The sequence below is a fragment of the Gopherus flavomarginatus genome, unplaced genomic scaffold (assembly GCF_025201925.1).
Source record: "Gopherus flavomarginatus isolate rGopFla2 unplaced genomic scaffold, rGopFla2.mat.asm mat_scaffold_34_arrow_ctg1, whole genome shotgun sequence".
Taxonomy (NCBI): Eukaryota; Metazoa; Chordata; order Testudines; family Testudinidae; genus Gopherus; species Gopherus flavomarginatus.
Window position 1 is genome coordinate 2,467,952 of NW_026115061.1, and position 70,754 is coordinate 2,538,705.

The 70,754-nt window shown below is 51.2% G+C and overlaps 1 protein-coding gene and 2 non-coding genes across 3 annotated transcripts; 2 read left to right on the top strand and 1 right to left on the bottom strand.

Annotated features, from left to right (window-relative positions):
* Window positions 1-7,188: 7,188 nt before the first annotated feature.
* Window positions 7,189-7,270, top strand: TRNAS-ACU (transfer RNA serine (anticodon ACU)). The gene has a single exon. It is a non-coding gene; the product is annotated as a tRNA-Ser (tRNA).
* Window positions 7,271-31,743: 24,473 nt separating this feature from the next.
* On the top strand, window positions 31,744-31,816 carry TRNAG-CCC (transfer RNA glycine (anticodon CCC)). Its single transcript has one exon. It is a non-coding gene; the product is annotated as a tRNA-Gly (tRNA).
* A 2,570-nt stretch (window positions 31,817-34,386) lies between these two features.
* On the bottom strand, window positions 34,387-39,088 carry LOC127042224 (zinc finger protein 707-like). The gene is made up of 3 exons (XM_050935842.1): window positions 39,041-39,088; window positions 37,137-37,219; window positions 34,387-34,862 (listed from the first exon to the last, which is right to left on the bottom strand). The coding sequence occupies exons 1-3, from the start codon at window positions 39,072-39,074 to the stop codon at window positions 34,695-34,697; spliced, it is 285 nt and encodes a 94-aa protein (XP_050791799.1). The 5' UTR covers window positions 39,075-39,088; the 3' UTR covers window positions 34,387-34,694.
* Window positions 39,089-70,754: the final 31,666 nt, after the last annotated feature.

A 70,754-nucleotide genomic window follows, 5' to 3' on the forward strand; every position in this document is an offset into this window, starting at 1 on the left:
CAAACCTCTATGGACCCATGGAGGAGCATTGGGGCAGGGGAGAGCAGTGAGCACCTTTGCACTGCCACACGGTGCCCTTTGACTCCTGGAGCCCTGGGCGGCTATCGGGGGGCACCACCCCTAAGGCCGGCCAGGCTCCCCAGAACGAGCAGCAGAAAACACAGAGACTGGCCACACACTGAGCAGTGGTAGCCTGGGCGGCTCGTAATGGAGGCTCAGGGGGGAGGGGTGTCATAACATTTTTTCCCAGATTTGGACCTTAGCGTCCAAAATATGGGTGTTAGCATGAAAACCTCCAAGCTTAGTTACCAGCTTGGACCTGGTAAAGCTGCCACCAGCCAGGGATTTATACAGTGCCTGGCTCGCTGTGGTCTCCCCAAAACCTTCCCCGGGGGACCCCCAGACTCAGATGCCTTGAGTCTCACAACAAAGGGGAATAAACCATTTCCCTTCCCCCTCCTCCCCCCCAGGTGTTCCCTCCCTGGGTTCCTGGAGAGATATACAGAAGCAAGCTCCGTGAATCTAAACAGAGGGACTCCCCCCTCCCTGTTTCCAGTCCTGGAAATAGAAGTACCAAGATAGCTAATCTCTCTTCCCCCTTACCCAGAGGGTATGCAAAGTCAGGCTAGTAAATCTAACACAATGAGATTTTCCCCCTGACTTCTTCCTCCCACCAATTCCCTGATGAGCTGCAGACTCAATTCCCTGGAGTCCCCACTAAAGAAAAAATCCAACAGGTCTTAAAAAGAAAGCTTTATATGAAAAGAAAGAAAAAGACATAAAAATGGCCTCTCTGTATTAAGGTGACAAATACAGGGTTATTTGCTTAAAAGAAAAAAATGAATAAACAGCCTTATCCAAAAAGAATACAATTTAAACATTCCAGCAACTACACACATGTAAATACAAAAAAAACCAATATAAACTTATTGTCTTATTATCTTTGTACTTACAACTTGGAAACAGAAGATTAGAAAGGCAGGAGATAGAAAAATCACTCTCATAGCCGAGACGCCACAGACACAAGACAAAGAACAAAGAACTCACACACAAACTTCCCTCCACCCAGATTTGAAAAAGTCTTGTTTCCTGATTGGTCCTCTGGTCAGGTGTTTTAGGTTACTGGTGTTACCCCTTTATAGGTAAAAGAACATTAACCCTTAGCTATCTGTTTATGACAAGGGGGCTCAGCCTCCTCAAACCTTGCACTGCCAAGGGGACAGTGGGGCCCATGATCAGGAGCCCTGGCCAAGTTAGGTCCCCCTGGAAAAGTCTCCCCTATGTCAGCCCCAGGGCTGGAGGAGCTCCCACACCCTGCTACAGCCCGGGGGCTGCAGCAGGGGCACAGAGCTTCTCTGGTCTCAGGGCCACAGCGGGGCAGGGGTAAAGGAGTGATAGGGTGGGGCTGGTGGGGGAAGGAGTGGAACAGAAGTGACAGTGGATGGGGCCATGGGGGGAAGGAGGTAGAGCCACAGACAGAAGGTAGGGGCATGGTTCTGGTGCTGGGGCCCCAACACTTGTTCTCCCTTTCCCGGGGGTTTGGCATCACTAGCCCCGGCTTAGCGAGTAGGGTTCAGTGGTCCCCAGAATGTGGGGTGCGACTCCTAGGGGGACACAGAGGAACATTCATGGGGGCACCTCAGGACCTGAGCCAGCCCACATAGAGGGCAGGGAGGGAGCACCACTCTGCCACAGCTCTTCCCCAACCCCACCCTCAGCCTGAGACTCTGGCTCCCAGCCCGGCGTCGACCCCTTTACCCCTGTCCGCACCCCTCACCCCAGCAAGCAACAGCCCCACTCCTCCCAGCCCCGGTTCTTGACCGTGGCTTCCGAGGGGCCACAGCCATGGCTAAGAGGGCACAATGTGAAATGTTTGGGGACCACTGGTTTAGGGTGACATCCTCAATCACTTCTCTGCACACAAAGAGGAGCACTTCATCTCACCATCAGATAAGATGCTTCAATCTGACTAAGTCGTTGCTGCTATTAACAATTTCAAAATAAAAAAATACAAATCAAATAGAGTATTTCAGCTAATCCATTATGTCATTTTGGGGAAGCTTCATATCATGCTGCTAGCTTCAGAGTAGGTGTGTCTATGCAAATGGTCTCCTGAATCTTTCCCCAGCCCTCACTAGGTAAGAGGGGATCTCATTCAGACCCTGCTTGCTTAGATTTAGAAACTCAGTGCTGATAAAGGAGAATTGACTTGTCTTAGGTCACACAGCTCAGTCAGAGGCAGTGGTTAAGGTGATGGACTGCTAATTAGCCCTGCATTTTCAAATCAAATTCTCATCAGAGGCTTTAGTCTTCACCCTCCTTGATAGACAACCATCTCCCCCTCAGATGACTCCAGATCAAACAATGTGACAGTAATTATTCAGCAAGTATTGAGGAGAACTGTAATGTTAGAGGGACTCATCAACTGCTCAGAGACAATTTGGCAGAAAGCAGCAAAATTAATCAAAGCTAGAACTGGTTCTGACTCATACTTGATCTAAGGAGAGAACAACAAGGACCTGAGTCTCCTCCCTGTCAATATCCCACAGCGCAGCCAATCAGGGTGAGACGAAGACAGGAGGCTGAGGGTTCTCACCAGAGAGCCCAAAGGATGGCCCAGGTCACCGGTGGGGATCACTGCCCGAGCACTATTTCAGTCCCACATTTTTGGGTGGACCTTCCATAGTGGGAGCTGCAGAGGACTTCCCTGCAACACACACACAGACACCTCCGTCCTGTTGTTGGGAAGGGAACAGGAGAAAGGACAAAAGAAGCAAGAGAAGAAGAGGAGGGAGGGATGGAGGAAGAGGTGAAACAAAAAGGACAAACCCTAATGTCCCCAGCGATTCTAAGGGACAAAATCCCAGGTGCGCAATAAAATTCTGCCTCCTTAAGCTCGTGTTTTCCATGCCTAGAATTCACTTGTCACCAGATAGATCAGACTGAACAGGTTTCAAACCTCCAGGAGGCTCTTACCTTCTAAACAGGGACGGCTGTTTTCTAGTAAAATCACTACAAGGGAAGGAGGAAACTCGAAAGAGGTTCCTCCTGGCGCTCACGTCCATGACCCCAAATAATCTCTCAGTCCTCAAAGAGAGACCTGGAGAAGGAAACGTGCTGAAGCAAAGCCACAGAGGTCTCTGAGGTTTCCCTGGCCCCTCGCCCCTGTCCTGCCTGGCTGATGTCAGCATCTCTCTGTGAGGTCACCACCTCCCCACCACCTTTGACCAATAGTCTGAGGTCCTGCAAAAGGCCTTTGTGATGTCACTGCCACACCCCTCCCTTGCTGGGCTAATGTCCTGCCCCTGGCCAGGCACTTTGGAGGTTTGAGCTACTCCCTGTGGATCACCCCACTCAAGGAGCGTTCGTTCTAGGCAGCAAGCCGGCTAGACAGGAAAACATCAGACGCTGCTCCCAGTGCTACACTCAGTTTTTCAGAAATTAGTCGACTTCATGGTCAGAAGACACCATTAGAGCATCTAACCTGCATATCACAGGCCTCCTGTATGACATAACAGCTACTTTGGGGGCAAACACATTCCAGAAAGGCATCTAGTCTTCATTAAATGACATCAGGAGATGGTGAATCCACCACTTTCCTTGGTAGCTTGCTCCTGTGGTGAATCATCCTCGCTGTTGACTATTGTGCCTCAGTTGTAATATGAATTTGTCTCTTTTCACTTTCCAGCCATTGGGTCTTGTTATGCCTTTCTCTGCTCCATTCAAGAGCCCGTAAATACCCAATCTTTTCTCTCCATTAAGGCCCTTCAACATTTCAATGAAATCACCTTTCAATCTTCTTTTGATAAGCTAAACAGGTTGAGCTCTTTCAATAGCTCACTGGAAGGCATTTTTCTCCAGCCCTCAGAACATTTGGTGGCTCTTTGCTGCCCTAGCTCCAATTTCACAACATCTTTTTCAAATGAGGATACCAGAACTGGAGGCAGTATAAAGGTTGTATAAAGGTAAAATTAAATAGGTTGCAGAGGAGTTTTTTTTAATTTCGGCTTTTGTTGCTAAAAATTTTGTCTCTCTGCGGTGAGAAAAAACACTCCCCGAATGCCAAAATTTGAGCCATGAAAAGCGGCAGTGTGAACAGCGCATCATAGGTGGAGCTGTGCTCCCGGTGACAAAGCTCCTGCCCCTCATTGGAGGTAGTTTGGCTTTGTTGCCGGGGAAGCTCTCTCTCAGCGATAAGGACGGCCACACAGCGCACCTTACAATGGCATGGTTAGAGTGGCACAGCTGCACCGTGGTAAGGTGCGCGGTGTAGACACAGCCTCAGAGCTGGGGAAAGCCGACAGGCACTGAGGAGCACAGGGTTCAGACAGAGACATCCGTTAGGAGAGGAACTATTCACAGGGATTCTCTATAGCCTAGTAAGGTGGAGAGGATGGAAGATGATAATGTACAGGTAGGTTCTGATGAGAAACAGTGAAATGAAAGAGTCTCCCTCAATTACATCATGTAATAGCAGACAGCTAAAATGGGACACATTTTAGAAGTGCTTAAATACAAACGCTAAACGTCTAAGTACTAAGACTGGTGAATTTGAGTGCCTGGTATTGAGTGACGATATTGATAGAATAGGCATCACAGAAACCCTTGCACCCCCTCCTGCACCCACATGGGGAGACTGACCTGTGTGCATGGAGCAGCTGGCATTGCTGCCCCCCACTCCTCCCTGGAACGCTGCTCATCTGGGCACCCCTAGGGGCTGTGGGATGTGGGGGCAAGAAGTGAGATCATCCGAGCTCCCTGCATCCAGGTCACTTTCCTCAGCCGGGCTGCATAGCGGGAGGGCAGAGAGCAGCAGCTTCTGATGCTCCCCTCACAGCACAGCCCAAGTGGGAAAAGTGACCAGGACGCATGGAGCACATAGGGTTGCTCCTTACTCCCCTCAAACCTCTATGGACCCATGGAGGAGCATTGGGGCAGGGGAGAGCAGTGAGCACCTTTGCACTGCCACACGGTGCCCTTTGACCCCTGGAGCCCTGGGCGGCTATCGGGGGGCACCACCCCTAAGGCCGGCCAGGCTCCCCAGAACGAGCAGCAGAAAACACAGAGACTGGCCACACACTGAGCAGTGGTAGCCTGGGCGGCTTCGTAATGGAGGCTCAGGGGGGAGGGGTGTCATAACATTTTTTCCCAGATTTGGACCTTAGCGTCCAAAATATGGGTGTTAGCATGAAAACCTCCAAGCTTAGTTACCAGCTTGGACCTGGTAAAGCTGCCACCAGCCAGGGATTTATACAGTGCCTGGCTCGCTGTGGTCTCCCCAAAACCTTCCCCGGGGGACCCCCAGACTCAGATGCCTTGAGTCTCACAACAAAGGGGAATAAACCATTTCCCTTCCCCCTCCTCCCCCCAGGTGTTCCCTCCCTGGGTTCCTGGAGAGATATACAGAAGCAAGCTCCGTGAATCTAAACAGAGGGACTCCCCCCTCCCTGTTTCCAGTCCTGGAAATAGAAGTACCAAGATAGCTAATCTCTCTTCCCCCTTACCCAGAGGGTATGCAAAGTCAGGCTAGTAAATCTAACACAATGAGATTTTCCCCCTGACTTCTTCCTCCCACCAATTCCCTGGTGAGCTGCAGACTCAATTCCCTGGAGTCCCCACTAAAGAAAAATCCAACAGGTCTTAAAAAGAAAGCTTTATATAAAAAGAAAGAAAAGGACATAAAAATGGTCTCTCTGTATTAAGGTGACAAATACAGGGTTATTTGCTTAAAAGAAAAAAATGAATAAACAGCCTTATCCAAAAAGAATACAATTTAAACATTCCAGCAACTACACACATGTAAATACAAAAAAAAACCAATATAAACTTATTGTCTTATTATCTTTGTACTTACAACTTGGAAACAGAAGATTAGAAAGGCAGGAGATAGAAAAATCACTCTCATAGCCGAGACGCCACAGACACAAGACAAAGAACAAAGAACTCACACACAAACTTCCCTCCACCCAGATTTGAAAAAGTCTTGTTTCCTGATTGGTCCTCTGGTCAGGTGTTTTAGGTTACTGGTGTTACCCCTTTATAGGTAAAAGAACATTAACCCTTAGCTATCTGTTTATGACAAGGGGGCTCAGCCTCCTCAAACCTTGCACTGCCAAGGGGACAGTGGGGCCCATGATCAGGAGCCCTGGCCAAGTTAGGTCCCCCTGGAAAAGTCCTCCCCTATGTCAGCCCCAGGGCTGGAGGAGCTCCCACTACCCTGCTACAGCCCGGGGCTGCAGCAGGGGCACAGAGCTTCTCTGGTCTCAGGGCCACAGCGGGGCAGGGGTAAAGGAGTGATAGGGTGGGGCTGGTGGGGGAAGGAGTGGAACAGAAGTGACAGTGGATGGGGCCATGGGGGGAAGGAGGTAGAGCCACAGACAGAAGGTAGGGGCATGGTTCTGGTGCTGGGGCCCCCACACTTGTTTCTCCCTTTCCCGGGGGTTTGGCATCACTAGCCCCGGCTTAGCGAGTAGGGTTCAGTGGTCCCCAGAATGTGGGGTGCGACTCCTAGGGGGACACAGAGGAACATTCATGGGGGCACCTCAGGACCTGAGCCAGCCCACATAGAGGGCAGGGAGGGAGCACCACTCTGCCACAGCTCTTCCCCAACCCCACCCTCAGCCTGAGACTCTGGCTCCCAGCCCGGCGTCGACCCCTTTACCCCTGTCCGCACCCCTCACCCCAGCAAGCAACAGCCCCACTCCTCCCAGCCCCGGTTCTTGACCGTGGCTTCCGAGGGGCCACAGCCATGGCTAAGAGGGCACAATGTGAAATGTTTGGGGACCACTGGTTTAGGGTGACATCCTCAATCACTTCTCTGCAGTTCAATAAAAGCTATTCCTCACTCACCTACCCCTCCATCAGGACGGACTACGTATGTTCTGCTGCCCTTCACTGATACAGGAAGGAGAATAACATTTCATTCCACTCAATCCTAAAGTGATTTGTAACCCAAGACCATCCCAAACTGGTCATTTTGGGGAAGTGGCCCCATCATGCTGCATAGCTAGGCAGAGTAGGTGTGTCTATGCAAACATGGTCTGTTCCTGAAGTCTTTCCCCAGCTCCTGACTAGGTGAGAGAGGGGAGCTCATTCAGACCCTGCTTTCGCTTAGTATTTAAAAACTCCTTAGTGTCCCTATCTCTGCCGGCCTTAGATTTCTCCTCCTGTCCATTTTTTGACAACTCAGATGAGGTGACCGAGTGGTTAAGGTGATGGACTACTACCCCATTATGCTCTGCCTGCATGGGTTCAAATCCCATTCTCATCAGAGGCACTTAGTCTTCACCCTCCTTTATAGACAACCATCTCCCCCTTTGGTACAATAACAGATCAAACTATGTTGCTTGTGTTACCCAAAATTGGGTCAGTTAGTAAGCTTAGAGAGGACTAATAATGCCCCTCCCCCCCAGAGTTTGGCAGAAAGCAGCACATTTATTAGCTTGATAGCTAAGCTCAAAAGAAGGGATGGGGGAGGGTGTCACACTCATACTCACGCTCCCAGGACAGGCCTGGCAGTGGAGATGTCAGGATCCTTTAAGGTAAGTGTCCCACAGCGCAGCGATGGACGGTGCGATGAAGATCAGTCTCCCTGAGGTGCAATAGAATGTAACACAGCGAACCACTGGCCAGATGGGCCGGGTGAAGGGCATTCACTGGAGGTACAAAGGAGAGTGGGAAAGCCACTTCACAGGCATTCAAAGCGAGAAAAGACACAAGCTGGGGGAGTTTAACAGACCTTTTGAGCATACAGGTTATACAGAGCATACAGATCACTGCTGCTTCTACAACATGATAAGTTCTCAAGCAGCATGTTTCTTACTTTGCCCATCTGTCAATTTTGATGATTATTGATGGAAATATTTTGCCATTGGGTTGTGTATTTACACAGAAATTGACATTTACCAACAAATACACAATTCTTCCAAGCCTGCCTAGTCTGCAGTTGATGGGTTTAGAGGGACACATTCACTCTTCCAGGTCCCCATTCCAGGCCTGTGCTCTCCAGGTTGTCAACTTCCCGCACTGCTGGGATCCTTCCCTCATCTCCCCACAAAACACTGCCCCACTCCCACTTCTGTGGTCCCCTCCCTACACTGTCTAACTCCACTGCTGGCAGGATCCCTTCCTGTTCCTTTCATTTCCTGCCTCCACTCTGGGCAAAAGCTCTGCACTCTTCCCACACCAGAAGTTGAACCCAGACCACCTGGGTGAAAACCAGGAATTCTGACCACTAGCCCATATGGGACTATTGTTGCATCTGACGAAGTGGGTATTCACCCACGACAGCTCATGCTCCAATACGTCTGTTAGTCTAGAAGGTGCCACCGGATTCTTGGCTGCTATTATTACTACAACTCAGGCCTTGGCTACACTGGAGAGTTACAGTGCAGGTGGTGGCTTTACAGCGCTGTAACTTACTCCCCGTCCACACTGGCAAGGCACATACAGCGCTGTATCTCCCTGGCTACAGTGCTGCATGTGCTCCACCTCGACGAGAGGAATAAAGAGAACAGAGCTGGTGATGCAGTGCTGGGGTGCCAGTGTTAACAGTGATTAATCTTACTACGCTGTCACTGACTTCCGGAACCTTCCCATAATGCTTTTAAGTAGAGATAACGCTCTTTGTTTTGGTGTGATGCCTCTGTTTGTTTTGTTGTGAGCTCAAGGCTCCTGGAGCTGCTTATCTAAAAACCAAACACAGTTACTGTTTGCAGTGAATGAGCAGAGGCAGGGGGATCCCTTTGGAACACCCACAGCTGGTGTTTGCTTGAGGAGAGAAGCAGCCGGGTGGGCACGGGGGGGGGGTCTGTTTTGGATCAGCGGCTTATCTGGTCTGTGAGGAAAAGAACAAAGGCGGCTATTTGCATTTAGTGAATGAGAGAGGGGTGGGGGAGGAGGCTTGAACTTGCCAGGCAGGGAGCTGACACAGTGTCAGCTCCAAAAATCCACTCGCTCTGTCTCCCCCACGCTCCGTGTCACACTCCACCCCACCCTCCTCTTTTGAAAAGCACATTGCAGCCACTTGAATGCTGGGATGGCTGCCCATAATGCACCACTCCCAACAGCGCTGCAAATGTGGCCATGACAGAGTGCTGGTAGCTGTCAGTGTGTCCACACTGCAGCGCTTTCCCTAAACAGCTGTAGGAAGACAGCTTTAACTCCCAGCGCTGGACAGCTGCAAGTGTAGCCAAACCCTCTCTAAGCCGACCCCTTATGAGAACAGCAGGGACTAGCATGACTAGATGTCCCGATTTTTGGGTCTTTTTCTTATATAGGTGCCTATTAACCCTACCCCCATCCCAATTTTTCACATTTGCTGTCGGATCACCCTAGCAGGGGTTGCACACAGGGCTGCATTAACCTTCAGGTGCTGAGGTTTCCCTCTCTCCATTCCCAGAGCCTGTGATCAGGAAACAGACATCAGGGCTCCCAGGTGCTGCACAGACCATGACTGAGATCAGACCCCATATTATGCAAGGTGCTGTACAAACCCTGGGCAACACTGAGACACCCAGGAGGTTCCCCTCAATTTCCCTGAGCCTCTGCTGCCCAACTTCTTCTGAATCCCTCTGGCTCACCCCCCCCCCACAAAAAAAACCCACCTTTCCAAACAGTCCTTCTTTCCTTGCCCCCTGATTCTGGTTTCACACCCTGGGACCATCTCCTCTCTTTGTCTCTCCCCCTCCAGGTGAAGCAGAGATGGAGGCAACTTCAGCCACTGGAGTCAGCCTCAGCGAGCACTGCAGCCGGCCCCGGGGGAGGGGGGGTGTTTGAAGACACAGGAAGGGAGCAGGGGGTGCTGGGAAGAAGGCGGCAGGAGAACAAAGCTCAGAGACCCAACATGGGGAAATTCCAGGGGGCGGGGCTCTGGCTGAGCTTGGGGGCAGGGCAGCTCCTCGGGGCGGGGCTCCAGCACAGCCCGGGGGCGGGGCAGCTCCTGGGGGCGGGGCTCTGGCACAGCCCATGGGCAGGGCAGCTCCTGGGGGCGGGGCTCTGGCACATTGTGACGCGGAGCCCGGGCTGAACAGCTGCTTCCTGGTTCTCCACGTGCTGCCAGCAGCGCTGGAGCTGCCCCAGCCGCAGCGGAGCCGCTGTTCTCACCTGCAGCCAGAATCTGCCCCCGGCCCCGCTGGGATCCAGGTGGGGACAGAGACTGGGGCCCGGGGCTTCCCCTTGGTGTGGCTGGCGGGGGCGGAAGGGGAGAAGCCGGAGCTGCAGGCGGGGGAAGGGCGGTGGGACATTGTGACCTGGAGCCCCCGGGGAATGAGAGGCGCTGGGGGGCAGGAAAGTGACTCTGCCCCAGGGAGCCTGGGAGAAGCCTTGAAGGCGCCTCGGCCCCAGTGGAGCTGCAGGAGGATCCGCCCGCCCGCCCCGCTGGGATGGGGGGGCCGGGGCCCGGCCGTCGTGTGGGGGGGAGGGGCGGACCCCGGGCCAGGCGTGGGGGGGGCGGTGTATTAAATCCCTCCCCATAGCTATGTGCTACTCCCGGGCACTGCGCATGCCCAGTAACAGCCGCTGAAGCCGCTGCCCTTCCCTCTGCCCGGACCAGCCGTAACGTTCCGCCGGGTGCTGGGGGCGGGGCTGGAGCGGGGCGGGGGAGTAACAGGGAGCGTGGGAGGTGCGGGCGCAGAGCAGGAAATTGATGGGCAGGGGGGGTCAGGCAGCTGGATGCAGGGTTCGTGGGGCGCTAAAGGTCACAATCCGGGCTGGGGAGGAGCAGGAGTTGAGCTCAGGGGGAGGCGCTGGTAGAGCCCCCCCCTTTGGTGTGAGGGTAGAGGTGTCGAGGGGGGAGGAGAAGCCGGAGTTGCAGGGTGGGTAGGTCACTGGGGTGGGGGTGTAGATCTGTCTCTGTGCAGCCAGGACATTCCCGGGGTGGGGGGGGAGGTGAGTTAACTGGATCCTGTCCCTGTTTTTGCCACTTCCTCCCACACACACATTCTCTCAAGATTTCCCATTTTCTCTCTCATTATCACACGTGGCTATAAAATCCAGGGAGATTCTCCTCTCCCCCCCGCCAATGATCAGCTCTCTAATTGCCTCTGATTTTCCCTTTTCTCTCCATACTTCTCAAATGTCAATTTAAAATCTCTCCGATGGGGGGTGGATTTTCCCACCCATTTTATCTGCAGCGATTTGTCCTTGTTTGGGTGGGAAATTGTTGCCCTGGGTCATTCCCCAGAACATGGCTCCCACTGGAGTGGGATGGGATGAGGTTCCCGTTCTCTGCCAGGGCAGGGAAGGGAAGGGAGGAGCACATCCCCCATGGAGACAGCCCAGACCCCATTTCCCAATTCCCCTGCGGCCCCCTTCCATTGTCCAGGGAGCCTTCCAGCTGCCCCCCCCCGCCCTTAAATCAGCTCCTCAAAGGGCTCTGAGCTGCTCACGTGAATGGTTGCCCCGTGGCCGGGGGGGACCATCACAGTGGCAGTCTCAGTCAGCCCCCCCTGTGCAGAACTGCCCTGAGGGCAGAAGGGCGGGAGCCAGGGGGGTCTGTGGTCGAGCTGTGGGCACATGGGTCTGGAGGATTCTCTGGCGGAGTGAGTGTCCTTTGTCCATTGCACAGTCCTACTCAAGATTCACCTTTTCCCTTGTCTCACAGTCCATTCTAAGATCGATTTATCCTCCCCCAATAACATCTCAATGCCTCTGCCTCTCTTCCCTTTCTCCTGTGCTTACTCTCCATGTCTTAAATGTCTCCATCTCTCCATGAGCTGTCAGTTCTGATTTCAGCTGATTTGTCACATTATCTGTCAGGATTGTCAGCTGTGGATGTAGTAAAACTTCCATGGAGTGTCCACTGCTGGGCATTGGATTGTCTGCCAGGAGAGGAAGAGCATTCAGCTCTGGGGAGCAGACATGCACATGCCGGATCGCCACCTTCCCTTGCTTCCCAGGAGTGCCTGCCTGCTCCCAGCTGCCCCAGGCCTATCACCTCCTCAAAGGGTGACTGCCCATGTGGTCCCTGGGGGGTGCCATCACATTATTGGATATCATATAAAATGTCCAAAGTTCCCCTTTTACATTATTTACTAGCAACATCAAATCCCCTCCGATCTTGGTGGTTTTCTCTCATGTTATCAAATGTCGTTTGTGACAGGGTTCTCTCTGCGTGTCTCAAAGATTGATATAAAATACCCCAAACATTTGCCCCACTTCTCTCTAGTTGTTTTATTTCTAATTGAATATGATGGGTTGTTTCCCAATGTGCTAAGATGCAGCCCCCTCTGGGGTGGATCCATGGTGGCCATTATTTGCTAGTAACAGCCCGTGAATCTTTCTTGCCCTCCAGGCCTTCCATTCTCCTGTTAAAGAAGCACTCCCCAGGCTCCCTCTGCCTGTGTGACTGGCCAGCAGGAGGTAGTGTTAAATTTCTAGCCACTTCTCACACTCTGTGAGGTAACACTTGCAGGGGCAGGGAAGGTGTCTGTGTGGGGAGATTGCAGCTGAAGGGGCATTGTGGTAGGGGGAGGCCTCTGGGTGGCTGGGCAGGGGGTACCTTAGTCAGGTTGGTGGGTTGTGGAGGTTTGGGGTTTTCGGGGGTGGTGGTTCTGATGTGCCCATCCCTGAGGCTATGGGTCCTGGAGGTGGGTATCGCTGGGGGCCTGGTGGCTGCAGAACAGTGGGGGTGGGTGTCTTTTGGGGAGGCGGGACAGAGGGTTAGAGGGAGCTTGGTTCTGTGCCAGGGGCTCTGTCTGTGCTTCCCCCGCTGGTTCCTGATTTTGTTGCCATGCCCAGTGCACAGAGCTGGGGGAGGGGATCCCTGGCACTAGGTGACGGCATGCCAGGGAAGCAGAGTGATGGGTCACACTGTAAAGCATCAGGGGGTCACACTGGGCAGAGGAGGTGGTCCCAGGCAAATGTCAGGGTAGATCGTTCTGGAGGGTGGGGAAGTTCCTAGGCAGGCAGTGAGGGACTGAGTTCCCAGTGGGGGGGGGGTCCCTTGAGGGGGTCCCTGGCTGCTGGGGGCTCTTGGTGGGGGGAACCCTTTGGGATTCCCAACCTGGCAATCATGGTATGGTGGGGGTTCTCTGACCGGTGGGGCTTTGAGGGGTATCTGGGGTCCCTGGCCAGGGACTCTGGGGGCTGCGTCCCAGGGAATATCTGATGGGATCCTTGCTGGGGGGTGTCTGGGGCCCCTGGCTGGGGGGTCTGGGCTCTGGGTACTAGGGGGTGTCTGGGGGCTGCTGCTAGCCATGATCCTTCTCTCTGGTCAACTTGTACCAGAGTCCTGGCTCCTAGTCACCAGGTCACCAAGTCCATTCCCCAGTCACGTGTCCTGTCACTGTGATAACTTTCTGTCCACTTAGCAAACACCGTTAGTGTGAATTCACAGAATTTACTTTTCTCCTCTTTTGAAAACTGCAGGAACTTTCGGTTCCGTTTGGAAATTTTTTGCCCCCAGTCCTTGTCCTAGATCTGCGGGGGTGAGGGAGGTGGGAAGAGAGTCAGCACTGCCACACGATGGTCTTTTCCACAGCGTTCTGAACTCATTCTTTCTGAAATCCGGTGTCATTGAGACCGTTGTTAATCCAGAGTCACTGTATGGAAAGACAAGGAGTGATTCCAGATGGACAGTGGGTCAAATGAGATCAGCCATTCTCCCTGTGAGGAGGGGCTCCCATTAGCTGCTCTCCCCAGAGAGCTAAAGGAGGGAAGCTGCTCATACACTCCGTCCCTCTCTGCTCAGGATATTGGGGTTCAGCTTCCTGGGTCAGATGCTGCAGCCTCCATTGTGATCTGGGAGACCAGGCTTGGCAGCTGCTGCTCCCCCAGTGGGGCTCTGTGCTGGGAAGTAATCTTAATTAAAGCTTCTTCTCTGCCCAGCCCAGGGGATGACTTTCTGCAGCTGGTCCTAGCCCCCTAGGGCAGTCCTGGGCCCTGTTACTACTAAATTCTGAGCCAGAGTCTCCAGGTAACTGAAAGACCTCAGGGAATGTCCTAGGGTCTGGCAAAAAAGTGACTCTGCACAAACAACACCACCTCATTTCTCCTCCCATTAGCGGTTGCCAGGAGGAAATCCAGCCATGGGAGAGCAAAGCCCCCAGGAATGGGACTGTCCCAGCCAGAGGGGCAGGGAGAGAGGACAGGGGAAGGAGAGACTGAAAGGGGCAGTGGGAGAAATGAATGTGGGGGAGAGATTTCCAGCTCTCTAGTCCACCCAGACACATGTATTGCTGCATCCTGGGACAGAACCACTTTCCAGTGAACAAAACAAGGATCAGACAGAGCAAAAGCCAGTTCCTGACTCCATATTCCCCCTGCTGGGGTGTGGCTGCCGTGGGGTCAGTGTCTGAGGGAATCCCCCACAGTGACTCCTTTGGTTCTGCTCTTTTCTAGCCTTGTGTTCAGAGAAGGGGTGAGGGGAGAGAGAAGGGAGGTTAAAAATGTGTCTGTGGACTTAGCCTGGCAGGAGGGGCCAGGTCTAAATTTTAATAAACGGATTGAGCATTTCCCAGCATGACAGAATCTAGGGTGTCTGTCTGCAGGGAAAGGGCCTGGGGGAATTGTGATGTGAAATTAACTAAAACCGGTTCTGAAACGCCCACAACTGCCCTTCTCCCCCAGACAGGCTGCAGAATATTTAGCTCCAGCTCGTCCCAGCCTGGCGTGGGACAGGGAAGAGAAATGGCTGCAGTGGTGTCAGTCCAGGTAGAGATTATCGGGGGGTTGCTGGTGGGTTCCTGCTGGAGGAAAGGGAGAGCAAATACACCAGAGGTGGGAAGGTTTGCAGAGTCTGGTTCGGAGGTTGGAGCGGGGCAGGAAATTCACAGCGTGGGGAAAGGAGGAGGCCAGGGTGTGGCAGACCTGCTGGGAGTTATTTACTAAGTGGCCTAGATTCTAGGAACAGACCCAGGAGGTTTGGAGGTGGAAATGCCCTAATTTGTGAAGAGAGAAAATAACCCACCTACATGGAGCTAGTCAAACTGACCAGACTCCTAGTGCTGGAGCCTGACCTCATTAACCATCAGCTGCTGTGAGATATAAAGGGGACACCCATGAGTCAGGCTTATTGGAGCTGCCTATTCCTTCATATCCCACTCCTCACAATGAGGAGGGTGTTGGGCATCCCACCAGCGAGCTCTCCCTGGACCCTGCTAGGGGCTCCATCTCCTTTATCAGTCAGTGGCTAGTAGGGGGGTGATGGATATGCTGGGAGAGATAAGGGGCTCTCTCTTCATCCCCTCACCCTGGCATTTGCTGGATACTCTGAGCCAGGTCGAGGTGGGACTTTCCTGACTATGATCCACCCAGAGCTTCCATTTGATTCACTCTTCTCTGCCACAAATAGTGGGGCAGCAAGTCCTTAGTGTTGGACTCTTACTCTTTCAGGGGCTGGTGACCTTCAAGGAGATGGCTATGTATTTCACCAGGGAAGAGTGGGCTCTGCTGGACCCCACTCAGAGAGCCCTCTACTGGGATGTCATGCAGGAGAACTATGAGACTGTGACCTCGCTGGGTAAGGGTTCCTGTCCCTTCTGTTCTTGGAAGGGGAAATGAAGAGTGAAGGTTCACGCCACCCCCACAATGCCATCTGTACCCTGTCCTGTTTCAGCATCACCCCAATAGGCCAGTGACACACATAATACCAGAGACCCTCCTCTGCTGCAGAACACTTTGGGAACAGAGCACAGGAGCCGTATTGCACAGTGTCAAATATCTCCTGTTTGCTCAAGTGAAACTGGGGGTTAGGTCTGGCATAACTGTCCCATACCCATAATCATTTTTGTTGCCCTTTTCTGAACCTTTTCCAATTCCAATATTTCTATTTTTGAGATGGGGTGACATGTGCATGCAGTATTCAAGATGTGGGTGTATCATGGATTTATTTGCTGTTTTTAAAAATATGATCTATGAGATATTCTGTCATATCTTTCACTTTCTTAATTATTTCCTACATTGTTCACTTTTTTTCACTGCTGCTGCACATTGAGTGGATGTTTTCAGAGAACTATCCACAGTGACTCCAAGATCACTCTCTTGAGTGGAAACAAGTAATTTAGACCCCATCATTTTGTACGTATAGTTGGGATTGTGTTTTCCAAGGGGCTGCACTATGTGCTATCCTCTCATCTAGTACTGCTAAGATCCTGGATTCAGTAATATCCCTGCCCTTCCTGTTCCCTGTCTCCACCGAACCCCGCCAGCCCATGCTTCCTGTTCCCAGCTTCCCCAGGATTCTCGCACTGTCTCTGAACCTCTCTGTCAGCAAGAAGCAGTGCCAGGGACACTTGCCCTCTGTCTGGAGTCTTTGACTTCTGGGACATGGATTTACTTTCTCTGTGTTGTAAGAGGCTCTGTCATAATGAGTGTCTGTGATGTTACCCAGAGTACAATCTGGACTGTTAAATAGCTGTACCTCAGTCTTCCAGCATGGGGTGCCTCTTCCACTGTTTTCCCGCGAGAACAGCCCCTCTTGGCCAATTAACACACAGTCTCCAGCATGTAACTCACTCCCAGCTACACAGTATTGAGTGCTGCTAGACAGCCACTCATGAATTACACCTCATGAGAAAACCAGCAAATTCTCAAGTGCCCAACTTTCCCCTAGAAATGTGCATCTTGCACTGTCGAGCACGCTACTGAACGACCCAAGCTCATATGAAGTCTGTCATTTCATCAGCGGAAAATGACATGCACCAGCTTGTTATCCCAAACAGAGTTTCCAACACACTTCAATCCACACATACTGGTTAGATGAACAATAAACCAAGCTTGTTAACTACCAAAAACTAAAACTAGGCCCAGTCCATGAAAGGGGCACTCCAAGGAGAGACTGTACAAAGGCTGGAACATGAAACACCTTTGTAAACCTGAGACAGCTGCCTTGGGGACAATGACAGGGAGAATCCCTCAAAGTGACTCCTTTGTTTCTGCTCTTCTCTGGCCTCCGATTGTTCCTTCCAACGTGGAGTACTTTGCACTTGTCTCTACTGAATTTGATCCTATTTACTTCAGATCATTTCTCCCGTTTGTCCAGATCATTTTGAATTTTAATCCAATCCTCCAAAGCACTTACAGCCCCTCCCAGCTTGGTGTTGTCCGCAAACTTGATACGTGTAAGAGAGAGACTGTTACTGGGAGGGTTTCCCCATGTGTCAGAGGGTTACACCCTGGTGGGAGGGGGCTAGGCCTGTACTGGAATAAGGTCACTCTGTGCTTCACAGTGTGCTAGAACCTAGAATGTGCATTAGCAGGGGAAAAGCTGGGGGGAATCGGTTTGTGGAATGGACAAAAGCCTAGTCTGAATTCTCACACCTTGCCCTTTTCACCCCGGCAGGCCAGAGAATAACATCCATGTTTCGCTGCAGATCATCTCGTCCTCCCAGGGGCAAGGAAATGGCTGCAATGGAGCTGGCTCAGGTAAGAGATTATCAGGGTGGCGGGCTCTGCTTGGAGGTTGAGGAGCAGTAAATGCATAAGAGGGTGGGAATTGCTAGAAGTGGTGGGAAGCAGGAAATATCTCGGGTGGAGAAAGGGAGGGGACAGCATGTGACAAACCTGCTGAGACTTGTGTAGTGTAGGGCGTGATGGGTTGTCACCCCCAGGAGGCAGTTTGTGGAGCTTCTGGGAACTGCTGTGTCCTCTAACCCTCACGCTGGGCTGGCCCTTCTCACACTGCTTTGCTGGAGATTTCGCCAGCCTCTCCAGGGCCTGTTATCACCCAACACAACAGCAGGTGGCGCCATGCAGCCAACTAAGCTACCTGAGTGCGTTACCTAAGCCACTCAAGGACAGATAGAAGACAAGAGCCAATTTCCCACTCCCCAACCTTGCACACTTGCTGTAGTATAAATCCAGAATGATACCATCTTATAGTGCACAGGGATCTCTATAATACAATCTCATTAATGTAGTTCCCCTTCCCCTCGATATGGGACAGATGTGCACAACAAGCTGAGATTTTCCCCAGACACTTCACTCAAAATACGCTGGTTAAGATAAAGCATCAAACAAGTTTATTAACTGCAGAAAGATAGATTAAGTAATTATAAGTGATAACAAACAGATCAAAGCAGATTATTTAGCAAATAACCAAAACTCAGACTAAGCCTAACATACGAGATGGATAGAATTTGAATTAGCAATTTCTCACCCTGACTGATGGTACAAGCAGTCCCCCAAGTTTCCATACACAAGCTAGAAATCTCTTGATCCTGGGAGCAGCACTTCCCCCACATCCGTTTTTGTTTCTCAGGTGTTTCCAGAAGTTCTCTTGTGTGGAGAATGAGGCTAAGAGATGATGTCACACCCCACCTTATGTAGCTTTTCTATATGGTGGGAACCTTTTGTTCCAAACTCAGTTCCTAGTCCAGTTTGTAGAAAAATACAGGTACTAAAATGGAGTTTAGTGTCATGTGGTCTGGTCACAGGCCCTGCTGAGTCATAGTAGCCATGACTGATAGGCTGGCTGAAACATTCACAGGAAGGCTAAGCTCTTCCACAGTCCATTGTCTTTGTTGAGCCATCAGCACTGTCTGGCTTCTTCACTGTTGTACCTGAAAGGCTCATTGTGGGTGTTACCCAGAGTAAGCACATTTGAAATACAGATACAGAGTCAATATCCATAACTTCAGATACGAACATGATATGTGCACACAAATAGGATAATCATATTCAGCAAATCAGAACTTTTCCAGTGACACAACACATGATGCATCTTCTACAAAATAGATCATAATTATGTCCTAATCATATTATAATCATACCACTATGATGAATATGGGGGTGTAGTGTCAGATAGGTCCTAATTTCAAGGCACAGGAGTTGGGAATGGAACTTCCCCTCTTTGTGGAACAGGAAATAACCCTCCAGCCAGGGCTGGGACAACTTCCCAGACTCTCAGCGATGGAGCCTGAATCTACTGACATTTCATTAATTACCACCAACCCCAATCTTTGTGGCAACTGTAAACTTTATCAGTGATGATTTTGTACTCTCTTCTAAGTCATGGATAAGAATGTTAAATAGCACAGGGCCAAGAACCAATCCCTGCAGGAACCTGCTAGAAAGAAATCCACTCGCTCATGGTTCCCCATTTACTATCAGAGTTTTTAATCTATTTAATGTATGCCGTGTTTATTTTGTATCATTCTAGTTTTTTTAGTAAAAATATTGTGCTAATCAAGTCATGTCCCTTACGGAAGTTTAGGTATATTACATCAATACTATTAGCTGCAACCAAACTTTTGATCTCATCCAGTAAGGATATCCCGTTAGTTTGATAGGCTCTATTTTCTCTAAACCTTTGTAAATGGGCACTACAATTCTGACCTTCTAACTTCTATTCTTTATGATTGACTTCCCCTTTCTTCCATATATTTTATTTGGAGAGTGCTTGGATTCCTACCAGGGAGCCACTATCAGGGTCCAGAGACAGCCCCATCTCCTATATTAAGCTCCTGCTAGTAGCTATGTGATAAATGTGAAGACCCTGCTTCTGTCTGTCAGATGGGAGACACAAAGGTTCTCTCTTTCTACCCTCTGATGCCTCCTGGCTGCTGTAAGCAAGGTGGGGTGGGACTCTGTTAACATGTGCCTCCCAGAGCTTCCATTTCCCTGGTGCTGCTGTTCCGTGAATAGTGGGGTTGTGAGTGGGTCAGCAGGTACTGAGTATTGGACTCCTGCTCTTTCAGGGGCCGGTGACCTTCGAGGAGGTGTCTGTGTATTTCTCCAGGGAAGAGGGGACTCTGCTGGACCCCACTCAGAGAGCCCTCTACAGAGATGTCATGCAGGGGAACTATGAGACAATAGTCTTGCTGGGTAAGGATTCCTGTCCCTTCTGTTCTTGGAAGGGGAAATGAAGAGTGAAGGTTCATGCCACCCCCACAATGCCATCTGTACCCTGTCCTGTTTCAGCATCACCCCAATAGGCCAGTAACATACATACTACCAGAGACCCTCCTCTGCTGCAGAACACTTTGGGAACAGAGCACAGGAGCAGCATCACACAATGTCAAATATCTCCTCTTTACTCAAGTAAAACTGGGGTTAGGTCCAGCATAATGAACAGAAGCTTCCTACCCCCAGCCTTCTCTCAAACCCTGAGCCTTCTCTACCCAAACCAGAATGTGCTTGGGGTGTAACAAGCAGGCGGCTGGAGTCAGAGCTGCCAGTCCAGGGTTCCTTATCATACAGACACTCAGTGCGTCCTTGAACGCTGGCTGGGAGTATCCAGACAGGGGAGCTCCAGCAGCAGAACACTGAATCTCACCCAGGATTACAGATGACACAACTCCTCGCTGATCTGGATTGCACCCCAGCATGTGAAAATGGCCTAGGTTGGTAGTGACATTTCTTGAGACATGGAGAGTCTTGCTCCCATATCACCAGGTGTAATAAAAATAACAGGAAAGGCCAAATATGGAAAACTGATTCTTCAGCTTGCTTTTGACCTGCATCATATTTTGCAGTATATTCCAAATAAGGAAATTAACGTGCAACGTATGTGTCATTGTTTGTGGTTTTAAGCTGTAAAAGGCTTGTGTGATTTTTAGCTCAGGAACAGTATTCCAATAGCTGTCGCCCCCTGCGTGCTTGTAACCAAGAAAAGAGCCTCAGGCTGAGCTGATTCAAATATTAATCCTGTGGTCGTTTTCCACAACAGCCTCAATAGGTCCCTGTGATGGAATGTAAGGCTACATCTAGACTACCCACCGTATCGGCGGGTTAAAATCGATTGCTCGGGGATCGATATATGGCGTCTCATCTAGACGCTATATATCGATCCCCGAGCGTGCTTATATCGATTCCGGAACAACACCAACCCCAACGGAGTTGCTGATTTGACAGAGGGAGCCGCGGACATCGATCCCGCGCGGTGAGGATGGGTGAGTAATCCGATCTTAGATATTCGACTTCAGTTACGTTATTCACGTAGCTGAATTTGTGTATCTAAGATCGATTTCCCCCTGTAGTGTAGACCAGCCCTTAATGTCTTCACACCTTCCCCCTGCAGGAGAATGGCTGTTTGACCAGCTGTTTGCCTTGCTGTCTCTGAGGAACTGGTCTGTGGGTGTTCCCCAGAACTGTAACTTTTTCAGTAATATCATACTGTAAAATCTCACAATTTTACATACAGTGTTACTACACATTTTAACAGGAGGATAATATTCAGTAGGTTATGTGTTTTCTAATGATACCTCACAAGCCATACTGGGTACAAAATTGATCATAATTTTCTAGAAGAGTGAACACAGGGCTACAGATTGACACAGTGTCTGTGTGTGTGTTTCCAGCAGATATGTGGGTATTTCAATCCCTCATAAGCACAATGTTTGGCATCTTCAAGGACCTGGGGAACTGGTCCTGGGAATTCACTAGTTTAGCAAGTGTGAGACTGCATGAAATTGTGAGACACTTTGGTATTAATAATAAAATAATATAATCTGATAAAATTGCAATGAATCATGCTAGGTATGCCATGTAAAGTGTCAGTGAAAATGTTATGATTTTCCAAGTATGATAATTTTGTTTCTATGTTTCTATCACCTTTGTATTGTGAGTTACAGATATGTAAGGTATATCTGTATTTCCAGACTTGTGCAGTTTTTCTGGGTGACACCCCCAGACATATTGGCATCAACATTGCCTAGCATGTTTGATGGCCCATTGAGGGTCATCAGCTGTACAATGAACCTATGGACCAAGGGGATACACCTATTGAGTCAGCAAGACATGCCGGGGTTTGCCTGTGTAATGAAACCTCCAAAGCTTTTCCATGCCATGTGCTGTGAAGCTTGTGTTTGGGACACAGGAAGTACAAGCCACATGGCAAAAGGAATATAAAGCGCAGCTGCATCATCTCCATCTTGTCTTCAATCCCCCTTCCTACCTCTGGAGCAACTTCTCTACAAACTGAACCCTGGAACAAAGGACTGAATGACCCATCCAAGCTGTGGATGCGTTCCAGACAGACTTTCAAGCCAGCAACTCACCAATACTGCTAAGAACCTGATATATCCATTTTGGAATGTATCTGACTGCTTTTCCATTTAAATTCTTTCTGTCTTTCTTTCTTTTAAACCTTTAGTTTAGATGCTAAAGAATTGTCTGGAAGGATGGAATTTAACTTCATTCTTTCATTTGTTCTTTCTTCTAAACATTTAGTTTAATTGCTAAAGGATTGGCTGGCAGCATGGTATTTTGGATGAGATCCAAACCTGGGTAATGTGGCTAACCTTCTACCCACCCACTTCCTGGATCCAATTAGGATCACTCTCCTGCTGCCCTCTGGCCATGCTGTATCACAGTGAGCAGAGTTTTTAAATAACCTCTCACTGTACGGGACCTAGTTGCTGATTAGGAGTCAGAGAACTGTCATGCAATAAAGGGGGCCGTGTGATTTCTTTTTTCAGAGTCTCGTTAACCAGTGTGTGGGATCAGAAGCACAGTTTGTGACTGGTCAGTGAGTTTAACTTCAGTGTTAACCACCAGTATGGGGAGCATCTGCTCTCCCTTTTTCAGCCTGCTCTGACCTTGGCATTTTCAGTGAGGACTGCCCCAGGCACACTAGGTCACACTAAGCACTGAAGATAAATTAACAGAATGTTTTTGATGATCAAGTTGTATGAAATCAACTGAACTCCTTTGTTTTCTTTCATCTGAGCGGAGTTTCTGGTTTTCCAACGTGATATGATCTCCCAGGAGGAACAAGGGGAAGAGCCATGGGTCCCAGAGCTCCAGGGTTCAGAGGAAAGAGAGATCCTGAGATCTTCCCGCACAGATGAGGAAACATTAAACCAACTCAGAATCTGTAAGTGCCTGAAGGAAACATCTAGGATGCCCTACAAAGCTCTTGGGAAGTCTCTCAGTTCATTATTGTCCATAGCAGGGGTCGCATCCGCAGGGTAAATATAGCTCAAGGCTTCCTATAGATGCTAGCAGACACCGGACAGTAGCTTTCTCCCTTCCCCCTGTGAAGTTGGATGGGATGTGAAGGCTGAATTGATCCCCTCCTCTCTCCTGTTGGGGGGAGCTGAGTTCCTGATTTTTATTTGTCCTCTCTCCAGCACTTGTTTAGGTTTCCCCTTCCATCCCTTTCCCTTTCCATCCCTGTTTGAGGTTTCTGTCTCTATCACAGCAGGTGATGCAATGACGTGTGAGGTTCAGCACAGACCAGAAAAAGAGCAGGGAAACCAGCCAGGGGAGAAAATGGATAAATTTATTTCCTGTCAGGGAACTCAGAAGGGCCTTAAGGAAACCAGAATACAGCAGGAAATCTGCAGGGAAAAGCAAAAAAAATACATGTGCTGAGTGTGGGAAAAACTTCACTTACAGATCAGGCCTTTCTCAACATCAGAGAATCCACACAGGGGAGAGGCCCTGTGAATGCAATGAGTGTGGGAAAACTTTCAGTCGCAGCTCGTACCTTATTGGGCATCAGAGAATTCACACAGGGAAGACATCCTATCGTAGATTATAAGGGTTGGAAAGGACCTCAAGAGATCATCTAGTCCAACCCCCTGCTCAAAGCAGGACCAATTCCCAAATGGTTCCCTCAAGGATTGAACTTACAACCCTGGGTTTAGTAGGCCAATGCTCAAACCACTGAGCTATCCTCTCCCTCCTGAATGCAGTGAGTGCAGAAAAACTTTCAGTCGCAGCTCACACCTTATTCGGCATCAGAGAATCCACACACAGGAGGGGTCCTATGAATGCAGTGAGTGCGGGAAAACCTTCAATAGCAGCTCTCACCTTATTCAGCATCAGAGAATCCACATGAGCAAGAAGCCCCGCGAATGCCGTCAGCAGGCCTGCACAACTCGTAAAGTGGTGATGTAGAGAAATCTCTGTATTAACTATCTCTATAAATCTTTATAACGTTGCATTGTGTTATTTTGTATTAAGTATCTTTATCTTTATGACATTGCATCCGGCATGATGTTATTTTGTAATTCATATGACTTGGCATTGTGCCTCTCTATTTTCATACAACTTTGTATTAGATCCCTATATAGAGAATTGGTAGAAAACTTTGTATCAAATGTTATAGCCCCTAAGGATAGTATAGTTAAAGTAAAAGAAAACATGTGCCTTTTTGCTAGAAGTAGTATAAGATCTTCCCCCGCACTCTGTAATCAATTGCTCTATTGACTGAATGAGGTGTGAATGAGTGAGGCTTGGAAGACACCCACCTCCAGACAGCTACAACAGTTGAAGAGGGAATGGGAGCCAGAGCAAAGGACAATACAACTTGTCAAGTGGGCCCAATAAAGAAGAGCAGACATATTGATGGCCTCAGGGATTAGAAGCAAGCACCTTCTTTAGAAAACACCCTCTTTGAGCAGCATTGGGACAACACCCAGAGAAAAGCAGCACAAAGACCAACGGACGCAGACCCAGATTTTGAAATAGCCGCGGGAACCCTGGGGAAGCGGCGGGGCTCCAGTGGCTATTTAAAGGGCCGGGGAGGTAGAAGCAATGGAAGTCCTGGACTTTTTAAATAGCCCCCAGAGCCCCGCAGCCATACCCCAGGGCTCCAGCAGCAGGGCTCTAGTGGCAATTTAAAGGGCCTGGGCTTCCAGCCCCTGCTGGGAGCCCCAGGCCTTTTAAATTGCCCCCTGGGGAAACTGGGCCACCCTGGTACAGCGCACTGGCTTTTACTGGTACTGGGGCTTGGGTGCAGGGTCCTCTTAGGAGCGAGGCCGATTCAAGGGAATTGGTTAAATTGGCCTAAAGCCGGCCCTGGTGGCTGGGATTTAAAGAGCTCTGAGCTCCCCGCCCGCCTGCCCAGAGCCCTATAAATCCTGGCCGCGGCTGAGATTTAAAGAGCTCTGGGCTCCCTGCGGCTGCCGGCAGCTCAGAACCTTTTGAATCCCGGCCACGGCTGAACTTTAAAGGGGTTTGGATTCCCCGCGGCTACGGGCAGCCCAGAGCCCTTTGATTCCCGGCTGTGGGACGCACAGTGAGACTTCACGGGCCGCACGTTGCCCGTGGGCCGTATGTTGTGCAGGCCTGGCATGGAGGGGCAAAATAGGTAAGAAATTTCCGTGGCCTGTCACTAGCAAATAGTAGCCACCATGGATCCTGCCAGAGGTGGCTACATCTTAGCACTGTGGGAAGCAACCCTTCTCAGAGACCATTTGTCTTGTGGTTTGGGATACTTCTCAAGACATGCTGCACTCAGAGTGACCCCCTCATCCTGTGCCAGCTGGAGAAAAGAAAAGGGGCCAGCCAACTCTCCCACTACCAGCTGCGAACCGCTGATCCCCAAACAGGGGGAGGCCTCTGGCTTTGATGTGTATTAAATATCAGGCTGGTCTCTTTCTTTGGCAAATATCTAGCAAAGCTAAAAGAGGGAACAAATGATCCTCAAAGGAGAGGGGAAACACAATCACTGGGAAATTTAATCCCCTGCAACATCCAGAATGGAGAGCGACTCAGGGCAACAGGTTCCCCCGAAGGAAAAAGTTTTTGGGATTTAGAAACATAAGGAACAGCACAAAACTTGAGAGGATTGTTAATTGACATTTGATAATGACACAGAGGGAAAACCTGAGCTTTCAGATCAGTGTTCAGAAATGAAAGACAAAGGGTGGAAATCAGAGATTTTGGATCCATTTTGCAAATTATAGAGAGGAAAGTGGAAAATCAGAGGGATTTTATATCAGTTGTTGATAGGAGGTAAAATCTGAGTGTTTCACATGAATACTTGATAAATGAATAAAGAGGAAATGGGCAACATTTGCAAACATTTTGTGTTCAATAATCTGAGAAAAGGTGTAAATCTGAGATTTTCTTATTATTTTATAATTAGAGACAGGAAAATCTCAGGGCATATTCAATTAGAAATAGACAACTAGAGAGAAGTGGGGCAAATGTTTAGGTTATTTTATTTGAATCTTTGAGATTTGCAAAGAAATTGTGTCACAAACTGCATATTTGATAACATGAGAGGAAAACACCAAGATCTGAGGGGAGAGAGTCACTTTCCTGTCAGGGCCCAGTGCTCCCTCCCCCTCCCCCACCGGGGTCTCTCACTCACTGGGGGCTCCAGGCGGGGCTGGTGCGGTCAGAGCCTGGGGCTGCCTAGGGGGCAGGTCCCAGCTGGAGAAAGCCCCCCCCCTCGGCCAGGATAGGAATGTGCTACTGGTAGCAGCCTGGGGCTGGACCCACTCTATGGGGGACACTTGCTCTCCCCTCCCCTTCCTGGCCCTTCCCACGCCCTGTTGCCAGCAGAGAGTGGCCCCCCCAGCCCAGCCCAGAGGTGTCCCTGTCTCAGGCCCCCCCCAGCCTCTGCCCAGTTCAGAAATCACTCGGGGGAACCATTTCCCACCTACACAAGGACAAATCACTGCAGGTGAAAATGGGGGGAAACACTCCAAAACTGAGATCTGAACTGGCCATTGGCAAAGGAGAGAGAAAATGGGGCACAATGGGAGGAGGGGAACAGGGAACTTCTCAGGGGTTTGAGGGAAGGGGGTGTCAGCCTGGATGTTGCTTGTTGCTCTCTAGGGAGAAAGGGGGCAGGACAGGAGAGGAGGGGGGTCTCCACGAAGGGGGCAGTGGTAATTCCGAGGGGATCTCAGCCCTCCCTTTTTCTCCCCGCTCCTCAGGGGTCACCTGCTCTTCTCCCCTCGCCGCCCGGCCATGTCCCGGCTGCACAGACATTTTCCATCCATCTCTTTCCCAAGTCTCCCCCCTCCGCAGCCCCCGCCCGACCCCTGCAGGGGCTGCTAGGTGTAATGCATGTTCAGTAGGGATTTCTCCCCTACTAATGCTGGGGTGTCCTTCTCCTATAGGTTAGTCTGCTAATGATCTCATCTTGGTGCCATGTGTGTCAGTTCATTGCCATGGCACTCGTGTGCTTAGACATCTGAGGATGCTCTATAGAAAAGCTCCTTGAGTGAGGTGATCCACAGGGAGTAGCTCAAAGCTCCAAAGTGCCTGGCCAGGGGCAGGACATTGGCACAGCAAGGGCGGGGTGTGGCAGTGACATCACAAAGGCCTTTTGCAGGACCTCACACTATTGGTCAAAGACTATTGGTGAGCAGGTGGTGACCTCACAGAGAGATCCTGACATCAGTCAGGGGCCAGGGGCTAGGGAAACCTCAGAGACCCCTGTGGCTTTGCTTCAGCAAGTCTCCTTCTCCAGGTCTCTGTCTGAGGACTGAGAGAGTATTCGGGTTCACGGACGTGAGCGCCAGGAGAAACCTCTTTCCAGTTTTCTCCTTCCCTTGTAGTGATTTTACTAGAAAACAGCCGTCCCTGTTTAGAAGGTAAGAGCCTCCTGGAGGTGTGAAACCTGTTCAGTCTGATCCATCTGGTGAGAGTTGAATTCTAGGCATGGAAAACATGAGCTTAAGGAGGCAGAATTTTATTCCGCACCTGGGATTTTGTCCCTTAGAATCATGGGGACATTAGGGTTTGTCCTTTGTGTTTCACCTTTTCCTCCATCCACCTGTCCCTCCCTCCTTTCTCTTCATCTCTTCTTTTGTCCTTTCTCCTGTTCCCCTCCCAACACCAGGACGAGTGTGTGCGTGTGTGTTGCGGGGGAGTGCTCTGCAGCTCTCACTGTGGGAGTTCCACCCAAAAATGTGAGGCTGAAATAGTGCTCAGGCAGTCAGGGCTGGATTAACCTTTTGTTGGCCCTGGCACCAAACATATTTGTGGGCCCCAGTATAGTCACTGTGAGCTCCGAGTGTGGGCCTGGTGGGGCAGTGCCATTGGTGCCTTCGTATACCCGGTACTGAACCTCAGAGACATTTTTCATTTTGATCACACACCTCTCCATGACTATATGCATTGCCATACACAGCTCCCTCAGCCCGCGGGTTTTCTTATTGAGCTGTACACCCATGTGGGTTTACCAGTGTCCACTGTGAGCAGAACTTTCATAGTGACCAAGGAAACTCCCCACAGATTTATCTCTTTCCTCATTCAGACCTTCTCTAGCCATGTCTCCAGTACCCGCCCCATGTCACCAGTCACTGCATGTGGTCCTAGTCTCAGCTCAAAGTCCTAAAGCCAGCAGACACCTGATCAGTTCTGACAGATCCCTCCCTCAGCCCCCATCCTGCCATGTGAGCAAGCCACCTGCAAACACCATTTCCCCAAAGTGAGGACTTAGCCCTTGGGAATCTGAAGACACCAGCGTCTCTCCCTCTGCTCCCATCTACGTGCTAGTCTGCTACCTGGTCACCACCACCTCTCCCCATACTTGTTTCCTTTCTACTTTGGACATGCTCCCAACCAGCTGGAAGCTCCCTCTGCAAGCCTGACCTGCTCCCGCCTTCCCTACTCCCCCGACATTCCTTTCCTACTGGTGACCTCTGTTCCTTGAGGTTAACTCCAGTGTCTTTAGGTGCTCTAGCTTAATGGCCCCAGGAGTCATAGAGCCACTTGTAGTTTCTCTAGCTACAGCCATGGGGCAACTGCCAGAGGCCAGCCTTAGACAGCTGCAGCTACTAGCCGCAGGAGCGGAGGCAATGCCAAGGCTGAGCATGCTTGAACCTTGCAAGGGCAGCACTAGGGACTCCAAATCCTCAGCACTGGCCCTAGGCAGCTGCAGACTCTGGAGTTAGGCACTTTCCTCCTCTAGGTTCCTGCATGGTTACAGAACTGCAGTAAAGTGGAACAATTATCAGCTTCTGTGATTGGAAGATGTCTGGATCCATCTAATAAGACCGTCCTACATAAATGAGGAAAGTTGAGGTGCCTTTATTATTCTTTTGTTCCATTCTTTGTTTCTATGGGGAATTTGCCAGTGCAATATCACTGTCTTCCTTTTAAACAAACAAAACTAAAAAAAAAAGTGTAATGGCTGTTGAAAATAGCAATTCCAGCCCTCGTTAGCACTGTGAAGACCCCAACGCTTGTTGCTCAATTTTCTCCTACTTTTTCTACAGTAAATGACAGTGGATCAGCATATTTGATTTGGGAGAAATGAAGTAAGAGCTGCCCAAATTGAGCTTGAGCACTCCTGATTTTGAGGTGTTCAGATCTGGAAGGCAGGGGCTAGATTCCCTTTATGAATATTAGATACATCTGGAAAGGAAAAGTCAATTTCTATTTTCATGGCTCAGAAGTGGAAATCCTCCTGTCCTGTATCTGAAGCTGTCCAGGTCCAGTAGAGCCTCGCCTTCCTTACTTACCATTTTACCTTCTGGTGGGATCCACATACCTCCCTTTGCCAGGTTCAGATAGAGAGGGGCCCTGTCCAGTTAGTCCACCCAGGCGAGGTCACACCAGCATCCCTAAGCCTGTCTGGGGAAGTCTTCTGAGGGTGCTACCTGGGCCAAAGCCTTCTACTCCTTGGTCACACCTCTTCCCTATTCACAGGTGGCACCCCCTTCTAGCAGCCAGCCCCCCAGCCACAGCAAGCTGCAGCGCATGGAGTCTCACAGCTTCCCCCCTCCCTTTCCTGTTGATAGCAGCCAAGGGAATGCTGGGAAATGTTCCTTCTCTGCTCCAAGGCAGGGAGCTGGTCAAGGAACTACAGCTCCCAGGGCTCTATGGGGTCTCAGCTCCCCTACTGAATCCAAGCTGCTCTGAGGCTCCCTTTCTGCAGAGGGGAGGAAGTTACTGTTACAGGTCCCTTCAGAGCTTGGGCCTAGCACTATGGCACCATGTCAAATCCAGTACTGCTCCCAACTCTATCCAGCTCTGCTGCTGGCAGGATCCCTTCCCATTCTTTTCGTTTCCTCTCTCCCCTCCAAGGAGAAGCTCTGCATTGTTCCTGTGTGGGGAACTGAACCCAGCCTGTCTGGGTGAAAGCCAAGAATCCTAACCACTAGATCACATGGGACTTCCATAACACGTTTACATGTTCATATTCAATAACACAATTAAACGTAGCCATTCAAAGTAGCCATTTAAAATAAGCCATTCAAAAAACTTCAAAAACAGACTTCAAAGAGAAATTGCAGAGTTACAACCGATCTGCAAACTTAACACCATTAATTTGAGCTTGAAGAGGGACTGGGGGTGACTGGCTCACTACAAAAGCAATTTTCCCTCTCTTGGTATTGACACCTCCCTGTCAATTACTTGGAGAGAGCCACATCCACCCTGACTGAATTAGCCTTCAACACTGGTTCTCCCCTTGTATGGTAACTCCCTTTACATCATGTTCCAATATATATTTATGCCTCTATCTGCAATTTTCACTCCATGCATCTGAAGAAGAGGGATTTTTACCCACAAATGCTTGTGTCCAAATAAATCTGTTAGTTCTTAAGGTGTCACCGGACTCCTCGTTGTTTTTGTGAAATAAAAGCAAAATGCACTCTAAGCTGATCTTAACCCTTTCAATGCCCTTACAAACTTAGATGCTTCTCACCACAGGCCGGCTGGTGGCTTTTCAGCCAGGCTCTCCCCTTTCGTCAGCGCTTCAGTTGCTTGGTGTGGGGGTGTCTGTAGATGTAGGTGGACGAGAGAGACAAAGCATGGCAAATGTCTCTGCTTTTATCATGTCCTTTCTTCCCTCTTGGCTTTGCTCCCCCTTCAGAGTCAGGTGAGCATCACTGCGTCTCTCCAAGCAAGTCTGAGCAATTCCCCTGGGGTGTCCTCTTGCAGGTAAGTGATTGCACTGTAGCTCCCTTGCTGAACAATGGCTGTTGATGGGTTGTTTGACACCCTGTCCGGGTGTTGGTTACTTTCCTTGCTGTTGTCACTGGGGAGCTAATATTTGGCTGACTCCCCCACCTTACAGCATAGTGATAACCACACTGCACAATTCTCATAACTTCATATGCATGAATGGTAAACATCTATGGCTAGAGAAATGACTTTCAGCAGATCATATCCTTTCCCCTGATACCTTACAAGGCATGCTCTGTATATAAGATCACGATTATATGAAAATGAGGAATATGGGGGTTACAGCACACTCCCCCAAAGGTACAGAATGTCACACTGAGATTCTATTTTCATTTGTTATGTAACAGCATTAAAGAGATCCAGTGACTGACCAATGGCATTTTCAAGTGCTAAAATGGCAAGCGCTGTTGGTCTCTCATTGGCCATCAGCGACTGAAGATACGGTTTAATGAGCCAGAGCTTCAAGGGGAGGGTGGCTCTGTCCACTGCCTTCCGTTGCGCTGCTGGGCACCAAGTCCCTGGCGGTCAATATGTGAAGCTGGGAGAAGAGAGTGGGGTGGCAAGCGGTGGTAGAACTTTTGCCACCAGGGTCTAGCTGTCTAACTTCCTCTTCGTACTGCTGGGCCCCCGTTGCCTTCAGGTAACACAGGAACTAAGGCAGGAATAGGGTGAGGAAGCAAGTAAAGCCGAGCAAGGAAGGCAAAAGTTAATCTTATCTTCATGGGCAGCTCGCAATGACGTCCTTTTTCTGTGCCACAGCTGACAACAACATCCCAGACAGAAAAGTTACAGGCCAAAAAGAAACCTAGCAGCTGCTGAAACAGTTCAGTTGGGAGCGTGCTAGACTAACAGGCTCTTCTATCCTCCTTTATGCACGGGCGGGATGTTTTCTGAGAGTGCAGCAGTTCCTTTAACTGCCACGAGTCCCTCATTTCAGGCTATGCAGAAGGAAAAGACAGCATGGGCTTCTGCACCGAGTTGGCCCACCTGACCTTTCATTCTTCTCTTGCTCTTTGTCAGCAAGGAGAAGAAAAAGAAGCTCTCCCTCAAGCTGGAGTCACACGGGCGAGGTAAGGACGACTTCCTGAGTGCTGGCTCCAGTCCTCTGCCCTGCCAGCTGACCTATCGAGGGGCTACCACCACATTCTCTAGATTTGTCCATCGGTCTGTGCCAGAGTGAGCAACAACCCAGTAGGTGGAGTTTCTGTAGTGTAGTGGTTATCACATTTGCCTCCCCCGCAAAAGGTCCCTGGTTCAAAACCAGGCAGAAACATGCTGGCTTCCTTTTCCCAGATCCCCTTGTTATTCAGAAAGGGCACTCCTCCTATTGGCCTGTCCCTGGGATAACTCCAACCCCTGCATGACAGAGTGTGCTGACAGCAGTGGAGAAAGCACCTTGGTGTCAGGCTGGAGAACCTAGAGTAGTTAGGCCAGTCACCATTTGGAGGCTTGTGGCTTGGCCACCTCTGCTCTTGGAGGTTGGCCTATAGAGGCTCTCACTTCCTGCTGGGCTCCTTTGCGTGACTGGCCAAAGGAGGAAGTGAGGCAGGAATGGGGCAATAGAGGAAAGTTGAGCTGAGGAAGGCAGGGAAGAAGCTGTGCGGCTAAGTGGGGTTAGTAGAGCACCACCCTTCATTCTGCAAAGCCTGGGGAGGTGTGGTTGGCTGCTGGGAGGTAGAATCCTGTGCCTGCCTCTTGGCTTCCCAGGAGTGGCTACTTGCAGCCCAGGAGAAGAAGGGAGGTTCTGGGTGAAAGGAAAACAAGCAAAGCTGAGTCCAAGTGGAGAATGGCGGCTCCTTTATGGCCAACCTGGGGGCATGACTGATGGTTTTAGAGGTGGAGGCTGGGCTGGCTGTGAGCAACTGGGATCCAGGAAACCCCCACCTGCCCTTCTGAGGGCTGAACCCATGGAGGTGCGGTTGGCTGCTGAGAGACAGACCCCTGTGGCTGCCTGTTGGCATCCCAGTGATGGCTACTTGCAGCCCAGGAGAAGCGGGGTTCTGGGGGGAAGGAAAAGCAGCAATGGTGAGGCTGAGTGGGCTCCTTTCTGGCCGAGAGGGTGGACTGCGGTGAGTCCGGGGGTTGCCTGTAAGCCATAAGTGGACGTAGTGCAGTGAAAACTGCTGCTCCATTCTGGCCGACCTGGGGGCGCCATGGATGACTTGGGAGTGGGGGCAGGGCGCTGGCTGTGAGCAAATGGGATCCAGGAAGCCCCAGCCTGCCCCTCCAGGGGCCGAGTCTTCTTCTCTCCTGCCATGGGGAGCCCGACCTTAAGCCTGCCCAGCATATGCAGCAGCTCGAGCATTAAGCCTTCCTGTGTGCTCCATTACAAGGCTGGTTCATGTACTATTCACAGTGAGGGAGGGGTGGACCCTGTGTAATAAACTCACACTGATCAGGCTTCTGATTAAGGCAAGATGGTATGATCCAGGGGTGCAAGGCTGCAGAGCTGTAGGGGGGGGGCGACATTCTATCATTAGTGTTATGAGTGGCTGCAGAAGCATTCATGTAATTCAGTTGGCTGTGTCCCTACCTACGGATGTCTGTGTAAGTGCAATATCTGCCAGAGATTCACAGCTTGTCTCAGCATCACATGTGTGAGAGGGAGCCCAGGTGGTGGGACAAAGGGCTCAGGGGTCCCACTGTTCAGTTGCATCCCATAGATCCCATCACAGACTTTCAACAACCACAGCGGGTGCTCACTGAGACAGAGAGAGAGATGCCAAAATAGTGGTATCCAGTGCCAGCAGACATCAAACTATCAGAAATTCTGTGAACAGAGAAGACCCTGCTAGTGGAAAATGGCTTGTGAGGTATCATTAGAAAACGCATAACCTAATGAATATTATCCTCCTGTTAAAATGTGTAGTAACACTGTATGTAAAATTGTGAGATTTTACAGTATGATATTACTGAAAAAGTTACAGTTCTGGGGAACACCCACAGACCAGTTCCTCAGAGACAGCAAGGCAAACAGCTGGTCAAACAGCCATTCTCCTGCAGGGGGAAGGTGTGAAGACATTAAGGGCTGGTCTACACTACGGGGGGAAATCGATCTTAGATACGCAAATTCAGCTACGTGAATAACGTAACTGAAGTCGAATATCTAAGATCGGATTACTCACCCATCCTCACCGCGCGGGATCGATGTCCGCGGCTCCCCCTGTCAAATCAGCAACTCCGTTGGGGTTGGTGTTGTTCCGGAATCGATATAAGCGCGCTCGGGGATCGATATATAGCGTCTAGATGAGACGCCATATATCGATCCCCGAGCAATCGATTTTAACCCGCCGATACGGTGGGTAGTCTAGATGTAGCCTTACATTCCATCACAGGGACCTATTGAGGCTGTTGTGGAAAACGACCACAGGATTAATATTTGAATCAGCTCAGCCTGAGGCTCTTTTCTTGGTTACAAGCACGCAGGGGGCGACAGCTATTGGAATACTGTTCCTGAGCTAAAAATCACACAAGCCTTTTACAGCTTAAAACCACAAACAATGACACATACGTTGCACGTTAATTTCCTTATTTGGAATATACTGCAAAATATGATGCAGGTCAAAAGCAAGCTGAAGAATCAGTTTTCCATATTTGGCCTTTCCTGTTATTTTTATTACACCTGGTGATATGGGAGCAAGACTCTCCATGTCTCAAGAAATGTCACTACCAACCTAGGCCATTTTCACATGCTGGGGTGCAATCCAGATCAGCGAGGAGTTGTGTCATCTGTAATCCTGGGTGAGATTCAGTGTTCTGCTGCTGGAGCTCCCCTGTCTGGATACTCCCAGCCAGCGTTCAAGGACGCACTGAGTGTCTGTATGATAAGGAACCCTGGACTGGCAGCTCTGACTCCAGCCGCCTGCTTGTTACACCCCAAGCACATTCTGGTTTGGGTAGAGAAGGCTCAGGGTTTGAGAGAAGGCTGGGGGTAGGAAGCTTCTGTTCATTATGCTGGACCTAACCCCAGTTTTACTTGAGTAAAGAGGAGATATTTGACATTGTGTGATGCTGCTCCTGTGCTCTGTTCCCAAAGTGTTCTGCAGCAGAGGAGGGTCTCTGGTAGTATGTATGTTACTGGCCTATTGGGGTGATGCTGAAACAGGACAGGGTACAGATGGCATTGTGGGGGTGGCATGAACCTTCACTCTTCATTTCCCCTTCCAAGAACAGAAGGGACAGGAATCCTTACCCAGCAAGACCATCGTCTCATAGTTCCCCTGCATGACATCTCTGTAGAGGGCTCTCTGAGTGGGGTCCAGCAGAGTCCCCTCTTCCCTGGAGAAATACACAGACACCTCCTCGAAGGTCACCGGCCCCTGAAAGAGCAGGAGTCTAATACTCAGTACCTGCTGACCCACTCACAACCCCACTATTCACGGAACAGCAGCACCAGGGAAATGGAAGCTCCGGGAGGCACATGTTAACAGAGTCCCACCCCACCTTGCTTACAGCAGCCAGGAGGCATCAGAGGGTAGAAAGAGAGAACCTTTGTGTCTCCCATCTGACAGACAGAAGCAGGGTCTTCACATTTATCACATAGCTACTAGCCAGAGCTTAATATAGGAGATGGGGCTGTCTCTGGACCCTGATAGTGGCTCCCTTTTAGGAATCCAAGCACTCTCCAAATAAAATATATGGAAGAAAGGGGAAGTCAATCATAAAGAATAGAAGTTAGAAGGTCAGAATTGTAGTGCCCATTAACAAAGGTTTAGAGAAAATAGAGCCTATCAAACTAAAGGGATATCCTTATTGGATGAGATCAAAAGTTTGGTTGCAGCTAATAGTATTGATGTAATATACCTAAACTTCCGTAAGGGACATGACTTGATTAGCACAATATTTTTACTAAAAAAAACTAGAATGATACAAAATAAACACGGCATACATTAAATAGATTAAAAACTCTGATAGTAAATGGGGAACCATGAGTGAGTGGATTTCTTTCTAGCAGGTTCCTGCAGGGATTGGTTCTTGGCCCTGTGCTATTTAACATTCTTATCCATGACTTAGAAGAGAGTACAAAATCATCACTGATAAAGTTTACAGTTGCCACAAAGATTGGGGTTGGTGGTAATTAATGAAATGTCAGTAGATTCAGGCTCCATCGCTGAGAGTCTGGGAAGTTGTCCCAGCCCTGGCTGGAGGGTTATTTCCTTTTCCACAAAGAGGGGAAGTTCCATTCCCAACTCCTGTGCCTTGAAATTAGGACCTATCTGACACTACACCCCCATCTTCATCATAGTGGTATGATTATAATATGATTAGGACAGAATTATGATCTATTTTGTAGAAGATGCATCATGTGTTGTGTCACTGGAAAAGTTCTGATTTGCTGAATATGATTATCCTATTTGTGTGCACATATCATGTTCGTATCTGAAGTTATGGATATTGACTCTGTATCTGTATTTCAAATGTGCTTACTCTGGGTAACACCCACAATGAGCCTTTCAGGTACAACAATGAAGAAGCCAGACAGTGCTGATGGCTCAACAAAGACAATGGACTGTGGAAGAGCTTAGCCTTCCTGTGAATGTTTCAGCCAGCCTATGAGTCATGGCTACTATGACTCAGCAGGGCCTGTGACCAGACCACATGACACTAAACTCCATTTTAGTACCTGTATTTTTCTACAAACTGGACTAGGAACTGAGTTTGGAACAAAAGGTTCCCACCATATAGAAAAGCCACATAAGGTGGGGTGTGACATCATCTCTTGGCCTCATTCTCCACACAAGAGAACTTCTGGAAACACCTGAGAAACAAAAACGGATGTGGGGGAAGTGCTGCTCCCAGGATCAAGAGATTTCTAACTTGTGTATGGAAACTTGGGGGACTGTTTGTACCATCAGTCAGGGTGAGAAATTGCTAATTCAAATTGTATCCATCTAGTATGTTAGGCTTAGTCTGAGTTTTGGTTATTTGCTAAATAATCTGCTTTGATCTGTTTGTTATCACTTATAATCACTTAATCTATCTTTCTGCAGTTAATAAACTTGTTTGATGCTTTATCTTAACCAGCGTATTTTGAGTGAAGTGTCTGGGGAAAATCTCAGCTTGTTGTGCACATCTGTCCCATATCGAGGGGAAGGGGAACTACATTAATGAGCTTGTATTATAGAGATCCCTGTGCACTATAAGATGGTATCATTCTGGATTTATACTACAGCAAGTGTGCAAGGTTGGGGAGTGGGAAATTGGCTCTTGTCTTCTATCTGTCCTTGAGTGGCTTAGGTAACGCACTCAGGTAGCTTAGTTGGCTGCATGGCGCCACCTGCTGTTGTGTTGGGTGATAACAGGCCCCGGAGAGGCTGGCGAAATCTCCAGCAAAGCAGTGTGAGAAGGGCCAGCCCAGCGTGAGGGTTAGAGGACACAGCAGTTCCCAGAAGCTCCACAAACTGCCTCCTGGGGGTGACAACCCATCACGCCCTACACTACACAAGTCTCAGCAGGTTTGTCACATGCTGTCCCCTCCCTTTCTCCACCCGAGATATTTCCTGCTTCCCACCACTTCTAGCAATTCCCACCCTCTTATGCATTTACTGCTCCTCAACCTCCAAGCAGAGCCCGCCACCCTGATAATCTCTTACCTGAGCCAGCTCCATTGCAGCCATTTCCTTGCCCCTGGGAGGACGAGATGATCTGCAGCGAAACATGGATGTTATTCTCTGGCCTGCCGGGGTGAAAAGGGCAAGGTGTGAGAATTCAGACTAGGCTTTTGTCCATTCCACAAGCCGATTCCCCCCAGCTTTTCCCCTGCTAATGCACATTCTAGGTTCTAGCACACTGTGAAGCACAGAGTGACCTTATTCCAGTACAGGCCTAGCCCCCTCCCACCAGGGTGTAACCCTCTGACACATGGGGAATCCCTCCCAGTAACAGTCTCTCTCTTACACGTATCAAGTTTGCGGACAACACCAAGCTGGGAGGGGTTGTAAGTGCTTTGGAGGATTGGATTAAAATTCAAAATGATCTGGACAAACGAGAGAAATGATCTGAAGTAAATAGGATCAAATTCAGTAGAGACAAGTGCAAAGTACTCCACGTTGGAAGGAACAATCGGAGGCCAGAGAAGAGCAGAAACAAAGGAGTCACTTTGGGGGATTCTCCCTGTCATTGTCCCCAAGGCAGCTGTCTCAGGTTTACAAAGGTGTTTCATGTTCCAGCCTTTGTACAGTCTCTCCTTGGAGTGCCCCTTTCATGGACTGGGCCTAGTTTTAGTTTTTGGTAGTTAACAAGCTTGGTTTATTGTTCATCTAACCAGTATGTGTGGATTGAAGTGTGTTGGAAACTCTGTTTGGGATAACAAGCTGGTGCATGTCATTTTCCGCTGATGAAATGACAGACTTCATATGAGCTTGGGTCGTTCAGTAGCGTGCTGGACAGTGCAAGATGCACATTTCTGGGGGAAAGTTGGGCACTTGAGAATTTGCTGGTTTTCTCCTGAGGTGTAATTCATGAGTGGCTGTCTAGCAGCACTCAATACTGTGTAGCTGGGAGTGAGTTACATGCTGGAGACTGTGTGTTAATTGGCCAAGAGGGGCTGTTCTCGCGGGAAAACAGTGGAAAAGGCACCCCATGCTGGAAGACTGAGGTACAGCTATTTAACAGTCCAGATTGTACTTTGGGTAACATCACAGACACTCATTATGACAGAGCCTCTTACAACACAGAGAAAGTAAATCCATGTCCCAGAAATCGAAGACTCCAGACAGAGGGCAAGTGTTCCTGGCACTGCTTCTTGCTGACAGAGAGGTTCAGAGACAGTGCCAGAATCCTGGGGAAGCTGGGAACAGGAAGCATGGGCTGGCGGGGTTCGGTGGAGAAAGGGAACAGGAAGGGCAGGGATATTACTGAATCCAGGATCTTAGCAGTATTAGATGACAGGATAGCACATAGTGCAGCCCATTGGAAAACACAATCCCAACTATACATACAAAATGATGGGGTCTAAATTAGTTGTTTCCACTCAAGAGAGTGATCTTGGAGTCACTGTGGATAGTTCTCTGAAAACATCCACTCAATGTGCAGCAGCAGTGAAAAAAAGTGAACAATGAAGGAAATAATTAAGAAAGTGATAGATATGACAGAATATCTCATAGATCATATTTGTAAAAACAGCAAATAAATCCATGATACACCCACATCTTGAATACTGCATGCACATGTCACCCCATCTCAAAAATAGAAATATTGGAATTGGAAAAGGTTCAGAAAAGGGCAACAAAAATGATTAGGGGTATGGGAGAGTTATGCCAGACCTAACCCCCAGTTTCACTTGAGCAAACAGGAGATATTTGACACTGTGCAATACGGCTCCTGTGCTCTGTTCCCAAAGTGTTCTGCAGCAGAGGAGGGTCTCTGGTATTATGTGTGTCACTGGCCTATTGGGGTGATGCTGAAACAGGACAGGGTACAGATGGCATTGTGGGGGTGGCGTGAACCTTCACTCTTCATTTCCCCTTCCAAGAACAGAAGGGACAGGAACCCTTACCCAGCGAGGTCACAGTCTCATAGTTCTCCTGCATGACATCCCAGTAGAGGGCACGTGACTGGGGAATGGACTTGGTGACCTGGTGACTAGGAGCCAGGACTCTGGTACAAGTTGACCAGAGAGAAGGATCATGGTTAGCAGCAGCCCCCAGACACCCCCTAGTACCCAGAGCCCAGACCCCCCAGCCAGAGGCCCCAGACACCCCCCAGCCAGGATCCCATCAGATATTCCCTGGGACGCAGCCCCCAGAGTCCCTGGCCAGGGACCCCAGATACCCCTCAAAGCCCCACCGGCCAGAGAACCCCCACCACACCATGATTGCCAGGTTGGGAATCCCAAAGGGTTCCCCCCACCAAGAGTCCCCAGCAGCCAGGGACCCCCTCAAGGGACACCCCCCCCACTGGGAACTCAGTCCCTCACTGCCTGCCTAGGAACTTCCCCACCCTCCAGAACGATCTACCCTGACATTTGCCTGGGACCCCCTCCTCTGCCCAGTGTGACCCCCTGATGCTTTACAGTGCGACCCATCACTCTGCTTCCCTGGCATGCCCTCACCTAGTGCCAGGGATCCCCTCCCCCAGCTCTGTGCACTGGGCATGGCAACAAAACCAGGAACCAGCGGGGGAAGCACAGACAGAGCCCCTGGCACAGAACCAGGCTCCCTCTAACCCTCTGTCCCGCCTCCCCAAGAGACACCCACCCCCACTGTTCTGCAGCCACCAGGCCCCCAGCGATACCCACCTCCAGGACCCATAGCCTCAGGGATGGGCACATCAGAACCACCACCCCCGAAAACCCCAAACCTCCACAACCCACCAACCTGACTAGGGTACCCCCTGCCCAGCCACCCAGAGGCCTCCCCCTACCACAATGCCCCTTCAGCTGCAATCTCCCTACACAGACACTTTCCCTGCCCCTGCAAGTGTTACCTCACAGAGTGTGAGAAGTGGCTAGAAAGTTAACACCACCTCCTGCTGGCCAGTCACACAGGCAGAGGGAGCCTGGGGAGTGCTTCTTTAACAGGAGAATGGAAGGCCTGGAGGGCAAGAAAGATCCACGGGCTGTCACTAGCAAATAATGGCCACCATGGATCCACCCCAGAGGCGGCTGCATCTTAGCACATTGGGAAACAACCCATCATATTCAATTAGAAATAAAACAACTAGAGAGAAGTGGGGCAAATGTTTGGGGTATTTTATATCAATCTTTGAGACACGCAGAGAGAACCCTGTCACAAACGACATTTGATAACATGAGAGAAAACCACCAAGATTGGAGGGGATTTGATGTTGCTATTAAATAACTAGTGGAAAAGGGGGACTGTTGGACTGGATTTTATATGACTGTCCAATACATAAACAGAATGTGATGGTCCCCCCCGGCCACGGGGCAACCATTCACATGAGCAGCTCAGAGCCCTTTGAGGAGCTGATTTAAGGGCGGGGGGGGGGAGCTGGAAGGCTCCCTGGACAATGGAAGAGGGCCGCAGGGGAATTGGGAAATGGGGTCTGGGCAGTCTCCATGGGGGATGTGCTCCTCCCTTCCCTTCCCTGCCCTGGCAGAGAACGGGAACCTCATCCCATCCCACTCCAGTGGGAGCCATGTTCTGGGGAATGACCCAGGGCAACAATTTCCCACCCAAACAAGGACAAATCGCTGCAGATAAAATGGGTGGGAAAATCCACCCCCCATCGGAGAGATTTTAAATTGACATTTGAGAAGTATGGAGAGAAAAGGGAAAATCAGAGGCAATTAGAGAGCTGATCATTGGCAGGGGGGAGAGGAGAATCTCCCTGGATTTTATAGCCACGTGTGATAATGAGAGAGAAAAGGGGAAATCTTGAGAGAATGTGTTTGTGGGAGGAAGTGGCAAAAACAGGGACAGGATCCAGTTAACGCACCTCCCTCCCACCCCGGGAATGTCCTGGCTGCACAGAGACAGATCTACCCCCCCCCACCCCAGTGACCTCCCCCCCCTGCAACTCCGGCTTCTCCTCCCCCCTCGACACCCCCGCCCCCACACCAAAGGGGGGGGGCTCTGCCAGCGCCTCCCCCTGAGCTCAACTCCTGCTCCTCCCCCCAGCCCGGATTGTGCCCTTTAGCCCCCACGAACCCTGCCTCCAGCTGCCTGATTCCCTCCCCCGCCCATCAATTTCCTGCTCTGCGTCCGCCCGTCCCACGCTCCCTGTTACTCCCCCGCCCCGCTCCAGCCCCGTCCCCAGCGCCCGGCGGAACGTTACGGCTGGTCCGGGCAGGGGGAAGGGCAGCGGTTTCAGCGGCTGTTACTGGGCATGCGCAGTGCCCGGGAGTAGCACATTGCTATGGGGAGGGATTTAACACACCGCCCACCCCCGCCTGGCCCGGGGTCCGCCCCTCCCCCCCACACGACGACCAGGCCCCGGCCCCCCCATCCCAGCGGGGCGGGCGGGCGGATCCTCCTGCAGCTCCACTGGGGCCGAGGCGCCTTCAAGGCTTCTCCCAGGCTCCCTGGGGCAGAGTCACTTTCCTGCCCCCCAGCGCCTCTAATTCCCCGGGGTCTCCGGGACACAATGTCCCACCACCCTTCCCTCGCCTGCAGCTCCGGCTTCTCCCCTCCCGCCCCCGCCAGCCACACCAAGGGGAACCCCCGAGCCCCAGTCTCTGTCCCCACCTGGATCCCAGCGGGGCCGGGGGCAGATTCTGGCTGCAGCTGAGAACAGCGGCTCCACTCCGGCTCGGGCAGCTCCAGCGCTGCTGGCAGCACGTGGAGAACCAGGAAGCAGCTGTTCAGCCAGGGCTCCGAGTCACAATGTGCCAGAGCCCCGCCCCCAGGAGCTGCCCTGCCCATGGGCTGTGCCAGAGCCCCGCCCCCAGGAGCTGCCCCGCCCCGGGCTGTGCCAGACCCCACCCCCAGGAGCTGCCCTGCCCATGGGCTGTGCCAGAGCCCCGCCCCCAGGAGCTGCTCCGCCCCCGCTCTGTGCTGGAGCCCCGCAACCAGGAGCTGCCCCGCCCCTGCTCTGTGCTGGAGCCCCGCCCCGAGGAGCTGCCCTGCCCCCGAGCTGAGCCAGAGCCCCGCCCCCAGGAGCTCTCCGGACCTGGGATGTGTCAGAGCCCCGCCCCCAGGAGCTGCCCGCACCTGGGATGTGTCAGAGCCCCGCCCCCTGGAATTTCCCCATGTTGGGTCTCTGAGCTTTGTTCTCCTGCCGCCTTCTTCCCAGCACCCCCTGCTCCCTTCCTGTGTCTGCAAACACCCCCACTCCCCCGGGGCCGGCTGCAGTGCTCGCTGAGGCTGACTCCAGTGGCTGAAGTTGCCTCCATCTCTGCTTCACCTGGAGGGGGAGAGACAAAGAGAGGAGATGGTCCCAGGGTGTGAAACCAGAATCAGGGGGCAAGGAAAGAAGGACTGTTTGGAAAGGTGGGTTTTTTTGTTGGGGGGGGTGAGCCAGAGGGATTCAGAAGAAGTTGGGCAGCAGAGGCTCAGGGAAATTGAGGGGAACCTCCTGGGTGTCTCAGTGTTGCCCAGGGTTTGTACAGCACCTTGCATAATATGGGGTCTGATCTCAGTCATGGTCTGTGCAGCACCTGGGAGCCCTGATGTCTGTTTCCTGATCACAGGCTCTGGGAATGGAGAGAGGGAAACCTCAGCACCTGAAGGTTAATGCAGCCCTGTGTGCAACCCCTGCTAGGGTGATCCGACAGCAAATGTGAAAAATTGGGATGGGGGTGGAGTTAATAGGCACCTATATAAGAAAAAGACCCAAAAATCGGGACATCTAGTCATGCTAGTCCCTGCTGTTCTCATAAGGGGTCGGCTTAGAGAGGGTTTGGCTACACTTGCAGCTGTCCAGCGCTGGGAGTTAAAGCTGTCTTCCTACAGCTGTTTAGGGAAAGCGCTGCAGTGTGGACACACTGACAGCTACCAGCACTCTGTCATGGCCACATTTGCAGCGCTGTTGGGAGTGGTGCATTATGGGCAGCTATCCCAGCATTCAAGTGGCTGCAATGTGCGTTTCAAAAGAGGAGGGTGGGGTGGAGTGTGACACGGAGCGTGGGGGAGACAGAGCGAGTGGATTTTTGGAGCTGACACTGTGTCAGCTCCCTGCCTGGCAAGTTCAAGCCTCTTCCCACACCCCTCTCTCATTCACTAAATGCAAATAGCTGCCTTTGTTCTTTTCCTCACAGACAAGATAAGCCGCTGATCCAAAACAGACCCCGCCTCCCCCGTGCCCACCCGGCTGCTTCTCTCCTCAAGCAAACACCAGCTGTGGGTGTTCCAAAGGGATCCCCCTGCCTCTGCTCATTCACTGCAAACAGTAACTGTGTTTGGTTTTTAGATAAGCAGCTCCGGGAGCCTTGAGCTCACAACAAAACAAACAGAGGCATCACACCAAAACAAAGAGCGTTATCTCTACTTAAAAGCATTATGGGAAGGTTCCGGAGGTCAGTGACAGCGTAGTAAGATTAATCACTGTTTACACTGGCACCCCAGCGCTGCATCACCAGCTCTGTTCTCTTTATTCCTCTCGTCGAGGTGGAGCACATGCAGCACTGTAGCCGGGGAGATACAGCGCTGTATGTGCCTTGCCAGTGTGGACGGGGAGTAAGTTACAGCACTGTAAAGCCACCACCTGCACTGTAACTCTCCAGTGTAGCCAAGGCCTGAGTTGTAGTAATAATAGCAGCCAAAAATCCGGTGGCACCTTCTAGACTAACAGACGTCTTGGAGCATGAGCTGTTGTGGGTGTATACCCACTTTGTCAGATGCAACAATAGTCCCATATGGGCTAGTGGTCAGGATTCCTGGTTTTCACCCAGGTGGCTTGGGTTCAACTTCTGGTGTGGGAAGAGTGCAGAGCTTTTGCCCAGAGTGGAGGCAGGAAATGAAAGGAACAGGAAGGGATCCTGCCAGCAGTGGAGTTAGACAGTGTAGGGAGGGGACCCCAGAAGTGGGGGTGGGGCAGTGGTTTGGGGGGAGATGAGGGAAGGATCCCAGCAGTGCGGGAAGTTGACAACCTGGAGAGCACAGGCCTGGAATGGGGACCTGGAAGAGTGAATGTGTCCCTCTAAACCCATCAACTGCAGACTAGGCAGGCTTGGAAGAATTGTGTATTTGTTGGTAAATGTCAATTTCTGTGTAAACACACAACCCAATGGCAAAATATTTCCATCAATAATCATCAAAATTGACAGATGGGCAAAGTAAGAAACATGCTGCTTGAGAACTTATCATGTTGTAGGAGCAGCAGTGATCTGTATGCTCTGTATAACCTGTATGCTCAAAAGGTCTGTTAAACTCCCCCAGCTTGTGTCCTTTCCCGCTTTGAATGCCTGTGAAGTGGCTTTCCCACTCTCCTTTGTACCTCCAGTGAATACCCTTCACCCGGCCCATCTGGCCAGTGGTTCGCTGTGTTACATTCTATTGCACCTCAGGGAGACTGATCTTCATCGCACCGTCCATCGCTGCGCTGTGGAACACTTACCTTAAAGGATCCTGACATCTCCACTGCCAGGCCTGTCCTGGGAGCGTGAGTATGAGTGTGACACCCTCCCCCATCCCTTCTTTTGAGCTTAGCTATCAAGCTAATAAATGTGCTGCATTCTGCCAGACTCTGGGGGGGAGGGGCATTATTAGTCCTCTCTAAGCTTACTAACTGACCCAATTTTGGGTAACACAAGCAAGATTGTTTGGTCTGCTATTGTACCAAAGGGGAAGATGGTTGTCTATAAAGGAGGGTGAAGACTAAATGCCTCTGATGAGAATGGGATTTGAACCCATGCAGGCAGAGCATAATGGGGTAGCAGTCCATCACCTTAACCACTCGGTCACCTCATCCGAGCTGTGAAAAAAGGGACAGGAGGAGAAATCTAAGGCCGGCAGAGATAGGGACACTAAGGAGTTTTTAAATACTAAGCGAAAGCAGGGTCTGAATGAGCTCCCCTCTCTCACCTAGTGAGGAGCTGGGGAAAGACTTCAGGAACAGACCGTGTTTGCATGGACACACCTACTCTGCCTAGCTATGCAGCATGATGGGGCCGCTTCCCCAAAATGACCAGTTTGGGATGGTCTTGGGTTACAAATTACTTTAAGATTGAGTGGAATGAAATGTTATTCTCCTTCCTGTATGAGTGTAGGGCAGCAGAACATAAGTAGTCCGTCCTGATGGAGGGGTAGGTGAGTGAGGAATAGCTTTTATTGGACTGCAGAGAAGTGATTGAGGACGTCACCCTAAACCAGTGGTCCCCAAACATTTCACATTGTGCCCTCTTAGACATGGCTGTGGCCCCTCGGAAGCCACGGTCAAGAACCGGGGCTGGGAGGAGTGGGGCTGTTGCTTGCTGGGGTGAGGGGTGCGGACAGGGGTAAAGGGGTCGACGCCGGGCTGGGAGCCAGAGTCTCAGGCTGAGGGTGGGGTTGGGGAAGAGCTGTGGCAGAGTGGTGCTCCCTCCCTGCCCTCTATGTGGGCTGGCTCAGGTCCTGAGGTGCCCCCATGAATGTTCCTCTGTGTCCCCCTAGGAGTCGCACCCCACATTATGGGGACCACTGAACCCTACTCACTAAGCCGGGGCTAGTGATGCCAAACCCCCGGGAAAGGGAGAACAAGTGTGGGGGCCCCAGCACCAGAACCATGCCCCTACCTTCTGTCTGTGTCTCTACCCCCTTCCACCTATGGCCCCATCCACTGTCACTTCTGTTCCACCCCTTCCCCCACCAGCCCCACCCTATCACTCCTTTACCCCTGCCCCGCTGTGGCCCTGAGACCAGAGAAGCTCTGTGCCCCTGCTGCAGCCCCCGGGCTGTAGCAGGGAGTGGGAGCTCCTCCAGCCCTGGGGCTGACATAGGGGAGACTTTTCCAGGGGGACCTAACTTGGCCAGGGCCCCTGATCATGGGCCCCACTGTCCCCTTGGCAGTGCAAGGTTTGGGGAGGCTGAGCCCCCTTGTCATAAACAGATAGCTAAGGGTTAATGTTCTTTTACCTATAAAGGGGTAACACCAGTAACCTAAAACACCTGACCAGAGGACCAATCAGGAAACAAGACTTTTTCAAATCTGGGTGGAGGGAAGTTTGTGTGTGAGTTCTTTGTTCTTTGTCTTGTGTCTGTGGCGTCTTGGCTATGAAAGTGATTTTTCTATCTCCTGCCTTTCTAATCTTCTGTTTCCAAGTTGTAAGTACAAAGATAATAGGACAAAAAGTTTATATTGGTTTTTTTTGTATTTACATGTGTGTAGTTGCTGAAATGTTTAAATTGTATTCTTTTTGGATAAGGCTGTTTATTCGTTTTTTTCTTTTAAGCAAATAACCCTGTATTTGTCACCTTAATACAGAGAGACCATTTTTATGTCCTTTTCTTTCTTTTTATATAAAGCTTTCTTTTTAAGACCTGTTGGATTTTTTCTTTAGTGGGGACTCCAGGGAATTGAGTCTGCAGCTCACCAGGGAATTGGTGGGAGGAAGAAGTCAGGGGGAAAATCTCGTTGTGTTAGATTTACTAGCCTGACTTTGCATACCCTCTGGGTAAGGGGGAAGAGAGATTAGCTATCTTGGTACTTCTATTTCCAGGACTGGAAACAGGGAGGGGGGAGTCCCTCTGTTTAGATTCACGGAGCTTGCTTCTGTATATCTCTCCAGGAACCCAGGGAGGGAACACCTGGAGGGGAGGAGGGGGAAGGGAAATGGTTTATTCCCCTTTGTTGTGAGACTCAAGGCATCTGAGTCTTGGGGTCCCCCGGGGAAGGTTTTGGGGAGACCACAGCGAGCCCGGCACTGTATAAATCCCTGGCTGGTGGCAGCTTTACCAGGTCCAAGCTGGTAACTAAGCTTGGAGGTTTTCATGCTAACACCCATATTTTGGACGCTAAGGTCCAAATCTGGGAAAAAATGTTATGACACCCCTCCCCCCTGAGCCTCCATTACGAGCCGCCCAGGCTACCACTGCTCAGTGTGTGGCCAGTCTCTGTGTTTTCTGCTGCTCGTTCTGGGGAGCCTGGCCGGCCTTAGGGGTGGTGCCCCCCGATAGCCGCCCAGGGCTCCAGGGGTCAAAGGGCACCATGTGGCAGTGCAAAGGTGCTCACTGCTCTCCCCTGCCCCAATGCTCCTCCATGGGTCCATAGAGGTTTGAGGGGAGTAAGGAGCAACCCTATGTGCTCCATGCGTCCTGGTCACTTTTCCCACTTGGGCTGTGCTGTGAGGGGAGCATCAGAAGCTGCTGCTCTCTGCCCTCCCGCTATGCAGCCCGGCTGAGGAAAGTGACCTGGATGCAGGGAGCTCGGATGATCTCACTTCTTGCCCCCACATCCCACAGCCCCTAGGGGTGCCCAGATGAGCAGCGTTCCAGGGAGGAGTGGGGGGCAGCAATGCCAGCTGCTCCATGCACACAGGTCAGTCTCCCCATGTGGGTGCAGGAGGGGGTGCAAGGGTTTCTGTGATGCCTATTCTATCAATATCGTCACTCAATACCAGGCACTCAAATTCACCAGTCTTAGTACTTAGACGTTTAGCGTTTGTATTTAAGCACTTCTAAAATGTGTCCCATTTTAGCTGTCTGCTATTACATGATGTAATTGAGGGAGACTCTTTCATTTCACTGTTTCTCATCAGAACCTACCTGTACATTATCATCTTCCATCCTCTCCACCTTACTAGGCTATAGAGAATCCCTGTGAATAGTTCCTCTCCGAACGGATGTCTCTGTCTGAACCCTGTGCTCCTCAGCGCCTGTCGGCTTTCCCCAGCTCTGAGGCTGTGTCTACACCACGCACCTTACCACGGTGCAGCTGTGCCACTCTAACCATGCCATTGTAAGGTGCGCTGTGTGGCCGTCCTTATCGCTGAGAGAGAGCTTCCCCGGCAACAAAGCCAAACTACCTCCAATGAGGGGCAGGAGCTTTGTCACCGGGAGCACAGCTCCACCTATGATGCGCTGCCGCTTTTCATGGCTCAAATTTTGGCATTCGGGGAGTGTTTTTTCTCACCGCAGAGAGACAAAATTTTTAGCAACAAAAGCCGAAATTAAAAAAAAACTCCTCTGCAACCTATTTAATTTTACCTTTATACAACATTTATACTGCCTCCAGTTCTGGTATCCTCATTTGAAAAAGATGTTGTGAAATTGGAGCTAGGGCAGCAAAGAGCCACCAAATGTTCTGAGGGCTGGAGAAAAATGCCTTCCAGTGAGCTATTGAAAGAGTTCAACCTGTTTAGCTTATCAAAAGAAGATTGAAAGGTGATTTCATTGAAATGTTGAAGGGCCTTAATGGAGAGAAAAGATTGGGTATTTACGTGCTCTTGAATGGAGCAGAGAAAGGCATAACAAGACCCAATGGCTGGAAAGTGAAAAGAGACAAATTCATATTACAACTGAGGCACAATAGTCAACAGCGAGGATGATTCACCACAGGAGCAAGCTACGAAGGAAAGTGGTGGATTCACCATCTCCCGATGTCATTTAATGAAGACTAGATGCCTTTCTGGAATGTGTTTGCCCCCAAAGTAGCTGTTATGTCATACAGGAGGCCTGTGATATGCAGGTTAGATGCTCTAATGGTGTCTTCTGACCATGAAGTCGACTAATTTCTGAAAAACTGAGTGTAGCATTGGGAGCAGCGTCTGATGTTTTCCTGTCTAGCCGGCTTGCTGCCTAGAACGAACGCTCCTTGAGTGGGGTGATCCACAGGGAGTAGCTCAAACCTCCAAAGTGCCTGGCCAGGGGCAGGACATTAGCCCAGAAAGGGAGGGGTGTGGCAGTGACATCACAAAGGCCTTTTGCAGGACCTCAGACTATTGGTCAAAGGTGGTGGGGAGGTGGTGACCTCACAGAGAGATGCTGACATCAGCCAGGCAGGACAGGGGCGAGGGGCCAGGGAAACCTCAGAGACCTCTGTGGCTTTGCTTCAGCACGTTTCCTTCTCCAGGTCTCTCTTTGAGGACTGAGAGATTATTTGGGGTCATGGACGTGAGCGCCAGGAGGAACCTCTTTTGAGTTTCCTCCTTCCCTTGTAGTGATTTTACTAGAAAACAGCCGTCCCTCTTTAGAAGGTAAGAGCCTCCTGGAGGTTTGAAACCTGTTCAGTCTGATCCATCTGGTGACAAGTGAATTCTAGGCATGGAAAACACGAGCTTAAGGAGGCAGAATTTTATTGCGCACCTGGGATTTTGTCCTTTAGAATCGCTGGGGACATTAGGGTTTGTCCTTTTTGTTTCACCTCTTCCTCCATCCCTCCCTCCTCTTCTTCTCTTGCTTCTTTTGTCCTTTCTCCTGTTCCCTTCCCAACAACAGGACGGAGGTGTGTGTGTGTGTGTTGCAGGGAAGTCCTCTGCAGCTCCCACTATGGAAGGTCCACCCAAAAATGTGGGACTGAAATAGTGCTCGGGCAGTGATCCCCACCGGTGACCTGGGCCATCCTTTGGGCTCTCTGGTGAGAACCCTCAGCCTCCCGTCCTCCGTCTCTACCCTGATTGGTTGAGCAGGGGGATATTGACAGGGAGGAGACTCAGGTCCTTGTTGTTCTCTTTTAATATCAAGTAAATAAGTCAGAACCAGTTCTATCTTTGATTAATTTTGCTGCTTCTCTGCATTAATTGTCTCTGAGCAGTTGATGATTCCCTCTAACATTGCAGTTCTCCTCAAATACTTGCTGAATAATTACTGTCACTGTTGTTGGTCTGGAGCTCATCTGAGAGCACAGTATTCAGGTCATTCATGTCTGAAATTCAAGATCCGATGGTTTGTTTGAAAATCAGGGCTCTTCGGTCCTATTCCCAACACTGCCTCTGACGGGCTGTGTGACCTAAGACAAGTCAATTCTCCTTTCTCAGCCTGAGCTTCTCCCTCTTTCAAGTAGGGATAATAATGATCCGCTCTTACCTACCTCATGGTGGGTGAAGGATGCGGATCCATTTGGGAGTGTCACTAGAAGTAGTGCATAATATGAAGTTTCCCATCATGTTACTCCTATGACATAATAGATTAGCTGAAATCGTCTGTTTTATTTGTATTTTTTTATTTTGAAATTGTTAATAGTAGCAACGACTTAGCTCAGATTGAAGCATCTTATCTAATGGTTGAGATGTAAGTGTCTCCTCTTTGTGTGCGAGGAGACAATTTAACACACTCTGACAAAGAGGAGATGCTTTTGTTTTGCAACAAAATATTTTTGCAAAGATCTTTCATCCCACTTGTTATGATTTTGAGAAGCAAACTGGTTTAGTCTAAATGGGATTTTCGGACAGAAACGGTTTGAATGAAATTTTCCCACCATCTCGATTCCTGGGCTCTGGGGTGTTTTCATCTGTTAGAACAGGAGTCAGAACTGGTTGCTTCTCTTTCTGGCTCTGCCATCGCCTTGTTGTGTAGGCCTTGGGTAGGTCACTTCCCTTCTCCCATCTGTCCAATCGGAACAGGAACAGTTCTCGAACTATGGGCAGTTTAGAGCCCAAGTGAGATAAGGGGTATTAAAGCCCTCTGTGAAGGAGAAAGGGGAGTTTCACAGTGTTTAGCACCAAGGAATTCTAAAGTTTGCTAAAATGTCTAGTCTGTGGAAACAAGAAATGGTCGGGGCCAAACTTATTAACCACTGCCTTTTTAAAGCCCATTCAAAGATGTGAGTCCCTATCTTTTAGGTACCTGTGGTTCTTTGCCAGCAGCAGAGAAGAGGTTCCTGCCTCCGTTTTTGTGGCCTTAACAAACCAGGTGTTGTGCCCCAGTTCTCGTCTGAGACCCCTGAAAAAGAAGATCTTCCCATCCATGAACAAGACAGGACCTATCTTTCAAAGGGGAACAAAAAGACCTCTGGGACTTACAGACTAGCTAGCCTGACTGCCATAGCTGGAGAGATCCTGCAATACATTCTTAAACACTCAGTTTGTCAGCAGCACCTACAGGATGATTTGGTTCTTATGACTAGTGAGCGTGGAATTGTCAAGAACAAATCATTCCAAACCAATCCTCTTTCCTTCTTTGGCAGGGTTCTGGGCCTGGTAGAGGTGAGTAAACAATAGATGGGATCTAGCTTGGTGTTACTAAGGCTTTTGATCACAGTCCCAGTAGGACATTCTCAGAAGCAAACGAGGGAAATGTAGTCCAGCTGCAATCAGTGTAATGTGGGTGCAGAGCTGGTTGAAAGCCAAGACTCCAGGAGCCCTTCTCCATGTTTAGCTGCCCAACGGGGAGGGTGAACCTAGTGGGTCTGGCAGGGATCAGTCCGGTGTCAGGTACTATTCTATATTTTCATGAATGATTTGGAAAATGGAGTGGAGAGCGTGCTCCTAAAGTTTACAACTGACACCAAGCACTTTGGAGCACAGGATTGAAATTCAAAACACCCTTAACAAATTGGAGACTTGGTCTTCTTGAGCCAAACTCCATGGTTAGGGCTCTCTCTCTCTCTCTACACTGGGCTGAAGTGAAACCCCAGAGCCAAGCACTCCTCCTGGGCAGTGAGCTCCGACCTTGAATGGTCAGATGCTTCTTAGCACTGTCAGAGCAGCTCTTGCTGGGGGATTCTCCCAGCACTTTCCAATAGCGGGAAGGTATGAAATCCAGATTTGACTGCTGGGTACAGAGCCCGAGAGTGGGGAGCAACTTGCCCAAAGTCCCCAGAAAAAGGAAAACAACCAACAGAGGAACCAATAGGAAACCCAGCAATGGAACTCAGGAGTCCTGGGGGTGTGCTGTGGTGACCAGATGTCCCAATTTTATAGGGACAGTCCGAATTTTGGGGTCTTATCTAGGATCCTATTACCCCCCACGCCATCCCGATTTTTCACACTTGCTGTCTGGTCACCCTAGGGTGTGCACATGTGTGGGTCCCAGCTGCTCCCTGCCCCCCTCATTGAAGCAGATGTGTAGGGTTACTGCCCTGGGAAGTGCAGGGCACCAGTGGATGTGGGGTTGGCTGGAGGTAGGGTCTGGCTTCAGGCAGGGCAAGGGCTGCGTGGCTGGCTGGCTTCAGGCAGGGGGGTGCATCAGGGGTTGGCTGGAGACAGGGCAGGGAGGATTCGGCTGGTGCAGGCAAAGCAGAAGGTGCAGGGCTGGCTGGAGACAGAGGCTGACTGCCGGCAGGGCAGGGCAGGGGGTGCAGGGCTGGCTGCAGGCAGGGCGTGGGGCAGGGCCGGTGCAAGGAAGTTTCATGCCCTAGGCGAAACTTTCACCTTGCACCCTCCCCCCCCCCACACCCCTGCCCTGAGGCGCCCCACCCGTGGCAGCTCCCCCCTCCACCCTGAGGCTCCCCTCTTGTGGCAGCTCTCCTGCTCTGCCCTGCGGCACCCCCGTCGCCCGAGCTCACCCCTGCTCCGAGCACGAGCACCCCGAGCAAGCCGTGGCCGCTTCACTTCTCCCACCTCCAAGGCTTACGGCGCCTAAGCCTGCCAGGCAGTCAAGCACCCTCCTCTGAGCCACAGCAGCCCTGACAGTTGACAATAGAGGCACCTTAACCCCTGAGTTCCTTCAATGTGTCCCCCTCGGGGGTCCAGCTCCGATCACCAGATACTCGGGGTATGTCTATACCACCTGCCGAATCGGTGGGCAGCGATCGATCCAGCGGGGGTTGATATATCGCGTCTAGTGTAGATGCAATACACTTGAGTGCTCTCGCCTCGCCTGCTGTACTCCAGCTCGGTGAGAGGCGCAGGCAGAGTCTACGGGGAGCTGCAGCAGTCAACTCACCGAGACTGTGACAGTATAAGTATAATCTAATATCTCATTGAAAGGTGACAGGGCCAGAAAGAGTTAATTAACTCACCTCTCCGACTGACCTGACCCGTGGGTGAACCTTAAAAACTGGTTAACAAGATATGTAAATGAACAGAGCTTTGAAATGCAAGTCTGCAGTGTTAGAGGTAGAAGGGGAGGTGTTTGCTCAGGTCTTGTGATGTCAGCAAACAAGTCTTGTCTATTGCTATAGTTTTAATTCAAAGAGCAAAAAAAGAATATTAACATTTATGATGATACTTGAGTGAAATAGTATTATTGTCTGTGTCTCTTTGAAGGTTGTGGTAATCTGTATCTGAACTGTTTGATGGATGTACTAATTGCCAGGATGTTTGGAAGAAGAGTTAAGCCTATTGTTTTCTCAGGCTGAAAGGCTGCTGGAAATGTTTAAGAACCTGGGACACGATCCTTCTTCATCTCAGATCTGCTTTGGGTTTCAAGAGGGGGAAACCTTAAGCCACAAGGATTGAGATCCCCAGTCATTGACTGGAGCCACCCTGAATATGGACATTGGATTATAACCTATGGACTATTTCTAAAAGGACTTTTGGCAACTACAAGCTCATCTCTACTTTGTATCTGAACCTCAAAAATCGAATTCAAGTCTATATGTCTGTTAATCTTTTAACCAACACTCACTCTCTCTCTCACTCTCTCTCTTTTCTTTTCTAATAAATTTTAGCTTAGTTAATAAGAATTGGCTATAGCATGTCTTTTAGGTAAAATCTAAGTTATAATTGAACCTGGTTATGTGGCTGATCCTTTGGGATCGGAAGAATCTTTTCTTTTATATGATGAAGTAAGATTTTCAGGAATCATCATCATATCTAACAGGTGTGTCTGGACGGAGGCCTGAGGCTGGGTACTTTAAGGGAACTGCGTGGTTTAAACTTCTAAGTAACCAGTGAGGTACTACAGAAGCTGTTTTGTGCTGGCTTGGTAAATCTAAGTATTGAAATAACCAGCAGCGTTTGGGATTTGTCTGCCCTGTTTTGTTTGCAATTCACTCTGATTGAGTGAGCTGAGCTGGCTCCCACGGGCAGCACCGTCACACCTACAGCCAGGCTGCAGAGGTCCTGGGGGATCTTAGGGGCCTTGGGGTGCACAGATACCTATGTCCAGGCCATAGCGGTCTCTGAGGGGCTTAGAGAGTTTGGGGGGGACACAGATACCAATCTCCATGCTCTAGGGTCCCATGGGGGCTTAGAGGGTTCGTGGGGGGCACATATTCCTACATCCAGGCTGTAGGGTTACCAGGGGGGCTTAGGGGGTTAGTGAGGGGCAAAGATACCTACGTCCAGGCTGGAGGCATCCTGGGAGTCTTAGGGGATTTGTGGGGGCCAAAGACACCTATGATGTCCAGGCTGTAGGGGTACCAGTGAGTTTTAGGGGTTCGAGTGGGCACAGATACGTATGTCCAGGCTGTATCGTTCCCAGGGGGGGTTCGAGGTTTCGTGAGGGGCACAGATATCTACGTCCAGAATGTAGATGTCCCGGGAGGGGGGTTAGGGGGGTTGTGGGAGTGCAAATACCTATGTCCAGGCTGTAAAGGGTTCCTGGGGGCTTAGAGGATTTCTGAGGGGCACATATACCTACGTGCACACTGGAGTGTCGCAAGGGGCTTATGGAGTCTATATGGGGAACAGATACCAATGTTCTGGCTGTATAGGTCCCTCGGGGGCTTAGGGGGTTTGTGGGGGGCACAGATACCTAAGTTCAGGCTCGAGGGATCTCTGAGTGTCTTAGGTGTTTGGTCGGAGGCACAGATACCTACGTCCAGGCTGCAGGGGTCTCGGAGGGGCTTAGGGTCTGTCACGGAGTGTGGGGGAGTCCGGTCCTGCACCCCTCTTCCTGGGACTCACAGTGACTCTCAGCCAGCCAGTAAAACAGAAGGTTTATTGGACAACAGGAGCGAAGGATACAGCAGAGCTTGGAGGCACAAGCAGGACCCCACAATCAAGTCCTTCTAGGGGTTCAGGAAACTTAGTTCCCAGTTTTGGAATCCCTGAATTCTAACCACCCAGACCAAAACCAAAACTGAACTAACCCAACTCCCTCCAGCTGGCCATTTGCTGTGTCCAGCTTCCCGGGCAAAGGTGCTGACCCCTCCCCGCGCCTAGCTCAGGTTACAGGCTGAGCACGTGTCCGGTCCTAAAGTCACCCCCTGCTCTCCCATCCCCCACACAGACAGTCCCTACTCCATCACAGTAATGCACAGAGCATTTCCTGCATCGAGCAACAGTGACACCATGTGGCCACGCACGGTAACGCACAGAACATTTCCCATATGGAGCAACAGTGACACCATGTGGCCATGCAGGGAAATGCACAGAGCATTTCCTGGATGGAGCAACAGTGATTCCATGTGGCCACGCAGGGTAGTGCACAGAGCATTTCCCTCATAGAGGAACAGTGACAACATGTGGCCATGCAGGGTAATGCACAGAGCATCACGCCTATGTAGAGGCTGTAGAGATCCCTGGGGGGCTTATGGGTCGTGGGGGGCACAGATAGCTACGTCCAGGCTGGAGACATTCTGGTGGGCATTAGGGGCTTCATGAGGGGCACAAATATCTACGTCAGGGCTGGAGAGGTCCCTGGATGGCTTAGGGGTTGTGGTGAGCATAGATACATACGTCCATGCTGTAGTGGTCACTGGGGGTTTAAGGAGTTGGTAAGGGTCACAGAAACCTACGTATGGTCTGGAGGGGTCCCTGGGGGACTTAAGGGTTTGTGGTTGCGCAGATACCTACGTGCCGGTTGGAGGGGGCCCTGGGGAGCTTAGGGGGTTTGTGTGGCGTACACATAGCTATAACCAGGCTGGTGGGGGCCCTATGGGTCTTAGAAGGCTGGTGGGGGGCAGAGATACCTATGTAGGGACTGGAGAAGTCCTGGGGAGGGCTTTGGGGGTTCCTGGAAGTCACAAATATCTACGTCCAGGCTGGAGGAGTTCTGGGGGTATTAGGGAGTTGTGCGGGGGCACAGATACCTATATCGAGGCTGTAGGGGTCCTGGGGTTGCTTTGGGGAATTTTGGGGTACAGATACCTACTTCCATGCTGTAGGGGTCGCTGGGAGGATCAGTGGGTTCGTGAGGGTGCACAGATATCTACGTCCGGTCTATAGGGATCCTGGGGGGGGCTTAGGGGTTTGTAAGGGGCACAGATACATTCATCCAGGCAAGAGGGGTCCTAGGGACCTTAGTGGGTTCATGCTGGGCACAGATACCTGCGTCTAGGCTGGAGGGGTTTTGGGGGTCTTAGGAGGGTTGTGTGGGCACAGTTACCTATGTCGATGCTGGAGGGGTCCTGTCATGTCTTAGCCGATTCGTGGGGTCAGAGATACCTACATCTAGGCTGGAGGGGTTCCGGGGGGATTAGGTGTGTTTGAGGAGGGGAACAGATACCTACATCCTGATGGTAGGTGGCCCTGGGTAGCTTAGGCGGTTTTTGTCGGTCACAGATACAAACATCCATGCTGTAGGGGTCCCGAGGGACTTTGTGGGGCTCTAGGGGTCACAGATACCTACCTACAGTCTGGAAGGTTCCTGTGGGTATTATGGGGTGTGTGGGGCATACAGATGCCTACATCTGGGCTTGTGGGTTCCCTGGGGGTATTAGAGGTTTGTGGAGAGCACAGATACCATTATCCAGGCTAGATGGGTTCTGGTGGGATTAGGGGGTTGTGGGGTGCACAGATACCTATGTAAACAGAAGCAGGATGAACTCTACCCTCACATCTGGTGGTGAATTATGGCAAGTGTGGAAAAGAATTTCAGGGTCTGATCATGTTTGCATAGACACACTCACCGTGCGTGACACGGCCACGGCAGCCTGGGATGGTTACTTTGGCAGCTATGGTATCCCCAGTTTATTTGTTGTTGGGGTGTGAGATGTGGAGTGTTGTCACCCTGATTGTGTGGATGAGGAACTGTGAAACAGCTTTGAGACAGGGATTCTCACCATCAGTTGAGTGGCACTCACTAGACAAGGGAGTGGGCTCCTTGGGTGAGCTAAAGTCACCAATTGCACTTTTTTTCTTTTAACAGTTGAATAGCAGTGTTGATTTTTTATTCTCTTAAAAGTTGAATTTTTAGGTTCTTGAGATGAAATCACTGAAAAGATGTGTTAGCTTGTGGGGGATTCTGAAACTGTATTGCAGAACACAATAGTTGACAGACAGGAGCAGTTTGTGGGAGTGTCCCATGGAATGAGATGAATCTAGCAGTTTTTGGGGATAGCTGGAGCAGAACACAGGTCGGCTGGCAGAGCAGCTGGTAGACCGAGCTGAGCAGTTTGTGGGGAAGGCAAAAGCAGAATCCCATGAAGAGGCAGAGCAGTCAGCAGTGGACCACATAAGGTGTCCCTTTCTACTCAGGCTGGCAGGGGGAAAAACCCTGCAGATAGACTCTTGAAGTCTGGGGTTGCGCAACTGTGGGTGATTTTGGGGTTGCTGGACTCTTGAAACGTTGGAGATATTGGACTTTGGAGCCTTGGGGTGATTTGGGGATTGCTGGACTCATGAGCCCAGGGAAAAGGACACGGCCTAGTTGAGGTGTTTTCCCAGTTTAATGCTATGTTGTTTATCTCACGTTATTAAACATTTTCTGCTACACCCAGACTCTGTGCTTGCGAGAGGGGAAGTATTGCCTCTTTGAGGCACCTAGGAGTGCATATGTAAAATTTTCCCATGTCACTGGGTGGGGACTCGAGCTGGTTTGCATTACATTGTAGGCAAGGGACCCCTATGTATTGAACCCAGTCCTTGCTGCTATCAGTTCAGCCTGGCAGAAGGGTTCCACCTACGTCTAGGCTCAAGGGGTCCCTGGGGGGCTTAGGGAGTTCGTGGGGGGCACAGATATCTAGGTCCAGGCTGTAGGGGGTCGGGGGGGCTCAGGAGTTTGGTGGGGGGCACAGATACCTACGTCCAGGCTGCAGGGGTCCCAGAGGGACTTAGGGGGTGTCACGTAGTGTGGTGGAATCTGGCCATGCACCCCTCTTCCTGGGACACACAGTGACTCAGCCAGCCAGTAAAACAGAAGGTTTTTTTTGGCCAACAGGAACGAAGGATACAGCAGGGCTTTTGGGCACAACCAGGACCCCTCAATCGAGTCCTTCTGGGGGTTCAGGAAGCTTAGTTCCCAGTTTGGGATTCCCTGAATTCCAACAACCCAGCTCCAAACCAAAACTGAACTAACTCCCTCCAGCCAGTCCCTTCCTTTATTCAGCTTCCTGGGCAAAAGTGCTGACCCCCTCCCAGCTGCCTAGCTTAAGTTACAGGCTTAGGTCCTGTCCCTCACCTAAAGTCACCCGCTGCTCTCCCATCCCCCACACAGACAGTCCCCACTCCATCACAGTAATGCCCAGAGCATTTCGCGCATGGAGCAACAGTAACTCTGTGTGGCCACACAGGGTAATGCACAGAGCATTTCCAGCATGGAACAACAGTGACACCATGTGGCCACACAGGGTAATGCACAGAGCATTTCCTGCATGGAGCAAGAGTGACACCGTGTGGCCATGCAGGGTAATGCACAGAACATTTCCTGCATGGAGCAACACTGACACCATGTGGTCACGCAGGGTAATGCACAGAGCATTTCCATGCATGGAGCAACAGTGACACCGTGTGGCCACAGAGGGTAATGCACAGAGCATTTCCTGCATGGAGCAACAGTGACACCATATGGTCATGCAGGGTAATGCACAGTGCATTTCCTGCGTTGAGCAACAGTGACACCATGTGGCCACAAAGGGTAATGCACAGAGCATCGCACCTACGTGGAGGCTGTAGAGATCCCTCGAGGGCTTACGGGGGTTCGTAGGGTCACAAGTATCTACATCCAGTATGGGCGGGACCCTGGGAGAGTTAGGGGGGTTGTGAGGGGCATAGGTACTTGCGTCCAGGCTGTAGAGGTCCTGGTGGGGATTAAAGGCTTCCTGGAGGACAGCAATATCTACGTCCAGGCTGAAGGGGTCCCTGGACGCTTAGGGGGTTGTGGTGAGCACAGTGATCCCTGGGGGTATAGGGACTTGGTGATGGGCACAGATACATATGTATGTCCTGGAGGGGTCCCTGGGGGGGGCTTAGTGGTACTGTAGGAGACACAGATACCTACGTCCAGGCTATAGGCATTCTGGGGGGCTTAGGGCTTTGGGGGGGCACAGATACCTACATCCAGGCTGGAGGGGTCCCGGGGGGCTTAGGTGGTTTGTGGGGAGGGGCACAGATATGTACATCCAGGCTGGAGAGGTTCCGGAGAGTATTAGGGGTTTTTGCGGATGGCAGATATATCTATCTCCATACTCTAGGGGTCTCAGGGGGCTTAGGGCCGGATGTGTCCCGAGGAGCTTAGGGGGTTTGTGGGGTGCTCAGACACCTGTGTCCAGGCTGTAGGGGTCCCTGGGGGCTTAGGGGGTTCGTGGGGGTCACAGGTAGTTACGTCCAGGCTGAAGGGGTAATGGGAGTGCTTAAGGGATCGGGGCTGACACAGATACCTACGTCCAGGGTCTAGGGGAGGCAGGAGAAGTGAAGCGGCCATGTTGTGCTTTCAAGTAGGGATAATAATGATCCACTCTTACCTCCCTCATGGTGGGTGGAGGATGGGGATCCATTGGAGAGTGTCACTAAGAGTAGTGCATAATATGAGGTGTCCCATCGTTTACCAGAGCAGATTATGACATAATAGATTAACTGAAACAGTCTTTTTTATTTGCATTTTTTTATTTTGGAATTGTTAAGAGCAGCAATGACTTAGCTCAGACTGAAGCATCTTATCTAATTTTCAAGATCTAAGTGTCTCCTCCTTGTGTGTGATGACACAATTTAACACACTGTGACAAACAGGAGATGCTTTTGTTTTGCAACAAAATATTTTTGCAAAGAAATTCCATCTCACTTGTTATGATTTTGAGAAACAAACTGGTTTAGTCTGAATGGGATATTTGGACAGAAACGGTTGGAATGAAATTTTCCAACCATCTCAGTTCCTGAGCTCTATCCCTGCCTCTGGGGGGATTTGTTGTCTGTTAGAACAGGAGTCTGACTGGCGGCTTCTCTTTCTGGCTCTGCCACCGCCTTGCTGTGTAGGCCCTTGGGTAGGTCACCTCCCTTCTCTGTACCTCAGGCTCCTCCCATTTGTCCAATGGGAACAGGGACAGTTCTCGAATTCTGGGCAGTTGTGAGCCTGAGTGAGAAAAGGGGTGTTGAAGCCCTCTGTGAAGAAGAAAGGGGAGTTTCACGGTGTTTTTGCACCAAGGAATTCTAAACCAAAACTGAACTAACTCCCTCGAGTCCTTCTGGGGGTTCAGGAAGCTTAGTTCCCAGTTTGGGATTCTCTGAATTCCAACTACCCAGCTCCAAACCAAAACTGAACTAACTCCCTCCAGCCGACCCCTTCCTGTGTCCAGCTTCCCGGGCAAAGGTGCTCACTCTCTCAGCCCTGCCTAGCTCGAGTTAGGCTTAGGCTTAGGTCCTGTCCCTCACCTAAAGTCACCCCCTGCTCTCCCATCCCCCACACAGACAGTCCCCACTCCATCACAGTAATGCCCAGAGCATTTCGCGCATGGAACAACAGTGACACCATGTGGCCACGCAGGGTAATGCCCAGAGCATTTCCTGCATGGAGCAACAGTGACACTGTGTGGCCACTCAGGGTAATGCACAGAGCATCACACCTACGTAGAGGCTGTAGAGATCCCTGGGGGCTTAGGGGTCATGGGAGGTACAGATAGCTACGTCCAAGCTGGAGGAATTCTGGGGGGCTTAAGGGGGTTCTTAGGGTCACAGATACCTACGTCCAGGATGGTCGGGACTCTGGGGGAGTTACGGGGGTTGTGGGGGGCATAGGTACTTGCGTCCAGGGTGTAGAGGTCCTGGTGGGGATTAAGGGCTTCCTGGAGGACACCAATATCTACGTCCAGGCTGGAGAGGTCCCTGGATGGCTTAGAGGTTGTGGTGAGCACAGTGATCCCTGGGGGTTTAGGAACTTGGTGAGGGGCACAGATACCTATGTTTGTCCTGGAGGGGTCCCTGGGGGGGCTTAGTGGTATTGTAGGGGACACAGATGCCTACGTCCAGGCTATAGGCATTCTGGGGGGAGTTAGGGCTTTGGGGGGGCACAGATACCTACATCCAGGCTGGAGGGGTCCCGGGGGGCTTAGGGGGGTTGTGGGGGGCACAGCTATGTACGTCCAGGCTGGAGAGGTTCCAGGGAGTATAAGGAATTTTTGTGGACAGCAGAGATACCTATCTGCAGGATCTAGGGGTCCCTGGGGGGCTTAGGGTTTTTTTGGGAGGCACAGATAACTATGTCCAGGTTGGAGTGGTTCCTGGGGGTTTAGGGGGTTCCTGGGGGGCACAGATACCTAGGTCCATGCTGTAGGGTTCCCCGGGTGGATTAGGGGTTTTCTGAGGGGTACAGATACATACGTCTAGGCTGTAGGGGTCCCTGGGAGGCTTAGGGGGTTTGTGGGGGGCAGCCATACCTAAGTCCAGGCAATAGGGCTTCCAGGGGGAATTAGTGTGTTGGGGGGGCACAGATACCTAGATCCAGGCTGGAGGGTTCCCGATGGGGGGGGGCTTAGGCAGTTTGTGTTCGGCAAAGATACCTACCTCCAGGCTGGAGGGGTGTCTCGGTACTTAGGGATTGTGGGGGGGCACAGATACCTCCGTCCAGGCTGGAGGGATCCAGGGGGGGCTTATGGGGTTCAGAGGGCACAAATACTTATCTCTAGGCTGTAGTGGTCCCTGGTGGGCTTAGGGGGTTTTGGGGGACCCCAGATAACTAAGTCCATGCTGTAGGCGTCCCTACAGGTGCTTATGGGTTCCTGGGGTGCACAGATACTTATGTCCAGGCTGGAGGGGGCAGGGGGGTTGGGGTTTCATGGGGGGCACAGATACGAACCTCCAGGCTGTAGGAGTCCCAGGGGGGCTGTGGGGGTACAGATACCTACATCTAGGCTGGAGGGGTCCTGGGGGGTATAGAGGGTTTGTGGGGGGCACAGATACCTAGGTACAGGCTGTCGGTGTCCCGAGGAGATGAGGTGGTTCACTGGGGGCTCAGATACATCCAGGCTGGATGTGTCCTGAGGAGTTTAGGAGGTTCGTGCGGTGCTCAGACACCTGTTTCCAGGCTGTAGGGATCCCTGGGGGCTTAGGGGGTTCGTGGAGGTCACAGGTAGTTACGTCCAGACTGAAGGGGTAATGGGAGTGCTTAAGGGATCGGGGCTGACACAGATACCTACGTCCAGGGTCTAGGGGTCCCGAGGGGATTGGGGGTTGAGGGGGGAACAGATACCTACGTCATAGCTGGAGGTGTCTTGGGTGGTTTAGGAGGTTAGTTGGAGTCACAGATACCTAAGTCCAGGCTGTAGGGGTTCCTGGGTCATTCGGGGATTTCTGGGGGTCACAGATACTTACGTGCAGACTAGAGGGGTCCCAGAGGTCTTAGGAGAATTATGGGGGTCAGAGATACCTACATGCAGACTGGAGGGGTCCTGGGGCGCTTAGGAGATTTATGGGGGGCACAGATACCAACATACTGGCTGTAAAGGTCCCTGGGGGGCTTTGTAGGTTCGGGGGGTACAGATACCAATGTCCTGGCTGTAGATGTTCCTGGGGTACATAGAGGGGCTGTGGTCGCACATAACCCTACATCCAGGCTGTCGGGGTCCCGGGGGCCCCTGGCCAAATTGGGTCCCCCTGGAAAGGTCTCCCTCACGGTGGCCCCAGGGCTGGAGTAGCTCCCACTCCCTGATATGGCGCAGAGGCTGCAGCAGGGGCACAGAGCTTCTCTGGTGTCAGGGCCACAGCGGGGCAGGGGTAAAGGAGTGAGACCAGAGAAGCTCTGTGCCCCTGCTGCAGCCCCCAGGTAATAGAAGGGAGTGGGAGCTCTTCCAGCCCTGAGGCCACCGTGGAGGAACATCTACAGCCAGGACATTGGTATCTGTCATACATTAGAAGCAAGAGGAAGACTAAGGACAGGGTAGGCCCACTGCTCAGTGAGGAGGGGGAAACAGTAACGGGAGACTTGGAAATGGCAGAGATGCTTAATGACTTCTTTGTTTCAGTCTTCACTGAGAAGTCTGAAGGAATGTCTAGTATAGTGAATGCTTACGGGAAGAGGGTAGGTTTAGAAGAGAAAATAAGGAAAGAGCAAGTAAAAAATCACTTAGAAAAGTTAGATGCCTGCAAGTCACCAGGGCCTGATGAAATGCATCCTAGAATACTCAAGGAGTTAATAGAAGAGGTATCTGAGCCTCTAGCTATTATCTTTGGGAAATCATGGGAGACGGGGGAGATTCCAGAAGACTGGAAGGAGGCAAATATAGTGCCCATCTATAAAAAGGGAAATAAAAACAACCCAGGAAACTACAGACCAGTTAGTTTAACTTCTGTGCCAGGGAAGATAATGGAGCAGGTAATCAAAGAAATCATCTCCAAACACTTGGAAGGTGGTAAGGTGATAGGGAATAGCCAGCATGGATTTGTAAAGAACAAATCGTGTCAAACTAATCTGATAGCGTTCTTTGATAGGATAACGAGCCTTGTGGATAAGGGAGAAGCGGTGGATGTGATTTACCTAGACTTTAGTAAGGCATTTGATACGGTCTCGCATGATATTCTTATAGATAAACTAGGAAAGTACAATTTAGATGGGGCTACTATAAGGTGGGTGCATAACTGGCTGGATAACCGTACTCAGAGAGTAGTTGTTAATGGCTCCCAATCCTGCTGGAAAGGTATAACAAGTGGGGTTCCGCAGGGGTCTGTTTTGGGACCGGATCTGTTCAATATCTTCATCAACGATTTAGATGTTGGCATAGAAAGTACGCTTATTAAGTTTGCGGATGATACCAAACTGGGAGGGATTGCAACTGCTTTGGAGGACAGGGTCAAAATTCAAAATGATCTGGACAAATTGGAGAAATAGTCTGAGGTAAACAGGATGAACTTCAATAAAGATAAATGCAAAGTGCTCCACTTAGGAAGGAACAATCAGTTTCACACATACAGAATTGGAAGAGACTGTCTAGGAAGGAGTATGGCAGAAAGAGATCTAGGGGTCGTAGTGGACCACAAGCTTAATATGAGTCAACAGTGTGATACTGTTGCAAAAAAAGCAAACGTGATTCTGGGATGCATTAACAGGTGTGTTGTAAACAAGACACGAGAAGTCATTCTTCCGCTTTACTCTGCGCTGGTTAGGCCTCAACTGGAGTATTGTGTCCAGTTCTGGGCACCACATTTCAAGAAAGATGTGGAGAAATTGGAGAGGGTCCAGAGAAGAGCAACAAGAATGATTAAAGGTCTTGAGAACATGACCTATGAAGGAAGGCTGAAGGAATTGGGTTTGTTTAGTTTGGAAAAGAGAAGACTGAGAGGGGACATGATAGCAGTTTTCAGGTATCTAAAAAGGTGTCATCAGGAGGAGGGAGAAAACTTGTTCACCTTAGCCTCCAATGATAGAACAAGAAGCAATGGGCTTAAACTGCAGCAAGGGAGATTTAGGTTGGACATTAGGAAAAAGTTCCTAACTGTCAGGGTAGTTAAACACTGGAATAGATTGCCTAGGGAAGTTGTGGAATCTCCATCTCTGGAGATATTTAAGAGTAGGTTAGATAAATGTCTATTAGGGATGGTCTAGACAGTATTTGGTCCTGCCATGAGGGCAGGGGACTGGACTCGATGACCTCTCGAGGTCCCTTCCAGTCCTAGAGTCTATGGGCTTGTCTACATCAGAAAGTTGCAGCGCTGGTGAGGGAGTTACAGCGCTGCAACTTTGAAGGTGTACACATCTGCAGGGCACCACCAGCGCTGCAACTCCCTGTTTGCAGCGCTGGCCGTACTCCCGTTTTGTCTCGGGTGTAGAGGATCCAGCGCTGGTGATCCAGCGCTGGTAATCCAATGTAGACACTTACCAGCGCTTTTCTTGACCTCCGTGGAAGGAGGAAGCCTCTGGTAATCAAGCTGGTCTCCTTTCCCGGTTTGCTCTCTCGTTCCCGGAGCCCAGAGCAAGCAGGTCTCCTTCCCTGCGGTTTGCTGGGTGGCTCCGGGAACGAGAGAGCAAACCGCGGCGAAGCGGGTCTCCTTTCCCGGTTTGCTCTCTCGTTCCCGGAGCCCAGAGCAAGCAGGTCTCCTTCCCTGCGGTTTGCTGGGTGGCTCCGGGAACGAGAGAGCAAACCGCGGCGAAGCGGGTCTCCTTTCCCGGTTTGCTCTCTCGTTCCCGGAGCCCAGAGCAAGCAGGTCTCCTTCCCTGCGGTTTGCTGGGTGGCTCCGGGAACGCGAGAGCAAACCGCGGCGAAGCGGGTCTCCTTTCCCGGTTTGCTCTCTCGTTCCCGGAGCCCAGAGCAAGCAGGTCTCCTTCCCTGCGGTTTGCTGGGTGGCTCCGGGAACGCGAGAGCAAACCGCGGCGAAGCGGGTCTCCTTTCCCGGTTTGCTCTCTCGTTCCCGGAGCCCAGAGCAAGCAGGTCTCCTTCCCTGCGGTTTGCTGGGTGGCTCCGGGAACGAGAGAGCAAACCGCGGCGAAGCGGGTCTCCTTTCCCGGTTTGCTCTCTCGTTCCCGGAGCCCAGAGCAAGCAGGTCTCCTTCCCTGCGGTTTGCTGGGTGGCTCCGGGAACGCGAGAGCAAACCGCGGCGAAGCGGGTCTCCTTTCCCGGTTTGCTCTCTCGTTCCCGGAGCCCAGAGCAAGCAGGTCTCCTTCCCTGCGGTTTGCTGGGTGGCTCCGGGAACGAGAGAGCAAACCGCGGCGAAGCGGGTCTCCTTTCCCGGTTTGCTCTCTCGTTCCCGGAGCCCAGAGCAAGCAGGTCTCCTTCCCTGCGGTTTGCTGGGTGGCTCCGGGAACGCGAGAGCAAACCGCGGCGAAGCGGGTCTCCTTTCCCGGTTTGCTCTCTCGTTCCCGGAGCCCAGAGCAAGCAGGTCTCCTTCCCTGCGGTTTGCTGGGTGGCTCCGGGAACGCGAGAGCAAACCGCGGCGAAGCGGGTCTCCTTTCCCGGTTTGCTCTCTCGTTCCCGGAGCCCAGAGCAAGCAGGTCTCCTTCCCTGGGTTTTGGTGGGTGGCTCCGGGAACGCGCGAGCAAACCGCGGCGAAGCGGGTCTCCTTTCCCGGTTTGCTCTCTCGTTCCCGGAGCCCAGAGCAAGCAGGTCTCCTTCCCTGCGGTTTGCTGGGTGGCTCCGGGAACGCGAGAGCAAACCGCGGCGAAGCGGGTCTCCTTTCCCGGTTTGCTCTCTCGTTCCCGGAGCCCAGAGCAAGCAGGTCTCCTTCCCTGCGGTTTGCTGGGTGGCTCCGGGAACGCGAGAGCAAACCGCGGCGAAGCGGGTCTCCTTTCCCGGTTTGCTCTCTCGTTCCCGGAGCCCAGAGCAAGCAGGTCTCCTTCCCTGCGGTTTGCTGGGTGGCTCCGGGAACGAGAGAGCAAACCGCGGCGAAGCGGGTCTCCTTTCCCGGTTTGCTCTCTCGTTCCCGGAGCCCAGAGCAAGCAGGTCTCCTTCCCTGCGGTTTGCTGGGTGGCTCCGGGAACGCGAGAGCAAACCGCGGCGAAGCGGGTCTCCTTTCCCGGTTTGCTCTCTCGTTCCCGGAGCCCAGAGCAAGCAGGTCTCCTTCCCTGCGGTTTGCTGGGTGGCTCCGGGAACGAGAGAGCAAACCGCGGCGAAGCGGGTCTCCTTTCCCGGTTTGCTCTCGCGTTCCCGGAACCCCCCTTGAAGCCGCCCAACAGCGCTGCAGTGTGGCCACATCTAACACCACTTGCAGCGCTGGTTGCTGTAAGTGTGGCCACTCTGCAGCGCTGGCCCTATACAGCTGTACTAATACAGCTGTAACAACCAGCGCTGCAAAACTTTAGATGTAGACATGGCCTATGAGTCTATGAGTAATCTGTGCCCCCCATAAACCACCTAATCCCCACGGGAACCCCTACAGCCAGGATGTTGTTATCTGTCCCCCTATAAATCTCCTAAGCCCTCTGGAACCCTTCCAGTCTGAACGTAGGTATCTGTGACCCCCAGAAATCCCCGAATACCCCAGGAACCCCTACAGCCTGGACTTAGGTATCTGTGACTCCAACGAACCTCCTAAACCACCCAGGACCCCTTCAGCTAGGACGTAGGCATCTGTTCCCCCCTCAACCCCCAATCCCCTCGGGACCCCTAGACCCTGGACGTAGGTATCTGTGTCCGCTCCGATTCCCTAAGCACCCCCATTACCCCTTTAGCCTGGACGTAGGTATCTGTACTCCCACAAACCCCCTAAACGTCCCAGCGACCCCTTCAGCCTGGAAGTCCCTATCTGTGACACCCACGAACCTCTAACCTCCCAGGGATCCCTACAGCCTGGACACAGGTGTCTGAGCACCCCACAAACCCCCTAAGCTCCTCGGGACACATCCAGCCTGGATGTATCTGAGCCTCCAGTGACTTAAGCTAGGCAGCCTGTAACTTAAGCTAGGCAGCGGGGAGGGGGTCAGCACCTTTGCCCAGGAAGCTGAATAAAGGAAGGGACTGGCTGGAGGGAGTTAGTTCAGTTTTGGTTTGGAGCTGGGTTGTTGGAATTCAGGGAATCCCAAACTGGGAACTAAGCTTCCTGAACCCCCAGAAGGACTCGATTGAGGGGTCCTGGTTGTGCCCAAAAGCCCTGCTGTATCCTTCATTCCTGTTGGCCAAAAAAACCTTCTGTTTTACTGGCTGGCTGAGTCACTGTGTGTCCCAGGAAGAGGGGTGCATGGCCAGATTCCACCACACTATGTGACACCCCCTAAGTCCCTCTGGGACCCCTGCAGCCTGGACGTAGGTATCTGTGCCTCCCACCAAACTCCTGAGCTTCCCCCCGACCCCCTACAGCCTGGACCTAGATATCTGTGCCCCCCACGAACTCCCTAAGCCCCCCAGGGACCCCTTGAGCATGGACGTAGGTGGAACCCTTCTGCCAGGCTGAACTGATAGCAGCAAGGACTGGGTTCAATACATAGGGGTCCCTTGCCTACAATGTAATGCTAACCAGCTCGAGCCCCCACCCAGTGACATGGGAAAATTTTACATACGCACTCCTAGGTGCCTCAAAGAGGCAATACTTCCCCTCTCGCAAGCACAGAGTCTGGGTGTAGCAGAAAATGTTTAATAACGTGAGATAAACAACATAGCATTAAATTGGGAAAACACCTCAACTAGGCCGTGTCCTTTTCCCTGGGCTCATGAGTCCAGCAATCCCCAAATCACCCCAAGGCTCCAAAGTCCAATATCTCCAACGTTTCAAGAGTCCAGCAACCCCAAAATCACCCACAGTTGCGCAACCCCAGACTTCAAGAGTCTATCTGCAGGGTTTTTCCCCCTGCCAGCCTGAGTAGAAAGGGGCACCTTATGTGGTCCACTGCTGACTGCTCTGCCTCTCCATGGGATTCTGCTTTTGCCTTCCCCACAAACTGCTCAGCTCGGTCCACCAGCTGCTCTGCCAGCCGACCTGTGCTCTGCTCCAGCTATCCCCCAAAACTGCTAGACTCACCTCACTCCGTGGGACGCTCCCACAAACTGCTCCTGTCTGCCAACTACTGTGTTCTGCAATACAGTTTCAGAGTCCCCCACAAGCTAACACATCTTTTCAGTGATTTCAGCTCAAGAACCTAGAAATTCAACTTTTAAGAGAATAAAAAATCAACACTGCTATTCAACTGTTAAAAGAAAAAAAGTGCAATTGGTGACTCTAGCTCACCCAAGGAGCCCACTCCCTTGTCTAGTGAGTGCCACTCAACTGATGGTGAGAATCCCTGTCTCAAAGCTGTTTCACAGTTCCTCATCCACACAATCAGGGTGACAACACTCCACATCTCACACCCCAACAACAAATAAACTGGGGATACCATAGCTGCCAAAGTAACCATCCCAGGCTGCCGTGGCCGTGTCACGCACGGTGAGTGTGTCTATGCAAACATGATCAGACCCTGAAATCCTTTTCCACACTTGCCATAATTCACCACCAGATGTGAGGGTAGAGTTCATCCTGCTTCTGCTTACATAGGTATCTGTGCCCCCCACAACCCCCTAATCTCCACCAGAACCCATCTAGCCTGGATAATGGTGATCTGTGCTCTCCACAAACCTCTAAGCCCCCCAGGGAACCCACAAGCCCAGATGTAGGCATCTGTATGCCCCACACACCCCTTAATACCCACAGGAACCTTCCAGACTGTAGGTAGGTATCTGTGACCCCTAGAGCCCCACAAAGTCCCTCGGGACCCCTACAGCATGGATGTTTGTATCTGTGACCGACAAAAACCGCCTAAGCTACCCAGGGCCACCTACCATCAGGATGTAGGTATCTGTTCCCCCCCCCAAACACACCTAATCCCCCCGGAACCCCTCCAGCCTAGATGTAGGTATCTCTGACCCCACGAATCGCTAAGACATGACAGGACCCCTCCAGCATCGACATAGGTATCTGTGCCCACACAACCCTCCTAAGACCCCCAAAACCCCTCCAGCCTAGACGCAGGTATCTGTGCCCAGCATGAACCCCCTAAGGTCCCTAGGACCCCTCTTGCCTGGATGAATGTATCTGTGCCCCTTACAAACCCCTAAGCCCCCCCCCAGGATCCCTATAGACCGGACGTAGATATCTGTGCACCCTCACGAACCCACTGATCCTCCCAGCGACCCCTACAGCATGGAAGTAGGTATCTGTACCCCAAAATTCCCCAAAGCAACCCCAGGACCCCTACAGCCTCGATATAGGTATCTGTGCCCCCGCACAACTCCCTAATACCCCCAGAACTCCTCCAGCCTGGACGTAGATATTTGTGACTTCCAGGAACCCCCAAAGCCCTCCCCAGGACTTCTCCAGTCCCTACATAGGTATCTCTGCCCCCCACCAGCCTTCTAAGACCCATAGGGCCCCCACCAGCCTGGTTATAGCTATGTGTACGCCACACAAACCCCCTAAGCTCCCCAGGGCCCCCTCCAACCGGTACGTAGGTATCTGCGCAACCACAAACCCTTAAGTCCCCCAGGGACCCCTCCAGACCATACGTAGGTTTCTGTGACCCTTACCAACTCCTTAAACCCCCAGGGACCACTACAGCATGGACGTATGTATCTATGCTCACCACAACCCCCTAAGCCATCCAGGGACCTCTCCAGCCCTGACGTAGATATTTGTGCCCCTCATGAAGCCCCTAATGCCCACCAGAATGTCTCCAGCCTGGACGTAGCTATCTGTGCCCCCCATGACCCCTAAGTCCCCCAGGGATCTCTACAGCCTCTACATAGGCGTGATGCTCTGTGCATTACCCTGCATGGCCACATATTGTCACTGTTCCTCTATGAGAGAAATGCTCTGTGCATTACTCTGCGTGGCCACATGGAATCACTGTTGCTCCATCCAGGAAATGATCTGTGCATTTCCCTGCATGGCCACATGGTGTCACTGTTGCTCCATGCAGGAAATGCTCTGTCCATTACCTGGTGTGGTCACAAGGTGTCACTGATGCTCCACGGGGGAAATGCTCTGGGCATTACCCTGCATGGCCACACAGTGTTACTGTTGCTCCATGCGCAAAATGCTCTGGGCATTACTGTGATGGAGTGGGGACTGTCTGTGTGGGGGATGGGAGAGCAGCGGGTGACTTTAGGTGAGGGACAGGACCTAAGCCTGTAACTTAAGCTAGGCAGCGGGGAGGGGTCAGCACCTTTGCCCAGGAAGCTGAATAAAGGAAGGGGCTGGCTGGAGGGAGTTAGTTCAGTTTTGGTTTGGAGCTGGGTTGTTGGAATTCAGGGAATCCCAAACTGGAAACTAAGCTTCCTGAACCCCCAGAAGGACTCGATTGAGGGGTCCTGGTTGTGCCCAAAAGCCCTGCTGTATCCTTCATTCCTGTTGGCCAAAAAAACCTTCTGTTTTACTGGCTGGCTGAGTCACTGTGTGTCCCAGGAAGAGGGGTGCAGGGCCAGATTCCACCACAATACATGACAACCCCTAAGTCCCTCTGGTACCCCTGCAGCGTGGACGTATGTATCTATCCTTACCACAACCCCCTAAGCCATCCAGGGAC

What these genes read in the sequence shown, in the direction of transcription:
- LOC127042224 (XM_050935842.1), bottom strand. Translation starts at nt 39,074, where the DNA reads ATGCAGGAGAACTATGAGACTGTGACCTCGCTGG. An exon ending in TGAGACTGTGACCTCGCTGG is followed by an intron (nt 37,220 to 39,040) that starts GTAAGGGTTCCT and finishes TCACCCCGGCAG; the next exon opens with GCCAGAGAATAACATCCATG. An exon ending in CTGCAATGGAGCTGGCTCAG is followed by an intron (nt 34,863 to 37,136) that starts GTAAGAGATTAT and finishes CTGCTCTTTCAG; the next exon opens with GGGCCGGTGACCTTCGAGGA.